At 38.2% G+C, this 72,089-nt stretch overlaps 1 protein-coding gene and 4 long non-coding RNA genes across 5 annotated transcripts; all 5 read right to left on the bottom strand.

Annotated features, from left to right (window-relative positions):
* Nucleotides 1–12,506: 12,506 nt before the first annotated feature.
* On the bottom strand, nucleotides 12,507–29,634 carry LOC124170386. Its single transcript, XR_006867449.1, has 9 exons — nucleotides 29,562–29,634; nucleotides 29,377–29,451; nucleotides 27,726–27,879; nucleotides 20,576–20,675; nucleotides 20,366–20,493; nucleotides 20,099–20,273; nucleotides 19,944–20,019; nucleotides 19,410–19,867; nucleotides 12,507–13,030 (listed from the first exon to the last, which is right to left on the bottom strand). It is a non-coding gene; the product is annotated as an uncharacterized LOC124170386 (long non-coding RNA).
* Nucleotides 29,635–29,766: 132 nt separating this feature from the next.
* On the bottom strand, nucleotides 29,767–30,473 carry LOC124170385. The gene is made up of 4 exons (XR_006867448.1): nucleotides 30,305–30,473; nucleotides 30,089–30,160; nucleotides 29,970–30,020; nucleotides 29,767–29,842 (listed from the first exon to the last, which is right to left on the bottom strand). It is a non-coding gene; the product is annotated as an uncharacterized LOC124170385 (long non-coding RNA).
* Nucleotides 30,474–32,690: 2,217 nt separating this feature from the next.
* On the bottom strand, nucleotides 32,691–35,289 carry LOC124170407. The gene is made up of 8 exons (XM_046549128.1): nucleotides 35,280–35,289; nucleotides 34,249–34,595; nucleotides 34,040–34,123; nucleotides 33,900–33,935; nucleotides 33,715–33,759; nucleotides 33,483–33,576; nucleotides 32,883–32,990; nucleotides 32,691–32,776 (listed from the first exon to the last, which is right to left on the bottom strand). Exons 1-7 carry the CDS (start codon nucleotides 35,287–35,289, stop codon nucleotides 32,926–32,928), a joined length of 681 nt encoding a protein of 226 aa, XP_046405084.1. The 3' UTR covers nucleotides 32,691–32,776; nucleotides 32,883–32,925.
* A 202-nt stretch (nucleotides 35,290–35,491) lies between these two features.
* On the bottom strand, nucleotides 35,492–47,257 carry LOC124170272. The gene is made up of 10 exons (XR_006867406.1): nucleotides 46,449–47,257; nucleotides 46,289–46,339; nucleotides 46,073–46,146; nucleotides 45,932–45,970; nucleotides 45,747–45,789; nucleotides 45,487–45,580; nucleotides 45,108–45,288; nucleotides 42,770–42,905; nucleotides 36,185–36,549; nucleotides 35,492–36,006 (listed from the first exon to the last, which is right to left on the bottom strand). It is a non-coding gene; the product is annotated as an uncharacterized LOC124170272 (long non-coding RNA).
* A 17,902-nt stretch (nucleotides 47,258–65,159) lies between these two features.
* On the bottom strand, nucleotides 65,160–67,575 carry LOC124170462. The gene is made up of 5 exons (XR_006867474.1): nucleotides 67,441–67,575; nucleotides 67,239–67,313; nucleotides 67,034–67,100; nucleotides 66,849–66,923; nucleotides 65,160–65,303 (listed from the first exon to the last, which is right to left on the bottom strand). It is a non-coding gene; the product is annotated as an uncharacterized LOC124170462 (long non-coding RNA).
* Nucleotides 67,576–72,089: the final 4,514 nt, after the last annotated feature.

Here is a 72,089-nt window from a genome sequence, read left to right as displayed (position 1 = left end):
ACATTTTATTAATACCATTTCTGCGAACACACGTTTTCTTTCAAATACACTTAGTAAATTATATAATATATGTTATTATATATATATAATTATTAAATAATGTTGTTTTCGGTTAGGCGGGCTGTAGTTTTTGCTTTTCCTTTGCAAACGTTCGTGTCTATTTAAATAAATATTCTTCTATTTTTAGAAACATGGAAAATAACGAAACCGTAATATGGAAGATGGTTATGAGAAAAAAGGGCAGGGGAACGCTCAAGCCGTGCCCGATTTGTGGTAACAGATTTTCCACGCAATTATCCCGCCATATCAAAAATGTTCACCCTGCCATATTTCAGAGATATGGCAGGGATGTTATCCAGAAGTTCTCCCGGGGTATCACCAGCCTGGTGGCGAACGGAACCTATAGGTATCCGGAGCACTATGTTTTAAGATCTTTTGGGGCCCTGTGGAAGGACTCCCCACAAGAAATGAGGGAGAGCCTCGCATGCGTCGGGGTGGAAGTAATCCCTTCGGGGATATCCCTCCCGGAGTCATGCCGGGTGGAGGTGGAGAGGGATTTTGACGGAGTAAGTGACGGGTCGTCCTCCATGGAGACATGATACTTTCCATTTTTCCATAAATATTCTTCTTCGTTTTCGGTAGTGGAAAATTGTTTACGATATCCCCATTGACATTGTTTTCTTTCTTAGAACGCTGACCTCGGAAGAAGGGAGGAAGTGGGAATTTCGCCTCCGTCAGCTCTCCTCCAGACGGAAGCTGAAAATATTCCGGATGTGAGTGAATGAGTTATTTACACTTTTTATAGTATACATGACACTTCTCATATCCCATGAAGCTTTTTACTGTACGCCCTGTAACGTTACGTTTTCCTTTTCAGAACTCTGAAGCTACGGAGGAGACAGCGTTGCTTGAGGTGAGTAGAGTACTTGGATGAAAATAGAAATATATGAGAGGTTTTTTTATATGTATACAGTTTGCACTCCACTTCACCATTTTCAAATCATACAAACATCCGTTGCAAATGTCTAAGTTCATTCTTCATCTATATCTTAGGACAGAGTCGAGGTTCCCGCACAGGAGGCAGATGGTGGAGAATCTGTGAACATAAATGACCTCATAATTTTCTTTGAGTCGGAGGAGTTGAGTCTTCCCGCGACTCCGGATATTTTTCAGCCACCTCCGTCGCCGCGAGGTAAGTAAAGGAAAAACTGTTTCAAATTCTGATATTGAAAGTTAAAGTGCTAATTTATGCGAAATTATTACCTAGGTTTTTCTTAATTTCAGGAAGGACATTTCCCAGATTAATTTTCTATGAATTTTATAAAGGAATTCACATAATTTTTAGAATTGTATTTTTTAAATATTTTTCTTATTTAATATGTGTTTTTTAAATATTTACTGCATATAATGTCTGTATTTTAAAAAATATTTATTACATTTAATATCTGTGTTTTTTAAATATTTATTGTATTTTATCTGTGTATTTTTTAAAAATATTAAGTGTAGTTTATCTCTGCATTTTTAAAATAGTTATTGTATTTATAAATTGTATTTAAAATATTTATAGAGTGTCTCTATTTTTTAAATAAAAAAATATATATGCATATATATTCGATACATTTTTATTACCAATGAGAGTATACAATTCATTCGATTTATAAGTAAGTATTTTCAAAATTTTAATTCGGACCTCCAGTGGCTCAAGTAATAAAGGTGTCCCAAATTAGAATATAAAGGCCCTATTGGTCTTAAAATGCATTGAAACAAAAAGCAAATGGAAAGAAAAATACGAATCTTAATATGCCATAGAATACAAATTCTTATATGATATACTGAAGGTCATTGTCGAATCTTTAACAAATTTTGAGAAATTTAAGCTCAAAATAGGATAGATTAACGCTATTAATCTCACACGTTTGACCTACCATCACTCATATGTAAAAATTTATATTTGGTTATTTACTTTTTATTAATTCCATTTCTACGAACACACGTTTTCTTTCAAATAGACTTAGTAAATTAAATAATGTTATTTTCAGGGAGGCAGGCTGTAGTTTTTGCTTCGCCTTTGCTAACGTTCGTGTCTATATAAATAAATATTCTTCTTTTTTTAGATATATGGAAATGAATAAAAAAATAAATTGGAAGATGGTGTCGAGAACTAAGGGCAGGGGAACACCTAAACCCTGCCCTATATGTGGCAAAAGGTATTCAAACCAATTAGCCCGCCACATCAAGTTGGTTCACCCTTCAATATACCACAAATATGGAAGGGAAGTGATAGCCAAATGCTCCCGGGGAGTAACGGGCCTGGTTGCAAAAGGCATAACCAGGTATCCGGAGCCCTTCATATTGAATTTATTCGGTGAAACATGGAGGGACTCCTCAGAGGAAATGCGGGAGAGCCTCGCATTCCTCGGGGTTGAAGTAATCCCTAACAATTTTTGGTTATTAACTTTGTATTAATACCATTTCTGCGAACACCGGTTTTCTTTCAAATAGACATAGTAAAATATATAATGTTATTTCCGGGTAGGCAGGCTGTAGTTTTTGCTTTTCCTTTGCAAACGTTCGTGTCTATTTAAATAAATATTCTTCTATTTTTAGAAACATGGAAAATAACAAAACCGTAATATGGAAGATGGTAACGAGAAAAAAGGGCAGTGGCACGCCCAAGCCGTGCCCGATATGTGGAAAGAGATTTACTTCGCAATTATCCCGCCACATCGCAAAAGTTCACCCTGCCATATTTCAGAGATATGGCAGGGACGTGGTCGACAAGTGCTCCCGGGGTATCACCAGGCTGGTGGCAAGCGGCACTTATGGGTACCCGGAGCACTGTGTGTTGAGATCTTTTGGGGCCCTGTGGAGGGACTCCCCACAAGAAATGAGGGAGAGCCTCGCATGCCTCGGGGTGGAAGTAATCCCATCGGGGATATCCCTCCCGGAGGCATGCAGGGTGGAGGAGGATAAGGTTTTTGACGGAGTAAGTGACGGGTCGTCCTCCATGGAGACATGATATATACTATTTTTTCATAAATATTCTTCGTCGTTTTCGGTAGTGGAAAATTGTTAACGATATCCCCATTGACATTATGTTTTCTTTTTTAGAACGCTGACATCGGAAGAAGGGAGGAAGTGGGAATTTCGCCTCCGTCAGCTCTCCTCCAGACGGAAGCTGAAAATATTCCGGATGTGAGTCAATGAGTTATTTACACTTTTTATAGTATACAGGACACTTCTCTTATCCCATGAAGCTTTTTAATGTACGGCCTGTAACGTTACGTTTTCCTTTTCAGTACTCTGAATCTACGGAGGAGACAGCGTTGCCTGTGGTGAGCAGATTACTTGGATGATAATAGAAATATATGAGAGGTTTTTTATATGTATACAGTGTACACTCCACTTCACCATTTTCAAATCATGCAAACATCCGTTGCAAATGCCTTAGTTCATTCTTCATCTATATCTTAGGACAGAGTCGAGGTTCCCGGACAGGAGGCAGATGTCGGAGAATCTGTGAGTTAATGTTAAATTTATATTTGATAGACTAGAAAAATACCTATTGCATATCATGGAAATCATCCAAATTCCACTTTTCATATTCCCGAACCAGTATAAGCAAAAATTTGACTTTGGGTTTCTTTATCTTGTTAGGGATACATTTATGACCTCATAATTTTCTTTGAGTCGGAGGAGTTGAGTCTTCCCGCGACTCCGGATATTTTTCAGCCACCTCCGACGCCGCGAGGTAAATAAAGGAAAAGCTCTTTCAAATTCTGATATTGAAAGTTAAAGTGCTAATTTATGCGAAATTATTACCTAGTTTTTTCTTAATTTCAGGAAAGGACATTTCCCAGATTAATTTTTTATGAATTTTATAAAGGAATTCACATAATTTTTAGAACTGTATTTTTTAAATATTTATCTTATTTAATATCAGTGTTTTGTAAATGTTTATTGCATTAAATCTGTATATTAAAAAATATTCATTATATTTAATGTCTTTGTATTTATAAATATTTATTGCATTTTATCTGTGTATTTTTTTAAAATATTAAGTGTAGTTTATCTCTGCATTTTTAAAATATTTATTGTATTTATAAATTGTATTTAAAATATTTTTAGTGTCTCTAGTTTTTAAATAAAAAATATATATGCATATATATTCGAAACATTTCTATTACCAATAAGAGTATACAATTCATTCGATTTATAAGTACGTATTTTCAAAATTTTAATTCGGATCTCCAGTGGCTCAGGAAATAAAGGTGTCCTAAATTAGAATATAAAGGCCCTATTGGTCTTAAAATGCATTGAAACAAAAAGCAAATGGAAAGAAAAATACGAATCTTAATATGCCATAGAATACAAATTCTTATATGATATACTGAAGGTCATTGTCGAATCTTTAACAAATTTTGAGAAATTTAAGCTCAAAATAGGATAGATTAACGCTATTAATCTCACACGTTTGACCTACCATCACTCATATGTAAAAATTTATATTTGGTTATTTACTTTTTATTAATTCCATTTCTACGAACACACGTTTTCTTTCAAATAGACTTAGTAAATTATATAATGTTATTTTCGGGGAGGCAGGCTGTACTTTTTGCTTCTCCTTTGCTAACGTTCGTGTCTATATAAATAAATATTCTTCTATTTTTAGATATATGGAAATGAATAAAAAAATAAATTGGAAGATGGTGTCGAAAACTAAGGGCAAGGGGAACCCCTAAACCCTGCCCTATATGTGGCAAAAGGTATTCAAACCAATTGGCCCGCCACATCAAGTTAGTTCACCCTTCAGTATACCACAAATATGGAAGGTAAATGATAGCCAAATGCTCCCGGGGAGTAACGGGCCTGGTTGCAAAAGGCATGACCAGGTATCCGGACCCCTTCATATTGAATTTATTCGGTGAAACATGGAGGGACTCCCCAGAGGAAATGCGGGAGAGCTTTGCATGCCTCGGGGTTGAAGTAATCCCTAATAATTTTTGGTTATTAACATTGTATTAATACCATTTCTGCGAACACACGTTTTCTTTCAAATAGACATAGTAAAATATATAATGTTATTTCCGGGTAGGCAGGCTGTAGTTTTTGCTTTTCCTTTGCAAACGTTCGTGTCTATTTAAATAAATATTCTTCTATTTTTAGAAATATGGAAATTAACAAAACCATCATGTGGAAGATGGTAACGAAAAAAAAGGGCAGTGGCCCGCCCAAGCCGTGCCCGATTTGTGGAAAGAGATTTACTTCGCAATTATCCCGCCACATCGCAAAGGTTCACCCTGCCATATTTCAGAGATATGGCAGGGATGTGGTCGACAAGTGTTCCCGGGGTATCACCAGGCTGGTGGCAAGCGGCACTTATAGGTACCCGGAGCACCATGTGTTGAGATGTTTTGGGGCCCTGTGGAGGGACTCCCCAGAAGAAATGAGGGAGAGCCTCGCATGCCTCGGGGTGGAAGTAATCCCTTCGGGGATATCCCTCCCGGAGGCACGCGGGGTGGAGGAGGAGAAGGTTCTTGACGGAGTAAGCGACGGGTCGTCCTCCATGGAGACAAGATATTTTCCATTTTTTCATAAATATTCTTCTTCGTTTTTGGTAGTGGAAAAATGTTTACGATATCCCCATTGACATTATGTTTTCTTTTTTAGAACGCTGACATCGGAAGAACGGAGGAAGTGGGAATTTCGCCTCCGTCAGCTCTCCTCCATACGGAAGCTGAAAATATTCCGGATGTGAGTCAATGAGTTATTTACACTTTTTATAGTATGCTGGACACTTCTCATATCCCATGAAACTTTTTACTGTACGCCCTGTAACGGTACGTTTTCCTTTTCAGAACTCTTAGTATATTTACTAATCAGATGTCCAAAGGTTTGTTGTCAACAATTATTTATAGTGAAAAATTAACTTTATATGATATATTTTAATTAGTTTCATTGGTCCGTCCTTTTTTGAGTCCGAAATGTTGGACATGAAAAACTGGCCGTGTTTGTCAAATCTCTTTTTTCCATTCATTTCTATCACCCTTCTCGCGGCAAGAACTTGATTTTTAGCATACATTATTGACTCTTTGTTAGCCGCCGACGTGGTTTGTTCAGCTTTATTTTTGCTCTTCGTATTCTCATGAGAAGACAGAGTGTGACACCTTTTTTGCCTCCCATTAGTTAGAAGTAAATTTCGAAAAATTTATATTTGGCAATTTTCCTTTTTATTAATTCCATTTCTATGAACACACGTTTTCTTTCAAATAGACTTAGTAAATTATATAATGTTATTTTCGGGGAGGCAGGCTGTAGTTTTTGCTTCTCCTTTGCAAACGTTCGTGTCTATATAAATAAATATTCTTCTATTTTTAGATACATGGAAATGAATAAAAAAATTAATTGGCAGATGGTGTCAAAAACTAAGGGCAGGGGAACACCTAAACCCTGCCCTATATGTGGCAAAAGGTATTCAAACCAATTGGCCCGCCACATCAAGTTGGTTCACCCTTCAATATACCATAAATATGGAAGGGAAGTTGTAGCAAAATGCTCCCGGAGAGTAACCGGCCTGGTTGCAAAAGGTATAAGCAGGTACCCGGAGCACTTCATCTTGAGTGCATTCGGTGCAGTATGAAGGGAGTACCCAGAGGAAGTTCGGGAGAGCCTCGCATGCCTCGGGATAGAGGTAATCCCTTCGGGGTTATCCCGCGAGGAGTTATGCGGGGTGGATGAGGAGACGGATGTTGACGGGGTAAGTGACGGGTCGTCCTCCGTGGACACATGATATTTTTCATATTCTCATACATATACTTCGTCGTTTTCGGTAGTGAAAAATTGTTTACGCTATCCCCATTGACACTATGCTTTCCTTTTAAGAGCGCTGAGACATCGGAAGATGTAGGAGAATCATCGTCATAGATTTCTCATGTGGATTCAGGGCAGCGGAAAAGTACCAAAAAAAAGGTTTATGCCATTGAATGCCTAGATTAGAATGGAGGAAACCATCAACTAATGTCAATACTTCGAGGCAAACCGTTTGGCCTAACTTAATGTACCATAAGAAAGATGTGACCTCATTACGGATGCAACCCGCAACATTTTCTGCGTGAAATCGTCCAACGCGTTGGACGTACGGACTTCACCTTACATTTATACACAGTGGAACTTGGTTATAACGGCATCGGCTGTAACGTCAACTCGGGTTTAACGTCACATTTTATGCAGACCAGCCAAAATTGACCATTTTACGTTGTGCGAAAACCCGTTTATATCGTCAACAAATATTGCGACGCGTCAAATACTTTGCGCTTCTTAGGTTACAAAAGTGGTAGTGCGATTGTATTATGTCCCAAAGAAACCACGTGTAGAGACATTAAAAGCAAAAACAGGTGACAAGCTGGACGTTGAGCTTGTGACGGGATGCAACTCTTTTAAACGTTGCGTATACAGTGGAACTTTGTTATAAGGGCATTTGCTGTAACGTCAACTCGGGTTCAACGGCACATTTCATACAGACCAACCAAAGTTGAACATTTCATGTTGTATTTACAAATATTGCGACACTCGGGTATAGCGTCAAATATTTCGCGGTTCTTAGGTTGCAAAAGTGCTACTGTGATTGTATTATGTCCCAAAGTTCATAAAAACCATGTGTAGAAACATCAAAAGCAAAAACAGGCGACAAGCTGGACGTTGAGCTGCTGACAGGATGCAACTCTTTTGTTTAATTGGTGTCTGGAGGGAGAGGGGGCTGTCCCGCATACCTAGGTCTTATCCCTTCCCACCCCTACATTCTACAAGGCCACTGACGCAGGCACACTGTATTGTATTGTTTGTTTCGTTAGTTACGGTAGAATATAAGTCACAGCACAGTAAACAGTGTTGTATATAGCAGAACATTTGCGTTTTTACTTCGTCCTTTCCCTCAGGTTTAAGGGTGATTTTTTATACCGTCATTCGGATATAACGTTAAAAATCTTCTGGTCCCTTTGATGGCGTTATAACCAAGTTCCACTGTGTTAGTCACTCGGGAAGTTCAGAATAAATGAAATATACATAAGATGTTGTGGTATTGCTCGTTACGTTCTACAAATATTAGGAATAATGAATAATAGCCGGAAAAATGTTTTTTTTTTAGTTTAGAAATGCATTTTTTGATATGCTTCCATGAAAGGAATCGAGTATCATTGATGAAATCTCAGCATATGTAAAGGAAAGAGAAAACCATTAAAGGCGATTTTGGATGTGCGCCAGTTTTAACTAACGTCGAAGTGCATTATAAACCGTAAAAATAAAAAAAAACAACAATCATTAAAAAAGCAGAAATGATATCCAAGAAATTAAAAAGTCATTATGCAAAATAGCCCGAAGGATGCAAACGTAGACTTCTTATGTGTTAAAATGAGAAGGAGGTTTACCGAAGAATGCAACGATTAATAGATTCGCAGTTTTAATGAGTAATAACGCGTTCATATTGAATTCACCGATCAAATTTTAACGGAGGTACTGCATTTATTTAAGTTTTCTAGATAATTTTGCGCACTCGAAAAATGTAAAATGCAAAGCTTTAATGCATAACAATAGGAAGAAAATTATACATAACTTTTCTCTTATTGATTAAAAAAATTTATTGTGAAAAATCAAGTAATTTTCACTCTTTATAATTAATTACTCCACGGTTATTTCCCACAAAACATGCATTTTATATTTCTGCCCAATTTGCGGCAAGAGGTCCCAAACCCAAATGGTCCGCCACATCCAACAATGGTATCACAAGATAAATACAGTGTGAGAGCTCCTAGTTGGTGACTTCGGTCGTTTAAATTCCAATTTATACATAATAATTTTGCCTCGTGATCTACTCAAGATCATTTCTATCAACGTGAGCAATTTAGATAACACGACTAGGACAATCTGTTTGAACAACTGTTATCATTAATAAATATTCCTCATAACATTCCACGTTAATAATGTTCACCAAGTGTATGTAATTAGTAATTTTTCGAATATTCCGAGTTAGGAAATAAAATTTAAAGATCATAGTAATGCATAGGCAAGGGCCATCATTTCATGCATTATTGTCGACATTATGGTCGCTTTACTAACTTCAAATGCTATTTATAGTTAAGTAGAATATTTTGAGAAATCAAATTGCGTAAAAATACACAAAACAGCATATGTATTCTGCGTTTGGCTCGAAATCATGATACGATACGCTCCCAGGCCGAGTTTAAGGAGCAAACGCTTTTTGCCTTTCATTTGTGAAGGGCTCCGAGTTACCGATACGATTTAGCTCCGACCCCAAGTACGCAACGCCGAGCTATGAAGGCACCCTAAGCCGCATTGTGCGACAAGCAGGGATACTATTGAAGCATTCTTATATTTCCTATCCGCAGGGTGACTTTCCTTTCCTATCCACTAATGTTATGCTTGAGAACCCTGTATGTATATAAATTGGAAAAATTGACAAGTAGCCTTTTTGAGATGCCTTCACAAGGCGCCTAAAAGACGCATGTAAGCTTGAAGATGATAGGCACCTTATATGCGCCTTGTGTGTGCCTTATGAAGGCAGTGCCTTGCCTTAAAAAAGGCACCTTTGAGGCAGTGCCACCTTTTGGAGGCAGTGTCTTACGTGGGAGCAGCTTTTAATTGAACCGCTTCAATGGCCACCCTCACTATTGTGCTGTTACCCTTTTAGTCGTATTGTACGGCAAGCAGGGATACTATGGAATCATTCTCATATTCCCTAACCACAGGGAATGCTTCCCTAAGCAGTTACTATCCAGCACTGTTCAACTACCCGGGTAGCACTAAATATCTTCTAGATATCTGGAAAATAACTGCAATGTCTTAAAACATTGTAACACCACCACCACGCCTAGAGTATCATCAATGCCGTGGATATTATAAAATCAACGAGATGTCTAACATACATCATTTTGAGCGGAGTCTCTTTGTAAACATTTTTTAGTTAGCCTTCCATGGTATTGTGTTGAAATTTGGAAGGATCATAGGAAAAGGATTACTTCTGAAAACATCTAAATGCTTGGATCGATTCAGATAAAGATACTGCAATGAGTCACTGACAACAAGACATTTGTCAATGCTGTAACTCTCAACTATGTGCTTGTACTACTCTGTACTATGTGCTTGCCTCAACTATGTACCCCAGTACCTAGTCAAGTGAATAAGGCTTCCCATATATAAACAGTGTCTCAAACCACAGCACGGAGCATTGTTGCGCCACTCAGCAGCAGTAAAGCCATAGCTGAAGTGTCCATCTTTAAATCACAGCACCCAATCACTTTACCTTATTAATCCCTTATGCCAACTTGTACTGTGGTAAAACTTGTTCCCTTCAGATTTCTATCCGGAGAAGTTTCATCGGCACTCCACACTCGCCAAGAACATTCACCAACAACCCCCATAGCATCTGACCACTGTACAACGTGCACTGAACCACTCTGTATCCCACGTATAGAACAAGCTACTACAAGCGATTACATGTTACCCCTATAACTTAGAAAATCCAAAATTCAATCACACAATATAGCTAAGCAAACGTTGTAACAGCTTTGAAAAAGCTCAAACGATTGTGAAGAATTAAGCATGGCATGAGCCCTCACCGAGATTGGTAATGTATTTTGCATTTGCTTTCGTGTTCCAAATTCATTTGTTCCAAGTAATTACTGCCAGGAACCAGAATATTTCAGAATTATTGCAATTGCAAACCCTTTTAGTCGCCTCTTACGACAAGCAGGGATACTGCGGAGGTAATCTTGAATCCCCCATCCGCAGGGAACGCTTTCCTAAACAGCTCAAACCTTGCATGCTACCAACAACAATGAAAAGTGATTGCCTTGATTTTTATTAACAATTTTACCCAGGTCTTTAACTGCGAAAATACAAATAAAAGGTAATTTAAAGGTCAAAATTCACCAACATCACTATCGTAAATGATGACTACCCATTAATGAACCCAACCATTCTGCAACTTATGCGTATGATGAACTGGCCCAAGTACTTAAACTACCTTACTCTGACAAGTAAAAAAATTCTATCAGTTCAAATATTGCTAAATTAGACTGGCAACAGCTTTGAAATTCAGACAGACTTGGGCGATTACAAGTGAAATTTCTGCAGCTGTAAAGGTCTGCATTGAGTAACTTCTTAATTCCTGAAGTTTTCGTGACCATTACCAATTTCAAATTTTAATGACGTAGAAACAGTCAACGTAAGAAATAGTTTTTGTTATTACAAACCCTTTTAGTCGCCTCTTACGACAAGCAGGGATACTGCGGAGGCATTCTAAAATCCCCCATCCGCAGGGTATGCTTCCCTAAACAGCTCAAACCTTGCATGCTACCAACAACAATGAAAAGTATTACCTTGATTTTTATTAACAATAATCTTACAAAGGTCTTCAACTGCGAAAATACAATTAAAAGGCATAGTCAAGATCAACATTCACCAACATCACTATCGTAAATTATTACTACCCATTAATTAACCCAACCATTCTGCAACTTATGCGTATGATGAACTGGACCAGGTACTACCTTATTCTGACAAATGAAAAACTATCAGTTCAAATATTGCTAAATAAGGCTTGCAACAGCTTTAAAAAGCAGATAGACTTGGCCGATTATAAGTGAAGCTTTGCATCAGCAAAGGTCTGCATTAAGTAACTTTGTACTTACTGAAGTTTTTGTGACTCTTACCAATTTCGAATTTTAATAACGAAGAAACAGTCAATGTAATAGTTTTTGTGAAGTTCTGCATCGCAAAGGTCTGAATTTAGGAACTTTGTACTTCCTGAAGTTTTTGTGGCTATTACCAATTTCAAATTTGAATAACGGAGAAACAGTCAACGTAACAGTTTTTGTGAAAGTTTTGCATCGCAAAGGTCTGCATTTAGGAAATTCGTGCTTCCTGAAGTTTTTGTGGCTATTACCAATTTCAAATTTTAATAACGAAGAAACAGTCAGCGTAATAAATAGTTTCCGTACTTGCAAACCCTTTTAGTCGCCTCTTACGACAAGCAGGGATACTGCGGATGTATTCTAAAATACCCCATCCGCAGGGAATTTTCTCTTAGACAATTACTACTACATAAATACTCACCCAATGAAAATTGATACAATTTTTTATCTCAAGGACATTTAAAAGCAACTACGGTATTCAATTGTGAAACGTCATAGCAAAGAAATACTTTAAAATGACTAATTCACAATACGCATGGTAGTTACAACTGATAGCAATAAAGATCACATGACTTGCATGAATTCTCTTCCAATGCATGGTGATGCACTTTGAATGCATTTTAGTCAGGATTATGTGCATATTGTTAAGGAATAACCATGTTACAAGGAAACATGGCATGACGCATTAAATAGTTACTTATATCTTCACCTTTACCTGTCTTCAGTCGTATCACCACTCCCTTGGTAGAAGTCGTCCTGTAAAAGAAAGTTGCTCACACAGACAAAAGTATTGTAGCGCAGTATTAATAAGGTTTATTTTGTGAAGCAGATATGAAGGTGAGATTTCTTTATTTATTACAATCAATAAACACTATCAGCAAAATAAGCCAATGGTTGTTTCATCTTGTGGGGTGGTATGTTTAAAAGAGTTCAAATTAAGATCTCTTTATTTTCTTTCACAGCCTTTTGATCCAATTCCTCTCCTATTCCACCAAACAATGAGGTAGGACAGCAGTGAAGATGAGAGATGCACACCATGGGATTCCTCTCTTGATGCTCAGTTGTATGCAGGCAGGGCAGGAATGCTTCATTATCATTACTGCCAGCCTCTGCTGCCCATGGATTGAGATGAATGCCTTCTTCCTCTGCACTTCTGGGTTAACATCCATACGTCACTTCACAGCCTCGAGTTGAGCCTTTGGAAATTTTACAGGCACACCTCTCTGCCATGTATTCGAACAGTTTGGATAGACAGAGGGAAGAGATTTCCTGTTACCCTAGTTGGCTTCTGCTCTGCCTTTCACGAATATCAGGAAATCCAGCTGAAACATCAAAGTAAATAATGCAAGACAATAATTAGGCAAACGAGCTGGATAAACTAAAAATGATTTCCTTAAATATGGCATGGCCAAAAGAGGATGGCAAAAAAATTATGATACACATTAAGCATATTAGGATATTTAATATTTTTCTAATGTAGGTATACCACAGTTCGAACAAGTTATGATCCCAGATGTAATATCACAGCTGACACAGATTTGACTACACAACCACTGACCACTTCTAGCCACTGCCTAGAGATGGCATTGATTTGTGCAGTAGGGGCCAGTCATCAAACAACTTTTTTGGTAATTCAAAGTTTGACACACGGAAAAATGTAGCCCGAGGAACCAAATGAACAGAAAAATTTTGTTCCTATAAGTTGACATCCTGCAGTGATGCCAGGGCCATTTGTGCTTAGCTTAGGACACCCGCAACACATAACCTCTTTATATTCTGCTTTGGTGATAAAATGTTCTGATTTAAATGTTTTTTTTGGCCAATTCTGCACCAGTCATGCCTGAAATTGTCAAGGTAGGTGACATAGATCCAATACCAACTGCTTTTTATACAACCACAGATTTGAAAATGCAAAGAAACGTAAAAACTTTGAAAATATGTTACAGGACATATTATCTTAATTATATCTTTATTGAAGGCAACTTACTGTGCTCGTATGGGCATGATTACACCAATATGACCCTTCCGCTTACAAAGTACATACAAACAATTATTCACTATCCTCCAATTGCAAGAAATTATTCTTCATTACAGTTTGTTTCTGAATTCAGCCTGATATTTAGCAGAAATATAATCTTCACAGCTACAGCAACAGAGGATATCATTTCCAATTTAAAAATAATGCACGTGAAATTCTGATATCTGTACATGCAGGTAATGAGCCACTTTAAATAAAACCACTTTTCCACAAACCTAATATCCAGCTCATTCTTATCATCCTGACGATATGCCACACCCCTAGACTCGTATGCGGAGCTGGAAAGCATATGTTTAAGGAAGTATTGGCTACTTCAACCATTTCGTGCTGGAACCTAATGTAGGGAAAATCTACCACTTTAAGAATCTCTTGAAAATTTTATGCACTCCCTTTTCAGAAGCTTTCTCGCACCGACAGAAGGCAGAGGTTCGCACCCATCCTAAGCTGGGACCCAACTCAGGGTACAAAGATCCCCTTCATTCCGAGTCGAATTATTTTGTCTTAAAATTAACGCTGAAGCTTTTCAATCAGCGATAGCAAGCATAACATACATATAAAATATCCGCCGCAATATCACAGCAAATAATGCCACTGAGTGTTTAAAATCAGTTTGATTTAGTGACACTAGAAGACTGCTTCTTTCCCTTGCCTGACAAGGCTCGTAATGAATCCACTACGAATTCAACGAGTGAGATAGACTAGTGGTTAAGGTGAAGACTTACCACGGCAGCAATCTTTTTTTGTAATTTATAATATTTTTCTATTCCACATCGACAGATTTCGCACTAAACGGACTTCCTTTGATGTTAATACTAGAACTTCACTTGAAACTCTCAATCCTCAATACCCTCATGCCACAAAGTGATGCATTGACTGTGACACTCCCTTTTAAGAACCCTTCTCGCACCGAAAAAAGGCAGAGGTTCGCACCCATCCTAAGGCTGGGACCCAACTCAAAGAGGACAAAGATCCCCTTCTGTCCGAGTCCACAGTCAAGTGAATGAAGTGGTCGCGTTTCATTTATTAGCATGTATTTGTTGCTCCCATTGATTTTGGAAAATATAAAATTAATTCCCTACATTTTTATGAGCAAGAAGAAATTTCAAACTTAGTCCAAACGTTCATGCTAATGGATTTAGTGTATTTATCAATTCCACATTGACTGATTTGGGACTAAACGGACTTCCTTTGATATTAATATTAGAACTTCACTTGAAACTCTCAATCCACAATACCCTCACGCCACAAAGTGACGCAGTGACTGGTCGAGCCAATGCGATCATTTTTGGTGTCAGCCGAGCACATCCTTCTCTCTCCCACCTATCACAATTTACTCCTGGTTTTGGGATAACTTTCGAGAATTATAATTAAAAAACTAGAGATGGGTCGCATAGCAAAGGGTCTAGCTGGTTAAGATGGCGAAAAGTGCCCCCCAATGTTTTGAAAAAAAATATACACTTGAAGTGCATCAAAAATTATGTTTCCCCAAAGTTACAGGCCTTAACAATGGATTATAACCCAAAAAAAAATGAAAAACGATTTTCATTTTTATTTAACTATATCTCCAGTTTTTATTTAAGTAAAATTGTTATCTTGATTTTAAAATGTAAATACAAAAACTTTCTACCACCGCGATTTTTTTCAAAATTTTCAGACTGAAAACTAAACTTTTACAAAGTTTGAAATATTCAAATTTAATTAAAAAATTTAGGAAACAGTAGACACGCTGAAATAAATATATGTTGTTACCCTTACGCCAAAGTATATTCCTAATTTTTTTTTTCAAATTTTTAAAATCGGTGGAACACCATGAAAAACACGAAAAACTGCTTTGCGCCATTTGCATCTATGTATTCCAGGAGGAAATTTGAATTGATTGTTGAGAGCAACGATTGTTGATCAGTTTGTAATATTATTGATTAACCCCTTAAATGGGGAGTGCGACCATAGTCGCACGTGCCATCACGTCGCAATGTTAGGCGGAGAAGGCATGAATATTCATTCTTTATGCATCATTGCATGTTTTTTGCTTTGTCAAAGGTTCTGTACCAATATAATTTAAGTATATTGCCATTTTTGTGCAATAGGTTTACTATTAATTTTTTTTCGAAAACGGCATCTCCGAAAATCGGTGGATCTGCTCCCCACCAGGTGAAAGATAAGGAAATTTCTGCCCCCAACCAAGGGGTTAAGGCTACAGATTAGCATAAACAATTCCCATTACATTTAGATTAGTCATAATTACTGGTTATAACCATACTGCTAAGCTTTAATTTCGTCTTCAAGCTTCGAGAATTACGATGACTTCATCCCTCCTGGCTTTAATATGCAACTTTGGAAATCAGCCAAAATCCTGGCCTGGGTAAATCAGCAAAATAAAATCAAGGCCTATAATCAGTATATGGGGGGAGTGGATTGAGCTGATGAAAATATTGACAAGTAACAAGCATCAATCCGTGGAAAGAAATGATACTCTTCCTTCCGTTAGCCTTCCGTTATTTTACTGCTGGCTTTACAAAATGCTTGACAATTGCATAAAATAAAAGATTTGAAGCCAATGGACCTTCTTAAATGCCGTCACCGTGTGGTCTGTCATTATATAGAGACATATGGTAATACTGCTGAGCCTGGTGGGAAAGGGAGTCCATCTATGAATCGTAAACTTGACTCAAATCATAGGATTGGAAAGCAAGGAAAGCAAATTCGCTGTGTCCAATGTCACAAAAATAACACTTTTTAATGTAAAAATATGCAATATATAATTGCATGTCAAGTGTTCACTTGGATATCTCCCTTAATAGTACGCTACCTTGGTTTGACAAGGTTCTAACTGACCATCAGCTGGTTTTGAGAAAAACCAAAATTTAAAACTGCTCTATTTCTATTATTACTAGGTATTTATTTTTGATTTTTGGCACATACACTAGTGATCTACTAGATACACTAGTAATTATTACTTTAAGAAAATATGTTATGTATTTTATTTTTATACATGTTTATATGAGTAATAAAATAAGTAAAATGCAGTTAGAACCTTGTCACACCAAATATTAGTTTTTTCTCCTTCCAGTTGGAACTTTTTCACTGTTCAAAATCTGTTATTATTTTACATAGAGGAATAAAAACCGGTGCAACACATAGAGAAACATAAACTTAGTTATCTTGAGTGAAAACACCAAATTTTGCAAAAATGTTAGTTAGAACCTTGTCAAACCAAGGTAGCGAGTTAGTTAATAACTGTCTGAAACTAATGTTTTGCCAGTTACCATTGAGTTCCTTATAGTATTGGATTTGCCTAATGCTCCATTTTTGGAACACCTCGTAATTAATAATTGGCAAGAGATACATTGTTTTTTTTTTTCTTTCGGATATTGTTTTCATACATTAATATTTATTCACGACCATGGTTTCAATGTTAGAGGTCATCATCGGGTGAACTCTACAGAGGTCCATCACATCCCTTTATAGCAGTTGTTGAACGGATTGGTCGACAGAGAAGAGGGAGGGGAAAAACTAGGTCATTTGGTATGAAAGAAGTTAGGGGGAGGAGGCTCCCTTACGGAGGGCATGGCAGGTGGAGGGGGGATGGTTCAGGTGAGAGAGAGGCCGAAGAGTTCGTCATGTCATTAGCCCAGGAATTTTGGAGTGGGAGGCTTAAAAGAGGGGAGTGGAAGTCATACAAAAATTCGTTTACAATGTCGTCATTGGGACATACGTCTAACGATGAAACCATGGTACGTAAATAAATATTTATGTGAAAGCACAAAGTTCTTCTTTCTTAATTTAATTATGAATCACTTTCAGCAAGCTACGTCTCATATAATTACCGTATAAGCTTGTGTAAGAGGCGCACCCCTATTTTGAGGATCGAAGCTATAAAGAAAAAAAATTTTGCGACTTTTTTTATCCTATCGTGCGGTGTTGCAGACGTATGCCTGGAATTTCGACAGTTATCGAAATGTCCTCTTTCAGTACTATTTGAAGAGGAAATTTTGATAACTGCGGCGGCATAAGAGGGAGTAGAAAGAGTTCCGATCCTCTCTTTGCATACGCCATCGCTCCACGTTGCTTGTCCTACTCACGAACTATTTTGTTTAAAAGCTCTCGCAGGAGTATTACAATAGAATTGCAACCGCAGAAAATGTTAAGGCAAAACACGACAGGCACATAGCATGAGCTTTCCCAAGAGATTGAACAACAATCGGGGCAATCTCAGCGCCGCAGGATAATAACCACGTCGTAGATTTAAGGCCCCTTGCACACGCACCGATTTTGGACGGCCGGTTAAATATCGGCCGTCCACATTCCAATAGTGAACAATGGGAGAGCATTAGAGCTTGCACACGTACCGACCATACGCCGGCACCGGCAAAATGCCGGTTAGCTGCCGGCTACTGTCACTGTGGATCGCCGAAGCGGGCTCAAAAACTTAGCAACGTATCGTTTGACCGTAAAAATCCGGCGTGTGAGCAAGCATCATTGCTGGTAAAATATCGGCCAATATTTTACCGTCCAAAATCAGTGTGTGTACCTAACGGAACTACACTCGGCTCTCCATCAGCTAATGCCTCTGCCGTTTTTTTCCTTTCCGAGACTCCACAGGAAAATATCAAGTTACAGGGGAACAATGGAAACTTGTTTCATCCCTACCCCGTTCCACCAACTGACCTTTTTCGGTATACCAGGTTCAATTCCCAGAGTTTCTGGAGGTCAAATGCTACGTGAGTCACCTTCTGAGCTTGAACATATCTCGATATCTTTCAGCAAGTGTATGACACGCACGAGGTTCAAAAATAGAAAGAGATCTAACGCGATGCATATCTGACAGAATTTAAGTTTTTAAGCTCTAATTGTTTGACACAAAGATTTATAGCTAAAATAAGGCTACTTATATTCAACATAGTCCAAACAGCACAATTTCGGAAGAAACAAGCGTAGCATAAGCGCATTCAAACAAGAAGAGACGGACTGGAAACTCAGGCAACGCAAACTGCGTATATCACATTGCTGCGTCTTCGCCCCTTCGCTTTACGTTCTAACGTTCTTCCCTTGCACCTTCGCTCGTAGCTTTAAATACGGAGGGGAGGGAGCCCTCTTCCCCCGACCTCTCCTTCAGCGCTCTTCACTTATAAGCATTTCCGATTTCTTCTATCCACCATTAAGTCCAACAATGAGCACACTCGTTCGAATTTTTTCAACCGCAGGTTTTGACACCAATATTACTATATGCAGTATAAATGCCGCGGGATGCCCACTTGTGGCAATAAATTTAACGCGCCCTCCGGAGCGAATCACCCTGCGCGATCTTTTCAATGTTCACCTCTGGGGTACCGACGTGACGGCGCGATGCTTGCAAGAAATTCAAACAGGAGCATTTTAAAAATACGTCACTAAGGGAGAAACTCCCCTGCCTGCCGCTTGATTTTGACCCAGGGTTTCAGATGACTGACTCACGCTGAAAACCAAGGCCACTCAGTTCCCCTTGAACTTGCAACCGGTGAAGGGGAGGGGGGGAAGATAAGAAGTTTGTGTAAGAGGCGCACCCCCATTTTCGGCTGCAATATCTGGGAAAAAGGTGTGCCTCTTACACGCGCTTATACGGTATGTAAAAATTTAGGTTAAAATTTTTCAAACCTTCGGCATACATGGGATAGAACACTCACCTCTCGAAAAAGCTGCCATCCACCCCACTGTGCTGGAGAAGGAAAGGTGTGGCAAAAGTCCCCCCCTGGAAGGGAAGTCAGTAATGAGAGAAACAGTTAACGTCTGGCAGCATGCTTGAGTGCAAATACTCTGTAATATCTTCCATCTGTAGTACCGGTGTAGCCACCGTCCCAGTGCCAGTACATGCCTCCTGTATATTACATTACTCCACATAGCTGGCGCTGGAGGTATATTAAGAAAGAGAACAGCGAAGGTAAAGACAATATTTTTCAACTGGCACATAGGCCTACTTGTAACCGACAAACACAAAGACACACACAGCCATTCACGCATCACATTCACACGTGCAAGCACTCCCTACCATACACTCCTCTCCAAGCATTCCATCACCACCTCCATCCCCCTCTGATTAAGGTGGACACCGTCGGGACGGCGACGATTACCTTGACCCATATACCTGTACGGAAGAAGGAAAGGAAATGAAAACAACCTTCATTGGGCATTGGAAAAGCATATGAGAATGAAATACTAACCTCTCAAAAAATGTGTCGTCTACCCCACCGTGATCGAGAAGAAAAGGAGTTGTGATATCCACGACCCGGATCCCCCCTGTAAAGGAAGTCAGTTATGAGAGAAACGGTTAACGTCAGCCAGCATACGTGAGTGCGAATACTGTGTAATATCTTACATCTGTAATACCGGTGTAGCCACCGTCCCAGCGCCAGTACGTGCCTCCTGTATATTACGTTACTCCACATAGCTGGAGCTGGAGGTATTGTGAGAAAGGTTACTCCAGGGGCCAACACCCGCAGCTTCATTATTAATCGATGTATATCGGCCCTCAACGTTCGATATACGCAATCCTGGATGAAAGGGGAGAAATAATACGTTATTCTCCACGAGAGAGGAGTCCACTGACACTCTTTCACCGAAAAGTTGAAATAGGAACACTTACATTCCGGAGGTCGTTCGACCCGATAAGGACAATCACAGGCCTCGCAAAATATCCATGGTCATCCACAAGTCTCCTCAATTGGATGACTTTCTGCCCCGATACACATAAGCCGATGCGGGCAGGGCGAACTGTTGTAAGAAATCACAGGGGATGAATGTGAGGAGATGTTAATGGAGAAGGTATTTCATCATAGTACAAGTATGTACTTACCTCCCTCCAACCACCACCCTATATGCGCACCCAAGTGCACTACGTGTGAGTCGCCCAAAAGCTGATCACCGAACAGAACGGGCCCTTCCTTGGTCCGTTGCTGAAATTATAATAATAATAATAATTATTATTATTATTTATTCGACGTTTAACACAATACAATGCAATAGTCTTCGTCAAAGTCAATGAAATACTAGAGCTAAATAATACAATTACGAGTACTGCATTCAAGAAATTCATTCATAGAGTAGAAAGCTTGTCTACATATCCATAGGTGGAGACAACGCTTAAACTCTGGTAATGAACAGTCTCTGGCCTCTCAGGGTAGGTGGTCAAAAAGGCACAGCTTTACATGGTCAAAAGACTTGCTTGTTGTTGACAGCCTACATTGAGGCTGAATGAGATTATTTTTTAGCCTAGTGTGTCATGATGGTGAACGTCACAACCAGTTTTATGGCTGTGCAGGTTCATTTTTACATTTATAAGACATTTATATACAGTAGACTCTCGTGTTGTCCAGTTGACCCGAGAGTTGTCCAGTAACAGACAATGGTCTGGGTAGGGGATAAAGGGGCTAGGTAAGAAAGGGAAACGCTTACAAAGTGTTCCATGAAGAAAAGAACCGGAAGGGACGACGACCGTGAAGGACCTAGAGGAATAATTACTTGTTCTTGTGATTTGAAGAATGGGCTTATTTTGGTGGATCAGGCTTATTTCAGTGCTCGTTTATGCATTTGACAACGTTGTATGACTAGGCGAGGGTGTGGGGTGCGTTTGGGGGACAGCGATTGGCTCTAAACCGTGCTGGCACAGGATTATCCGCCCCTCCTATTGTGCCGTAATCGGACAACTCTCACCAGCCGGACTGCATGTAAATTATCGGGAAGTACGGTTATCCTGCGGGATGCAACACTGCATTACACGTATGCGCTAACTCACGATTGTGGCGAACTAATCTAGCGGGGCCTGCGATGCATCCGGAGACGAAAAAATAGCTCCCCGCGGTAATGAAGAACGGGCGAAACGCTGAACAGTTCCAAAATTCACACCAGATTCAATGATACCTTATTTAGATTGTGATCACAGTGAGAGTTTCCCAGCGCCACACCGCATAGTATAGGCCAAATCGAAAGGTGCCGAATTTGAAATTTGAAAGTTTTGAATTCTCGTATCTCTGAAAAATCGTACATCGAATGTGTACAAGGAAGAGGATTGACTGTACATCCAATTTACTAACTATGAGTGGGCCACCACGACTTCACAGGAATGAAGGCTGTTATATGATATAGCGCGTAAACTGAATAAAGAACCATAATTGACGCTCTTTGGCACAGTACACGAGAATAACTTAAACGTGGCACGATTATTAAAAATTAAGTGCAGTGAATATCCACCTAAATGCCGTGACTTGTGCGTGTAACTTCATAATAAAGTTCATATTGTAACCGCCGGGACCGGGACTTAGGTTCGTAATTTCGTAAAAACGAAAATTTCGTAATAACGTTTCTTATACTATAGCTTGGATAGGCCTTTTCGACGGGACCAACGATTTGCTTCGTAATAACGAGAACTTCGTAACAACGTTGTTCGTATTAACGAGAGTCTACTGTATATATTGACCATACAATGTCATTATGCCTTGGAGAGCAGCAGGGTTTGCGAAAGTTCACATAATGCTATCCACTGCATTGTTTGTGTTGTCGAGACGCGAATGACATTTGCATGCAACCTAGCCCCCCCACTATCCTCCACCGCTTCCCCCACTTCTGAAAATAGAAAATAAAAAAGAGGAAAGCTTAAGCTAAATAAAAAAGAGAAAGAGGTAATCCAAAAAGCGTTTTACGTATCTCATGGAGAAGCAAAAAAAGGGACACATACGGAGAAAAGAAATTGCAAAGTTTGCGTTGCGTTCTCGCGGCAATGGTAAGGAATGGGTTAGCTGCTGCAGTGGTACAGTTACAATCGGTGGGAAACATCGGTACAAAACATGGGAAAACAGTATTGGAATTGACATTTTTGCAAAAACGTCACTCATGCTGACAAATTATACCACCGTAGGCTGTTAGATAAAATAATGAAATCACCCTACGAGCCACATCTACACTCTTTGGCCAGGTGTGAACAATCATGAATATGCAGCATGCAGTTGGATTCCCACTTGCTCACCACATGATTGAAAAAACGTCATGCATGCTAACGAGTTATACTGCCACACACTGTTTGAAATGGTGATATTTTGATGCTATCCCTTCATTTTAGAATGATTCCACCAGCTACTATTTAAACAATTTTAAGAAAACCAACAATATATATGTCATTGTGATTGATGGTTACTTGTGTATCCATCCAATACTTCCATTGTTGTTGCCAATTGTAGTGAACATTTTTCTTCTTATATTTATAGAAATGGAAAAAATTGCGCAGCCGTAAGGAGATAATGTGAAGTGGTTCAGTTTGGGACGTTAGCAAATAATGAGATGGGAAATCCTATTGGGTTGGGGTTCCAACACGGGAAGTGAGTGGCTACTGTTAAATAAACCAAATGAAGAGGGGCCCTGGGATTTGGGAATGGAGTAAAGGAGGAAATGCCACTGGTTAGAGAAGGCTTAGTACTTGGTTATTGAGATGTCAATGACGCACAGTGGTCCCAAATCGAAGGAAGCTGGAAAAAAAATTACAATGTCGTAATTTCAAAAATGAAATTTGGTAGCAGATTTGAATCACTTGAAACCCGTTTCGGCATTATTTTTATGCATCCTTTTGTTACAAAAATATTTGAGCTATTATTCAAACAATTTTAAGAAAAAAACAATAGTATAGCGGTCATTGCGAGGCATTTAGAACAATCAGGGGCTTCTCTAAAACAAAATGGTGGAGACATAAAAAATTCCCTAATTTTAATATTAAAAGTGCTGCAGGTTAGCTGCTTATTATATTCATACAAGTACAATCAATGACTTAGGAACTACTTCGGGGCATAACCCAGAAAATGGCCACTTTAGCAAAGTTAACAAAATCCTTATCTTTATCGCAGAAACATGTTTCAAAGACGAAAAAGATTGCTCTAAAAGCAGGAGTGCAATGAAAACAATCATTTCTTGATGATGGGATGGACTGATTGATTTTCAAATTGCTGTCAGAGTGGTCAATTTTGGGGAAGGAAGCCCCCGGCTTGGAGGGTTGAAGATAAGGCCCAGCAAGGGTGAGCTCGTCGAGGAAAGGGTCCCGGATTAGCAACCTTTCGGATTGCTTGGGCGAATGCACATGGTAGGGAGGAAGAAAAAGTACGTTCACCGCAGTCTGCCGTGCCAACATACTAGATACGTTCATAGCAGTGAAAGGGTTTGAAGATAATGAAACATACAAGTAATTGATTTTTTTGCGCACCACTAATTTCCGCTGATAGCTTTGGATTTGAGAAGAAACGTCTCGCTAGTATTTCCACCATTTGTGGTACCGCTACCTGCTTTTGGAATGTCTATTATAAGACCCATTCTTGTCCTGAAAGCCTTGCCTTTTTTACCAATTCCTTGCGAAAAAGGTTTGAAATTAAGAAACTCGATTTAAAGAAGTGCCAATTTTCCAGTCCCACTGACTTCATACACATTTCGTTAAAAAGTGACACTTTCATATGCATAAATCAACAACACTTTTAGGATGAAATATCAACAAAATTTTAAGTACCGTAGACCATAACATGAAGGTGTAGATTAAGACACTAATCTCAAACAGACCTCCCTCTAAGTGTAGATTTGTAGCGAAGTTTGACAAAATATCCGATTTATTGCCTATGAAAAAAAGCCCTCGTAAAGTAATAAAATATGACACTCTCAGTTCTTTGTTGTGAGCCAAAATTACAGTGACTTATTTTTTTGTTCATAACTTAGAATAACTGAAAACGTACATGCTGCATTTATTGAAAATCAACGCCAAGAAGAAGGGTTGAAGATAATGAAACACAAACACACAAGTATTTGATTTTTTTATGCACCACTAATTTCCGCCGATAGCTTTGGATTTGAGAAGAAACGTCTTGCTCGTATTTCCACCATTTGTGGTACCGCTACCCGCTCTTGGAATGTCTATTATAAGACCCAATCTTGTCCTGAAATTCTGCTGCAATTCTTTGCGAAAAAGGTTTGAAATTATGAAATTCGACTTAAAGTGCCAATTTTCCAGTCCCACTAACTTCATACACATTTCGTTAAAAAGTGACACTTTCATATGCAAAAATCAACAACACTTTTAGGATGAAATATTAACAAAATTTTAAGTACCGTAGACCATAACATGAAGGTGTAGAGTAAGAAATTTTTGGGCATGGTTTTATGATATAATCACTGAAAACCGCCGATCTGCTGGTTTTATTGTGGAAAAATACCACTTTTTCAACACCTAATTATGAAGGAAGACACCACATGGTGGTCTGATAACACACGCCAACAAAAAAGTTTTTTTTTGGAGCCGGGAGTTTTTGAGCTGGTATTTACAATATGCGTGGTGTTGAATCCAAATATGTTGTCTGTTTTTATGTAACAGCTTTACCTTTTTAGATACCGCAAATTTTATGATTAGAGTCTTTTAAATATTTGATATTTTTCAGAAATTTTTTTCAAATTCAAATGAATTTATAAAAATAACTAATTCATAGCCACTATGCAGTATTTACTTTGAAAATCACCTTTTTACCTTTGAGAAGGGGTTGGGGAGGATTATCGTGTTAGAAGAAGGGGAGACAGGCGTAGGTACAAGTGGAGACAGTGGGAAAAGATCCAACTAAGGGATATGGAAATCCGCGGTGGAAAAGGACCAAAGTCATAACTGTGGAATAACGACACGTGGGAAGAATCACAGAAAAGTGGAGCAGAGTAAATAAGGGGGATGTGGTAAAAAGATAGCGTGTCCTTGAAAATGGAGAGGCGGGAGTAAGTAGGTAAGGGGATTCCCGAAAGCAAATGGTCAAATTCTCAAAGGTTTTTAAGCCACCTCTAAAAATGAGCTCAAATCGAAGAAGCTGTGTAAATCACTGTGATGTGTTTTGTTACATTTGTGGGGAATATACTTTAAAAGAAAATAGGAAAAACATTACAGACTTCATGAAACGCACATGCTTGGGATATTTCGGTGTTCAGCTTGGTGACCAAGCTAAAAAGTGAGCACCGTACGTTTTTTGTAAAACATGTACAGAACATCAGCGGTAGTGGACTACAGGAAAAAGGAAAATTTTAAAGTTTGGTGTGACAATGGTTTGGAGAGAACCTACAAACCATATTGACAACTGTTATTTTTGCATGGTAAATGTTTCGGGAATTAGTCAAAGAAATCGCCATAATTGGAAATATCCATATGTACCTTCAGCTAGATGCCCAGTACCCTATTCAGAAGAAATCCCGATCCTAATATTTCAGGCATTACCAGATTCGTGTGAGGATGAATATGAGCTATGTGAACACATTCTTGATGTTATTAACAATAGTGGTAGTGACTGCGAGGCAGTATCAACAAATCCTCAACTATTTAATCATGATGAACTAAGCAACCTTGTTAGAGAATTGAACTTATCGAAGAAAGCATCTGAACTACCAGCTTCAAGGATTCATGAAAATAATTTGATGGAACAAGGTGCAAAAATTAATTTTTATCGCACAAGGGAAAAGGATTTGCTACTCTTCTTTACTCAAGAAGACAATCTTACTTTAGACGTTAGAGGTCTTCTGAAAGGAATTGAACTACCGCATCATGAAGCTAGTGATTGGCGTTTGTTCATTGATACCTCCAAGCGCACCTTAAAATGTGTTCTTCACAATGTCAACAAGTTTGGCTTAATACCAATCGCTCATTCAACTGAAATGGAAGAAGAATATGATACAATAGCTTTTTTCTTATAGAAGATAAAAATACCAGGGATATCGCTAGGTAGTTTGTGTAGATTTAAAAATGGTGAACTTTCTTCTTGGGCAGCAGTTTAGCAACACAAAAATCCTTATTTCTTTTGCCTCTGTGTTAGCAAGGACAGACAAACCACTGGATTAAGGAGGAGTGGTCAAAGAGAGAAAATTTAATTGCTGGGTAAAAACATTATTGCTGAGTCTCGGGAGAACGGGAGAAAATCACCTTACCGCCCCTTCATGTTAAACTAGGCCTAATGAAGCAATTTATAAAGGCTCTTGACAAGGATGGACCATGCTTCGGCTACATAAGAATAAAAATGCCACAGATAGGTATAGAAAAACTTAAAGCTGGAATTTTTGACGGGCCACAAGTCAAACAACTAACAAAGGATCCTGCTTTTGTCAAGTCAAAGAATGAGATTGAAAAAAACAATTGGCTTTCATTTGTTGAGGTAATAAAAATTTTTCTGGTTTTCTGGTAAAAAAAACAAACTGAATCACAAACTGAAACGGTAGAATTATCTCAAGCTGGTAAACAATATGCTCTCTAACTTTAAATCACTAGGATGTAACATGAGCATAAACGTTCACTACCTATACAGGCGCTTTGACTGTTTGCCTGAAAATTTAGGCGACCAATAGAAAAACATGGTGAAAGATTTCACTAGGAAATCAAAACAATGGAAGATCGCTACCAAGGAAGATGGGGTAACCATATGATGACAGATTACTTCTGGTGCTTAAAACAAGTGTTTCAACAAAGTGCACGCAAGAAAATCACGCAAAAGAAGCATCCGAAGTGTTGAGTGACATTTTTACATCTTTTCTTTTAAATTGTGTAATTTCATTAAAAATGTTACTATTTATATTCAATTGTATTTTAAAACTATTGTAATTGTAGGTGATTTAACATTCCTATACATAAATCAAGTCTTTATGTTTAGTGGGTTTTATCATTTATGTAATTATCCCAAATCGTCATATTGAACATTTTTTTGCATAAGTAACAACATATCTGTATCTTGAAAACTAGAGCTGACAGGAAAAAACTAACATCATATTTGGATTCAGCACCCTAATTACACTTGAAATCAGCTTTAAAAGCTCCGGCACCAAAACCACTGTTGACCTGTGTAATTTTTACAGAGCAATTAATAACCTTTTAATGTAAGGATTCAAAACTCCCAAGTTCATCCCATGGCTGGTAGTGGCTAAACAATATATTTTATCGCTCCATGTGAAATGACAGACAAACTTACCCATATTTCAGGTCCGGCTGCAGACACATGAAGCTACACCTCTGACGGTCTCCATCCTATCAGGCTGACCAGGATCCTTCAAAGCTGTCTATTTCAACATCTCCTATCTGACACAACACCTCTGCTTTTCCTTGTGACCACACAGCTCGGAGCACTAGATAAGAAATGAATAATATTAGAACCAACTGAACTTATAAGAGTAGAAGGCCCTACTTCCTTGAACTAAGGGCTTGAGTATGCACCAAGCCATGGAAGAAAACTCAACATGTTATACAAATTATGCCAACAAACTTACTTTGCATTTCTTTAAAAACAAAAGTAAACAAGCAACACAAATTTAAATTCCAGTTGCAACAGTCAAGTAGCTGCAATTCTAGAAAAAAACATGGCAGTCGTGGGACTGCCGTTGGACGTGAAAACTTTTTATTTGAAAACTTTATGACATTGACTGACATTAAAAAAGTACAAGAAGCCTATGCAACAAACTGGATTACAAATATAAACTCGGAAAAGCCATGTTACTAACAGCAATTCAAGAAAATATTTTTTATAACTACTGCTATGAACAAAATTGACAAAGTTTTGTCAACACTAAACGTAGCAATGCTTTCTGCTTCAGAATATATTTTCATACATGACAAATGAGCAAACTTAAAACTCTTTAATCCCCTCCCCTACATTAACAGTGAGGCGGTGACGATTTTGAGGTGATGGTCACACAAGTTCAGTTTATTCTACCAATCTGAAAAAAGTGCGCCAGTTCAAAATAAGAAGTTTTCACTTCAAAACTGTTCTGCAAGTGTTTCCTTTTCTATATTTCTTCAATATATAGTCGTAAACACTCATCGAATTTTATGGCACAACATTCAAATAAGCTACTCAAATTGAACGTATAAAAAAATCGAGTCACAAGTCCACGCCTTTTACCCACCTACAAAAGAATTACATTGCAAATATTTACACATGTAAAATTGTTGTGTTGTAAACATCCAGTATCCACTTTTACTGGATTTTTTTTCGAGCATTTACTTACCACCTAAACTGAGAAAAGTATGATAAATTGGATCATATACCAATACTTAAAGAGCTCCATGAGAGTGGTTTTATTTTTCGCTTCAATTCATGCTAATTGAATGATAAATAGTGGTGAATGATAAAATGAATGGTAAATAACGGTTCAAGAAAGTTAAAAAAGTGTCACCATTGGCAACAAGTTTGATGGACTCACAGAGGTCTTCAACTGAGCCTCCAAATCCAGGATAATCACCTCTGGTGTCTCCCCCAATTTCACTATATCCGAATACTACTACAATTCACTATATTCACTAAAATATGAAACAAGCATAACGAGAGACATTATCAACATATGTATGCACGAAGATAAAACAAAGAAGCGGTGTAAAACCTGGGAACATAATAAAAAATTTCTTTCCTAATCTGCTATTCACCGAAGTTATGAATTCACCCGTGGCAGTTGCGATTTTGGGCCCTGTCTAGCGCAGATGTCTCAGCATCCTAAAATTGTAAATAATAAATTGCCGGGGATAAATTGTTTCCGAGTAAGGTAAATTTAGAATTTGGTTGAATAGCATGGACTAAAATAAGTATCCCTCTAGTCTTATTATCAAGTAGGAATAAATGGTTGACTCACATAAATAGGGCATAGCCTGTCCACCTCCCCGTTCAAAACAACTGGTGCTTCCTCCAAATGAACGGAATCCGTTTCCTTAGACATGAAATAAACAAAAAGGAGAAACTTTACACTAATGATTTTACAAATGAAGAAGTGGGATAAGTAACAAAATGAAAATTTTGTTATCTAAATCTGCTATTCACCTAGGTTCTGTATTCACCTGCGACAGTTTTGACTGTGGAGACCCGTCTTCCACAGATGTATCAGCATCCTAAAATTGGGAAAACTTAATTAACGGGAATGAACCATGTTTCCGCATAAGGAAAAGGTAGAATTTGGGTAATTAGCACGGACTAAAGTAAGTATCCCTCTAGTCTTATTATCAAGTGAGAACAAATGGTTGACTCACATAAATAGGGCATCAACCTCCTCGTTCAAAACAACTGGTGTTTCCTCCATTCCAACTGAATCCGTATCCTTACCCCTGAAAGAAATAAAGAAAAAAGGCATTTTTAACTTATGTTTGTTCAAATGAAAAATGAAGAAGTTCAATAAAATCCAAGCACTTGTTCACAACTCTCCTCTTCTCTTTCTGCTGTATATTAACTCACCCGAGGCAATGGCGATGGTGGGGATCCGTTCTTCCTCGATATCTCGGCGCCCTAAAATAACTAAAATTAGCACTATAACTTTCAATGTCACAACTTGAAACAGTTCTTCCTTTACCTACCCCGCGGCATCTGAGGTAGTTGAGACTCCAATCCCTGGTTGTAAGTAAGAGGATTATGTCATCCATGTTTCCCTAACAGAGTATAAAGAAACCCAAAGTCAGACATTTGCTTATATTGATTCGGGAAAGTTATAGGTTGATTTCAGATGATTTACATGGTGTGCAATAGGTACTTTTCTAGTCTAAGTATCAAATATAAATATAGCATTAACTCACAGATTCTTCGACATCTGCCTCCTGCAGGTGAACCTCGACTCTGTCCTAAGGTATGAATGAAGAATGAAGTAAGAAGTTGGCAACGGCTGTTTGCATTACAGTCGGATCCGGATTTAACATCTTCGCATTTAACGTTTTTCCGCATTTAGCGTTTATTTTTTGCGGTCCCGATTCATTCCCTATTAGGACAATGTAAAAATTATCTGTATTTAGTGTTTCTGCATTTTGCGTTTTTCCGCATATATGGTCGTAAAAATTTTTCCCGCACAAGATTTATTTGCCCGATTTAACGTTTTTTCAAGACGGCTCATGCAAATGATTATCAAAATCTTGGAATTTCTGCTCATCGACAAGAAGTCTCTCATGAAAGTTTACCAAGAGTCATTAGAATTTACCGGGGAACGCTCCTTCAACTGCTTTCTTCCGCGAATGCAGCGCTGGGACCTTCAACTCGCAAGCTGGGTGATTTGTCCTCTCGTAATGTTTCGCTCCCCTTCTGATCCAAACACACCAAACACTTTTTGTATCAGATCCGATCTAAAGGAGCTAAGTCATCCCTTGATAACCTCTAACTACCTTGTCCTTCACTTCGTGAACTTCGATGATACGTGACGACTGATGACACGAGTTATCATCCGAGGGCCGCTACAATGATGGTTTCCTCGTAATGTTTTCAATTGACGGCTTATGCCCCTTTCTACTCTACTCTCTACGGGCAGTCCATTGTTAGCCCAATATTTTTCCAGTCAGCTACTTTCTCTTTTCATAAGAGGCTCGATATCATTTGTGAAGTTCACTAGAAGATTATTTTTATAATCCATTCCAAGGTCAGTTTCCACGGAGGAACAGCGAAAGAAACGAGGAAGTGTTTCCTCTGTCATGATCGTGAGTGAAAACATTCTTTCCTAATGGAACAACATTATTTTACATCGTAATTTAGATATCCCGGAGCCTAGATACCAACATGTGGCTGGTTGATATCGCTGTCGATTCAAAGATCTGGTGCTATTTTATGTCTAAAGAGAATGACAATCGGAGTTTTGACAATGAGCCTCCTGAGCGCACATTTTGGATTTCGAGGTCATCCAAAAAAGGAGAATCTTTTTTCTAGTATGCGTACAAGTCGATGGTGATTCAACTCGATGATAACACCAGATTCAATGTCATATATCCGCGGCCTCATGCAGGTCGAATGGAGCCCGGAGAAGTTGCTTACGCGGCGCGCTGATCACCTTGACTCCGACTCACCATGTTTCTCGGCTGTCCTCGGCATGCCCATGACTCTAAATAAATCGCTCATGCTGGAAAAAAAATCACCATATATCACGGTAAAATAGATGAGCGCGGAAAAATACGAAAATCCAGCAGGAATCCCTTGGTGCTTGACTGCGACACCATAACTCGGACGAAATTGCCAAAACTGCAGAGGCACTGTCAATTTTTCAGATGAAATCCAGTTCTGTTGAAGATTAAACCTTTCAACTTAACACAGTTTAGCTAATGGTTATTCAAGGTCCAACCAAATTTTATTAAAAGCTGCTGAGAAACATGGTGAGTCGGAGTCAAGGTGATCAGCGCGCCGCGTAAGCAACTTCTCCAGGCTCCATTCGACCTGCATGAGGCCGCGGATATATAATAACGAATCTGGTGTTCTCATCGACTTGTACGCATACTAGAAAAAAGATTCTCCTTTATTTGGATGACCTCGAAATCCAAAATGTGCGCACAGGAGGCTCATAAATCGCTCGTTTCGCCGAGGCAACAGAAAACGTTAAATTGTCAAAATTCCAGAAAACCTTCCTTTTCCTATATATTCAATAGTTTATAATTCGGGATTAGCGATCTTCTGCTGTCCCTTTATTTCACTCATCTTTACTGATGCAATGACAATTTTTCAAGTACCTACTTACACCTTTTTTTTATGATATTAGAAATGCAATAGTCACTACATGTCACTTTTACAGAAAAAAATTTAAAATTACTTCGAGGCCACTGAAATATGCGTAAAATGGAATCACTAATTTCCATAATAATATTCCGTGTGGGAATGCTTTTAAGTTGATGAATATTATAATTTTCTTAAAATATTTCATTGAAACAATTGTCATCCTCTCATTACTTATTTTTACTACCAATTTTTTAACTGATTCCTGAAAAGTATAATCCAACCGTAATTGGGCAAAGACATTTAATCAATGAATTTGTTGCTGCATTTAGCACCTTCAAGTTACTTAAAATAATATTTTTTATTCATAAAAAGCCATTTCAATCATTACAGGCCCTAAAACCTGAAAAAAATGGCAGGTCCTCATTTAGTGTTTTTCCGCATTTAGTGTTTTAAATTTTGTCCCCGCTGAAAAACTTTAAATCAGGATTCTACTGTATTTGAAAATCATCTATATCTATTTTTTATCGAAGTTCTATTATCAATACATGCCACGCCAACTCCTTCGTACTGGTACCTTCACAGTTCTGAAAAGGAAAACTGAAAATTACAGGGCATAAAGTAAAAAAACTTCATGGGATATGAGAAGTGTCCTATTCACAAATAAAAAGTGTAAATAATTCATTGACTCACATGCGGGAGATTTTCAGTCTCCACCTCGAGGAGAGCTGAGGTGTTACATGATGGAGGCTGAGTAAGCGTTGCATACGACTCTCCTACCTCTTCTGATGTCCCAGCGTTCTAAAAAGGAAAACATAGTGTCAAGGGGATAGCGTAAACAATTTTCCACTGCCGAAAACGACAAAGTACATTTATGAAAATATGGAAAATATCATGTGTCCACGGAGGACGACCCGTCACTTACCCCGTCAACATCCGTCTCCTCCTCCACCCCGCAAAAATGCAGAGATAAACTACACTTAATATTTTTAGAAAATACACACATAAAATACAATAAATATTTTTAAAAAACACAGATATTAAATGTAATTTATATTTTTTAAAATACAGATATTATATGCAATAAATATTTAAAAAACACAGATATTAAATAAGATAAATATTTAAAAAAATACAAATCTAAAAATTATGTGAATTCCTTTATACAATTCATAGAAAATTAATCTGGGAAATGTCCTTTCCTAAATATAGAAAAACCTAGGTAACAATTTCGCATAAATTAGCACTTTAACTTTCAATATCAGAATTTGAAATAGTTTTTCCTTTACTTACCTCGCGGCGTCGGAGGTGGCTGAAAAATATCCGGAGTCGCGGGAAGACTCAACTCCTCCGACTCAAAGAAAATTATGAGGTCATTAATGTATCCCTAAGAGGATAAAGAAACCCAAAGTCAAATTTTTGCTTATACTGGTTCGGGAATATGAAAAGTGGAATTTGGATGATTTCCATGATATGCAATAGGTATTTTTCTAGTCTATCAAATATAAATTTAACATTAACTCACAGATTTTCCACCATCTGCCTCCTGTCCGGGAACCTCGACTCTGTCCTAAGATAGACATGAAGAATGAACTTAGACATTTGCAACGGATGTTTGTATGATATGAAAATGGTGAAGTGGAGTCCAAACTGTATACATATAAAGAAACCTCTAATATATATCTATTTTCATCCAAGTACTCTACTCACCACAGGCAATGCTGTCTCCTCCGTAGCTTCAGAGTTCTGAAAAGGAAAACATAACGTTACAGGACGTACAGTAAAAAGCTTCATGGGATATGAGAAGTGTCATGTATACTATAAAAAGTGTAAATAACTCATTGACTCACATCTGGAATGTTTTGAGCTTCCACCTCGAGGAGAGCTGATGGAGGCGAAACTTCCACTTCCTCCGTTCTTCCGATGTCAGCGTTCTAAAAAAGAAAACACAATGTCAATGGGGATATCGTAAACAATTTTCCACTACCGAAAACGACGAAGAATATTTATAAAAAAATGGAAAATATCATGTCTCCATGGAGGACGACCCGTCACTTACCCCGTCAAAATCCCTCTCCACCTCCACCCCGCATGCCTCCGGGAGGGATATCCCCGAAAGGATCACTTCAACCCCGAGGCATGCGAGGCTCTCCCGAACTTCCTCTGGGGGGTCCCTCCATGCTTGACCGAATGCACTCAAGATGAAGTGCTCCGGGTACCTGGTTATACCTTTCGAAACCAGGCTGGTTACTCCCCGGGAGCATTTTTCTACAACTTCCCTTCCATATTTTTTGTACACAGAAGGGTGAACTTTCGCGATGTGGCGGACCAATTGCGTGCAAAACCTTTTGCCATATATAGGGCAGGGCTTAGGTGTTTCCCCCTGCCCTTTTTTATGGACACCATCTTCCAATTTATTTTTTATTCATTTCCATGTATCTAAAAATAGAAGAAAATAATTATTTAAATAGACACGAACGTTTGCAAAGGAGAAGCAAAAATTACAGCCTGCCTTTCCGGAATTAAGAATTTATAACAAAATAAGCTTATTGGAAAGAAAATATGTGTTCGTAGAGAAAGATCTCAAACATAGTAAATAACCCGTAGACTCGTCAATTACCTCCTCTTCATTTGTCGTCATCCACCCCGCATTCGTCCTTGAGGGATAACCCCGAAGGGATTACCTCTAACCCGAGGCATGCAAGGCTCTCATGTATTTCTTCAGAGGAGTTCCTCCACTGTGCCCCGAAAAGGTTTAATATGAAGGGCTCCAGGTATCGGAATAAACCTTTCGCAACCAGCTAAGTTATTGCCCGGGAGCACTTATCAATGGTTTTTCAAACACGGAAGGGTGAAAATAAAGCTGAACAAACCACGTCGGCGGCTAACAAAGAGTCAATAATGTATGCTAAAAATCAAGTACTTGCCGCGAGAAGGGTGATAGAAATTAATGGAAAACAGAGATTGGACAAACACGGCCAGTTTTTCAAGTCTAACATTTCGGACTCAAAAAAGGACGGACCAATGAAACTAATTAAAATATGTCATATAAAGTTAATTTTTCACTGTAAATAATTGTTGACAACAAACCTTTGGACATCTGATTAGTAAATATACTAAGAGTTCTGAAAAGGAAAACGTAACGTTACAGGGCGTTTAGTAAAAAGTTTCATGGGATAAGAGAAGTGTCCTGTATACTATAAAAAGTGTAAATAACTCATTGACTCACATCCGTAATATTTTCAGCTTCCGTCTCGAGGAGAGCTGACGGAGGCGAAATTCCCACTTCCTCCCTTCTTCTGATGTCAGCGTTCTAAAAAAGAAAACATAATGTCAATGGGGATATCGTAAACAATTTTCCACTACCGAAAACGAAGAAGAATATTTATGAAAAAATGGAAAATATCATGTCTCCATGGAGGACGACCCGTCACTTACTCCGTCAACATCCGTCTCCTCCTCCACCCCGCGTGCCTCCGGGAGGGATATCCCCGATGGGATTACTTCCACCGCGACGCATGCGAGGCTCTCCCTCATTTCTTGTGGGGAGTCCCTCCACAGGGCCCCAAAAGATCTCAACACATAGTGCTCCGGGTACCTATAAGTGCCGCTTGCCACCAGCCTGGTGATACCCCGGGAGCACTTGTCGACCACATCCCTGCCATATCTCTGAAATATGGCAGGATGAACCTTTGCGATGTGGCGGGATAATTGAGAAGTAAATCTCTTTCCACATATCGGGCACGGCTTGGGCGTGCCACTGCCCTTTTTTTTCGTTACCATCTTCCACATGATGGTTTTGTTAATTTCCATATTTCTAAAATAGAAGAATATTTATTTAAATAGACACGAACGTTTGCAAAGGAGAAGCAAAAACTACAGCCTGCCTCCGCGGAATTAACAATTTATAACAAAATAAGCTTATTGGAAAGAAAATATGTGTTCATAGAGAAAGATCTCAAACATAGTAAATAACCCTTAGACTCGTCACTTACCTCCTCTTCATTTGTCGTCATCCACCCCGCATTCGTCCTCGAGGGATAACCCCGAAGGGATTACCTCTAACCCGAGGCATGCAAGGCTCACATGTATTTCTTCAGGGGAGTTCCTCCACTGTGCCCCGAAAAGGTTTAATATTAAGTGCTCCAGGTATCGGAATAAACCTTTCGCAACCAGCTAAGTTATTGCCCGGGAGCACTTCTCAATGGTTTTTCACACACGAAGGGTGAACATGTTGGATTTGGCGGACCATCTGTGTTTGGTACATTTTCCACAAATAGGGCAGGGCTTCGGTGAGCCTCTACCCTTGGTGGTCTTAGATACCATCCTTCTCTTACGATCGATATTCATGTCCGCATCTCTAAAAATAGAAGAATATTTATTTAAACAGGCACGAATTTTTGCAAAGGAGAAGCAAAAACCTACGCCTGCCTCCCCAAAAATAACAACTCATAATTAACTAAGCTTACCGGAAAGGAGAGGTATGTTCGTACAAATTGAAGTTAAACACAGGAAATATCCAAATGTGAACTTTTCAAAATTTACTTTAAACTCATGGAAGGAAAGAAAAGGTGTCACAGTGATACTCATGGACTAGGTTAATGCCTAAAAATTTTAAAGGCCCTTCCTTCTTATGAGAATATAGAAACAAATGCAATGCTGAACAAGCCCTGTCGGCAGCTACATATAGTCCATAAAGTATGCCAATAAATAAGTTTTAGCCATGAGGGAGAGAGATAAAAATAAATGGATACAAGAGATTGGACTAACACGGCCAATATTTCTTACAAGTCTAACATTTTGGACTCAAAAAATCGACCGGCAGATTCCGATTCTTAAATTTGAACACAAATAAAAATACCGTACGAGTAACAATATTTTCATAAAGAAACATCACTTGATTGATCAAAACAACAATGTTCACAATAAGGCATAAACTCTTGAAAACGGATTGTTTACGTTCGGAAAGGAAATATTTATAGTGTTACCATCCATAGCATTTGTAATACGCTGGCATCAATTTCATACTCTGAATTGTTAGTAGAAAAATATTACATTATAGTAATGTCTATATGAAGTTACTATTCCTCATTACACACTATTGCTTCACCTAACTTGCACCACCAAGCTTTAAATCTGCAGTTACTAAAACCGTACCAGAGGTTTGACCAACTTGGCCAATATTTGTTACGAGTCATACGTTTTGGATGGACAATTTCATTTCTTCTCTTATGCACAAGTAGTTGATTCATAAAAATTTTAATATTTAATTCTAAGCAGACATCACTAGCCTGTTTAAAACACTAATCTTTCTCCTTCAGTCAAGACTATCCCTCTTGATGACACTTTGTATACAATTGAAGGACAACATTCATACAGCTACCAACCATTACCTACATGTAATACATTTGAATTCGTTCATTTAAAATTTATTAAAAGAGAGGGCTTTATAGTCCTAAATTTGCTTGTTATAATAAAGACGACATTATTATCATTATTATTTAGGTACCTGGCCACCGAGAAAAAAATTGGGGCTGGGGGATGTCTGGTCCCGCTGTTTGTTTAGATTTTGTTATTTTCAAACGTGGCCGTATCTGGAGGGATCCTGGCCCCTCCAAAGGTTTCGTAGTACCTCTAAAATATCTGGGGGCGGGAAAAAAATACATACAGTCCCCTCGGATTTTGATGGGGGCATGGTACACAGAGACCCAGTAGCCACTCTGATGTAGCAGACATAAATAGGGTAGTTTCCTTCACCAAAGAAAACAAAAGGCATTGATTGCGATTCGTTAATCATCATTAGTGTATTCATAATACACAAATTATTTGGTTTTTGAAATACCGGTTTAGACGAATGGTAAGGGTCAAATTTTATCCTCATTTGAAATAGGCCAGATTGGCTCCCATGCGATTCCACTCCACATGACGTCACAGGGACCTAGTTTCTACAGGAGAGGATAGGAGTTATACATCGCCCGAGGTTACTAATACATGCATGAGGCACAGAGCTCAGGTAAACATGCCTTAATAATCACCTATTAAAACTGGCTAAGGTCGGAAAGTTTTCTTAGTTTGATAAGGTATTAATAAACCTTTTTAAAGCCAACTACCAGCCAGCAAGGTACTCAGCTACCCGCTAGCATCCTGCGTCCTATCAGCGCTGAGAGCCTTGATCAAGGTCACCTCACAAGGTGGGAGGGGGAACCAGAAATGCGTCATACAAACTTTTCCCATCATTCCTACTTACGCGTCGCGTTTTCGCGTGATTAAAAGTTTTCACTTTTCATTTAATCGCAAAAAATAGATAATGCCATTTAAAAATCTAAAAGTGTGAAATACGTACTCCAGGAGTAATAAGCTTTCGATTTAGGCAATAAAAAAATAATAGGAAACCACCCTATTGAAGGAACTTCATCACAGCTAAGGGGGCTCCCCCCCAGATTTTCTAGGGGGACTACAGTGCTCCAGGGGGGAGAGGGGGGGCACTATGCCCTAACTATGAATATATTTATTAATCCAAGATTCAATTCAATTTAATATTGATATAAAAAAAGGAATTGATTTTCTCTTCAAATGAAAAAATGATTGGATGCACATGTACATTAATGTAGTAATATTATTTACTCAAAGAAATCAATAAAAAATATGCACTGTACTTTGAGTAGCTACGTTAGATGTAAACATTCCAAAAATTTTGTAATACCAATTACTAGAAAATATTAAGTTTATAACATTAAAACTCTTTGCAATGAAAAAAATATGAATAAACCTACACATTAGACACATACAAAAAGCATATTCATAAACCTTGCCTTGCAGTTTCAAAAATAAATACAGTGCTGTGTGTAATTAATACAGAAATAAATATTCAATACAGAAATCAGCAAGTCAAATAGATTTTCATACAAAAAATGCATATAGCAAATAGGATTACAGTAAGAGTACCTAACATTTCTATGCTGCTATACATGCATAGGTATCAGTTCTAAAATACTGATTAAGAAAAACATTTAAGTGTTTTACATAAAAAAATGTGTTCGTATAATTAAAAACATAATATTCATTAAAAGCTTTGAAAAAAATTTTATCATTTAGGTCAACCTTGAAACATAGAATAGAACCTATGTATCACACTAAAAAATCATTAAGGTGCAAATTGATAAAAATGCATGATACACTTACAAGCAATGGCATCTGATGGAAATAAGTCAACTTTTGGGAATCTGATATTACATATCCCGAGCCCCAAGAGACTCTTTTTTCTCGTGGTATAGAGCATTTTTGGAGGGCATTCGTTAAGAAGGGTCTCGCTGAACCTTTTTCGACCCCTCCATGGTGGGACTCCGAGAGTAGTTGTGCTCCCTCCTTTCCGGGTTTACGATGACCATACCTGTGGCATTGGTTCGCGGTCAACTTATGTATTGCTTATATGTATTTAGCAAATGGATAATTGTTGCTTGCACGTAAATTACAGACATAGAATATATATATATCCTCATTTTTATCTGGGCATTGTCAAATTTTAAACGAAGTTCTAAGGCCATTATCAAAGCATTTAACGCAGCAACAATTTCCATGTTGATGTTTATACATAACTCGAGATATAAGTTAATATTTGTCGTAGAATTTAGTTTAAAAATTCTAAACGATGCTCAAAAGACAAAAAATTCAATTCTTAGTTTATATTTCTTGAGAATTGAACAAATATTGGATTCGGAGGGTTAATCCTAAACCCTGAAGCGTTGGGTCCCGAGACAAAGGCGACCTAAACCCACGACCGTCCTGAAAGGGGGAGAGCTAAAAAACGTATACATACGGGTTTCGTTTTCTTGACCGCGGAAAGTCTCACTCGTATATATACGCCCGTGGTCTCCCGGGTCAGGAAACGTCCACACGTATATATACGTGTACGGTACAGAAAAGGTTAAAAAGTTCAGGAGAGAAACCACCCTCTCAGACACAACTGAAGCACCTTCTATAGTCAAGTACTTCATTGCGACCTCATACATTCCAGGGAAGGCATTTCTCATATCCTTCCAGAATTGTATTGGATTCGATAATCTACTCAGTAAGGGTGGATCAGGTATAATTTTAATTCTGTGGGTAAACTCCCATCTTGGGGATCAGGAATCGCATGCTAACTTTCTTCTGCCATGGTATCATGTACTGACCATAGGTCATCTGTATTTTGCTGGTTGGTTACTATGGGGGGACTAAGGGGCCCCTGACTCCTCAGTACGTCCTTTATTTCATCCCTGATATTAGTCACTGCTTTTGCAGCATTAAACTGCCATTTGAAATAAATATTTTTTTAAATGGGGGTGGAGGATAGTGGCTGCAGCTAAAAAAGGCTGTTCCTCAATGGGGTCCAATCTTCCCTCAACTTGTTCTCTCAATTTCTGTAGGAGCTCACCTACCACAGAATTATTCACATTAATTTTTGAGAGTGCAATGCATATACAATTCCACATCAGAATCACCAGGCTACCACTGATATACAGTGGAACTTGTTTAGTACGTTTCTGAAGGAACCACAAAAAATGAACGTACTAACCAGGAATATATGCTAACGAGGAAAGTAAATAATAGCATTCAGGGTAATTGCGGTCTGTGGAAAAGTCGTCATAATTAGAAATATTATCGGTAGTGCTTGTACCATCGCCTTCCTGAACTCTTTTCACTTTTAAAATGTGCACTATATTGAAAAACAATACCATATGAATAAAAATCACAATGTTTCATAGATTTCCTGAAGACATTTACATGAAAACGGCGTCTATCTCCCGTGATTAATCCTAAATATATATTCATAGAAAGAGGACAAGAAAAGCTAAGTCATTTATTTTTTGTCACAGCATACTCGGAGAATATAGCAACAACCCTGAGTATGTCAACTGGTTGTTTTTAAACATTATAAAAATTGGACAAAATTATATTAGCCTTTAAGTACAGCGACAGCCGTGCACATTCGCTTCTGGAATGAAACCATATCGATTAAGATATCGATCGATATATCGATTAATAACACGCAAGATTATTAGATTACGACGTAATTACAAGAAGTTTTTTTATTATACAGTTGAAATTTACTTTAAAAAATTGTCCATTGTCGTCTGCTTTCTCACCGTATTTTTAAGCTAAGCTTCGCGTGGATACCCAGAGCATCGTCTGCTCCCACAGCAGTAGTCAAGTAAATATGCACGTACTCCAGAGCCTAAACCACCTAGACGTCGAGTTTATGGAGTACTGCTTTAGATAAAGTGGGATTAGGATAAGACTATTAGATTACGATTTCTTCATCATGATATGTCGTACAGTAGCAACAATTGCCCACCTGCAAAATTTGTGTGCAGAGGGCACTGCAGAGGCAATAGAAGGTGAGGAGCTTGGGGTGGGTAAAATCGGGGCTTCTCATTGGCTGCAGTTTAGTTAGTGAGACATTCCTGATAAATGGCCATATTTTATACTCAACACGTCACTAGAATTGAGAAATGCCTTTGGATGAATCACAATCAAAGAAAGAGATCAATGGCTAATAATAATTGGCTCAGATAGAAGATACTAGAGAACGAATTGCGGGTTGCGTCACGGCAAGCAATTGAGCGTACTAACCAGGAAAGCGCAATTTTTTCAAACGTACTAACCAAATACTTTTAACTGTATAATGTTCGAATGGTACCGGGACCGAGAGAAATCGCCATACTAAGGAGGAAAACATACGAAGGAGGAGCGTACTGACCAAGTTCCACTGTACTTATATTCTGATATCTGTTTAGTGGAGGCCTCAAAAGGTGCTAAAATCATTACAACATCTCCCATAATCTCCAACTCTTCTGACGTTGGCATAGGAGGAGCATCCCTGTGGGATGGGGAGAGGAGTATTTTACCCACCCTTGGTAACAGTAATGGGAATCTTTCGATACAGTAAAATGTGTGGTTCCACCTGGTAGGAACATCCTGCTTTAAAAGTAAATGCTCCTTCTCACCTTCTTCTGCTCCTGTCTTAAGTGGTCTTGGGCCACATTACTCCGCTTAAAGTAAGCCACAATTCTTTTAATTTTCTCAATCACTTCCACCACTTCTTCCTTAGCTCTCAGAGCTTTAGTCACGACCAGGTTTGTTTTGTGTGCCAGGCAGGACACATGTACCTCACGATTGGGAATTAGTAGCCTTGTAGCCCCAACAATATTATAACCATTGTCAGTGGTTAAACTAACAATTTTTTTCATCAATTCTCCATCCGCACATCATATCCTTCAGATCACAGCACATATAGTATGCGGTGTGGTGTGGAGTAAATTGCTTTATCCCGAAAATCGTAGATACCATAGTGAAGCTCTATTCATATGTAATGAAAAGGAAATTGCGCCACAGTTTCAATAGAAATGTATAATTTCATGGTACAGAAATTTTGATTAGAAGAGTAAGAGATGATTACATCTTGTTAATATGGATCCAACGACTATAGTTCTGGTTACTATTATAATAGCCTCAATTTGTAAAAATTCATTTATCTCAACGACTCAACATTTATTTATCACTACAATTCACCGCAAAATTGTTGGTAGATTATGGCTTACCAATGCAGTGTCCAGTCAATACGATGAAGTTCATAACAGTTGCTGCATCCATAGTGAAAGAAACCCTCCTCACACATTAGACTGCCTGGCGGACAATGCTGATGGCTTCATATTTTTGTGACAGCATCCTCTTAATCTATAATATGGAAAAATAGAGTGTATTAGTGTGGCATATATACTATTTAATTTTACCATTTTCTGTACAAAAGCATTTTTTTCTGATCAAAAATATTATCTTCAGACCCTTTAGTAACAACTGACCCTCCCAATTATTTTCTTGTGATTCCAAGATTCCAGTGACTCAAGAAGGTGCTATTGTGCTTTTTTTGAGTCATCGCAGCTATTTTTTTACATATAAACTTAACAGTGCAGCAGGGACCTTATTGACTCGCCCGACGTCGTATCTGAAGCTAAGAGCCACAGATTGCATTGGGCAGAGTACATAATATGAAGAGAGCAAGAGGCCCTATTAAAACAAGTCTGGGAAGAAAACCCTGATGCAAGACGACCTCCAGGAAGACTGGGAAAAACATGTAAAGATACGTGCTGATTGATACGGGGAGAATGAGAGTCAGTGGGGCGGATGCAGATGTTAGAAAGAGTTGGAGGCAGACAGTTAGCAAGGCTTAACACTATCTAGAGTAAAATGGCCATGAGAGCAAGTATGTATGACCAATCATTTAGAACCTGCAGTATAGCCATTCAAATACATGAAATGAAGGGATATAATTTTGGTAGATGTAAATCCACTGTGAAATACCATTTTTCATGGAGTGAAATTCTAAGATCAAATATGGGGAAGAGGTACAGCCGTCCAAATTTCTCCTCTGCAACTGACGCTGATTATGAGGAGGGTACATGAAAAATGCAAGCTAGGGGTATAGACATCATTGGCAAAAATCACTGATATTACTGTACAAAAATCTCTAATTTCATGTTCCAGCTATTGAAAACACACTCGGTGATTCTCAATGCAAATAAAAAAGATTTATGTTACTTCCTAGTTCACCCTATTCCAGATTATCTTATCATCAATGACAGATCTAACAGGGTGGCCCGAACCCCTCAATTCATAACACCCGCACTAGCAGCAATAGCCAGTTAGGTGGTCATTCAGTTACTCAAGTTATAGTTGGAACATTTGTCGCATATCTCTTGATACTTTTATCCAGGCATTCCAAAAGGGAGTTTCGTGGTGCAAAGCAGGCTATTAAAAGAGGTGCCCCCGCTCCCCCTCCCTAAATTTGCCTATGGCAGTCACATACTAATTAACAATGACGGATGTCTTCCATGCCATGACTTAGCAACCATTTTCCCACAGAAGGAGACAAGGACTTCTTACGCGTTTCCACAAATGTATAACATTTGAAAATTTATTGTTTTTCATTTGCTAAATACAGCATGTTAATTTGAAAAATGTATCCGTACTTTTTTTTTATCTCTGCATGGTAAATTCGGCAGCAAATGATATGAGAGGTGCAGCGAAGGAAAGGTCCTGGAGGTCCGGAAGATATAAACATTGCTTGCTTGCCATCACGATGACTTTGGCCCCATTATATCTCGCAACGAAAGTGAGCTATTAATTACGTACAGAGGTACAGATTCAATACTCCGAATTCATATTTATCCCATATGAAAAATTTAGTTGATGCTTTTCTTTACCAGTGACTTACGTACATCTCTGTGGATGTGTTTAAATATTTCTCTTTCATATTTGTAATGAGACTTTTTTGTTAAATAAATCCTATACATTCATTTGAGCATTCGAACATTAATGTAACTACTTGAAACACAGTAATCACTTACGGATTAACGGTACTCCATTATACGCTAACTAAGTATGGATTAACGTAAGTCGAGGGATGCCTGCATTTGAAAATAGCCTTTCTTTGTATAATATAGAGAAACAAAATCTAAGACAACAAAAAAATCAGAAAGTTATTTCCACACATTCTTTTATTTTTATGCAACTCATGACCAAATAGGCCTATGTAATCTACTTTCAGATATATCAGATTTTTTGGTCTACATAGGGTCAGAGTTGAAAATTTGGAAAAGCAGTTGCCAATTGCATGAATTTAATAATCTGATCTTGAATGAAAAAATTTATACCATACAAATATTTAAAAAGTATATAGAATAAATGCAATAAATATTTAAAAAAATACTTTGATACATTTAAAATTAATTACAGCGTTCACTTAAGTAATTTTTACGAGGAAATATTAAGAAAACTCCCTCTATCCCTCCCTGAAACTACGAAAAATCAATGTGAGAAACTTACATTAGCACTTGAACATTTAATGTTCCAATTTGAAACAGTAATTCCTTTACTTACCATTTTTCAACATACTTCATGGCGTGGGAGGCCATTGATAAATATCCGTAATCTTGGGGAGACTCCATGTCCAATCCTCCCATGTGGTTCCACCTGTATAAGGCCTGTATATTGTAATTTGGGACACCTTATTTCTTGAGCCACTTGAGATCCAAATTAAAATTTTGGAAATGCGTAGTTGCTACTAGAATGAATTGTATAATCTCATTGGGAATGAAAAAATTTGTTGCATATATATATTTAAAAAATACAGAGATGATATACTATAAAGATTTTAAAGAATAGGATTCTAAATTTAATTATTATGTCTTTCCTTTGTAAGAGCTATAAAAGAAAAGTCTTCAATGTCACAATTTGAAACACTCTTTCCATTACGTACCTCACGGCATCGGAGGTGGCTGAAAAATATCTGGCATTGCGGGAAGACTTAAATCCTCAGATGCAAGAAAAATGGGCAAGTCATTTATGTATCCCTAACAGAGGATAAAGAAACCCAAAGTCACATATTTGTTAATATTTGTTTGAGAAAGTTAAAGGTTGAATTCGGATGACTTCCATGGTATGCAATAGGCATTTTTCTAGTCTAAGTATTAAGTATGAATATTGTATACATGCATAAGTATAAATATATTAACTCACAGACTTTTCCAGGGGCCTCCAAGTCTGGAACCTCGACTCTGTCCTAAGATATGAATGAAGCATGAAGTAAGACATTTGCAACGGCTGTTTGTATGATTTGAAAATGGAGCAGTTGAGTGCTAACAGGGCACGTAATTAAAAAACCTCATAACTACTTCTATGTATCATCGAAGTGCTCAACTCACCACAAGCTGCGTCGTCTCTTTTGTACTGGTATCAGAGTTCTGAAAAGTAAGACATAAAATTACAGGGCGTAAAGAAAAAATCTCATGGGATACAAAAAGTGTCCTATATACTAATAAAGTGTATAAACTTCATTGACTCACATCCAGGAGATTTGGCATTTCCACCTCGGCGAGAAGTAATACCCAGGCTGGTGTCAGCACATCCACCTGTGTCCCTAGATATGAAAGAAGAAAAAAACGAGACAATTGCAACCATTGTTTGTGCAAATGAAAAACGGTTTAAGTGGAGTAAAATCTAGGCTCTCAACGGCAGAACCTGTTTTCTGTAGCTACGTTTTCCCGAAGCCCTTGACCCACCTGCCGAAGTGAAGATGATGATTCTCCCACCTCGTCCGTTGTCTCAGCGTTCTTAAAAGGAAACAATAAAGTCAATGGGGATAGCGTAAACAACTTCCCACTGCCGAAATTGAGGAAGTAAACTATGTATAAAAATATTATGTCTCAACTTGCTACTCACTTAGTATGAAATGCTCCGGGTACCTATATATACCTTTAGCATATGAGGAAGTGATGGCAACATTTCTCCACGGTTTCCCTTCCGTGTTTTTCAAAAACGGAAGGGTGAACACGTTCAATGTGGCGGACCATCTGTGTTTGGTATCGTCTTCCACGAATAGGGCAGGGCTTCGGTGAGTATCTTTTGAATGTCTCTTCCTTAGGGTGAAGGACCCTTAGCCACCCTACCACTGGTACCCTCATCCTGTAAAGTAGATATTGTAAAAATTAACATCCTTACTTACGCAGAGCATAATTCTCTTATAATTTCATTTTTCAAGTCCTCATTTAGCTCTTCGAAAAATATTTTGCTTCCACCCTGCGTATTTGTTAGAAACTTGTTTGTTGACTTGCTTGAAGGTGACATTCTGTACTTCACCAATAGCCATATTTGTGAGCACTCCATTTCTTTAGGTAGTTCTGGTAAGGGTTACGCACCCCAAAAATCTGCCATGCACTTGCCGTACTTCGTGACTCCTAAGTAGATTATTAGTAAAAGTAGATCATTTCTCAATTTTTCCACAAAACGTTGTCCAGTATTCTCATACTTACTATAGTAATCATCCCTCTTACCTAGAGCGTCCTGGTTTAAAAAATTAATTCCCACTATCACACTAGGTATTTTTAAATTGCGTCCTCCTTTGTCACACTCATATCTTCCAGAGCTTCCTCCTGTTACATTTTTCCTTTGAAATTCTCTTCACGTTAATTCCTCAGTAATCAATTTCAGAGAGTAAGATCTTGCTCCCTTCTCTCCTTAAAAGCTTTGTCCCAACTTTCATTTATCGCCCTTATCCGTGAGAAAGTTAAGGCTTGAACAAGGTTCTGCCCATGGCTCTTTATTGACTACAGTCATTCCTACTGCGGCCGAGTACTGCCGCAAATATAGGACATGTCCCAAAAAATCGACCAATGCGTTCCTATAACCGCAGGGCCCAGTGAAGCTGTGCAATCTTGGAGGGTAGATAAGCAGGTGTCTTACATTTCTTGAATAATTTTGGGGGTTATCATTCCCCCTTTGTTATGTCCAGTAGTCATTCAGCTGTTTTATAAAAGGTTGTTCATCCGTGCACTGTCACCTGTCGTCCATAGTCCTTTCGATTTCATGGACATGTGATTGCTTTTCTTTCACGCCCAATTGAGGCTAGTATTGACGTCGGAAGGATCTGAAAAATAAATATTTTTGTGATCTTTATTGGCCTCAGTCAACACCTAAATTGCCATGAGCACATACAGTTTCGCTTAAAACAGACATTTCGCCAGGTAATTTTTTTTTGAAAGTCACTGGCATTCTACACAATTTAAAGAACAACTTCACAAAGGTTTTACCAAAAGATATGGTGTGGTGCAAAATGACCTCCAATGTCGTTGCACCCTTTAAACAATGTAACTATTGCTACTCCTTTCTTATTTCCTCAATGCTGATTGCAAATAGAGATCCACCAAAAGTTTTCGGTAAATAACATTCAGGCATTCATGTTACCACAGCAAGAAAATTTCTCGTTGTTAGAAAAACATGATATTATTTACCTCATCTACATAATACTTTCTGCTTTCTTTTTTGTTTCAGCAGTGTGGAAATTCATGTACACAACCGCAAACTATGGTTCTCGGGGAGTGTGGGGCACCCCTTTAGGCAATACCTCACCACCTATACTAAAGCCACACCAATATCCTTTCTTGACGTGTGGAGTGTTGGTTACAGGCACAAATAAAAATGCCTGTTATAATAATCTAGTGAAATTCAGGGCTACTTAAAACGGACGGAAAATGGAAACCATTGTCTTTTCTACTATGTCATGTATAGAACACTCATCGTGAATACAAAATATCTTGTGTGCTTTGCAGGCATGTATTGAAGAAATGATTTTTTCCTACATTAACCCTAGGAAGAATGAAAAAAAAATTGCGTTGCAGCCGGAGCAGGTCCAATGGACCAGGAAAGTTTTTATAACACCTTTACTATCAACACTAGCCTGTTTAAAACACTTATCTCTCTCCTTTAGTCAAGGCTATTTTTGTTGATAACTCTGTTTAACAATCGAAGGAAAAAATTCATAGAGTTACCAACCATTCTACATGTAATACGCTGGAATCAATGTAACAATTTGAATCATTAATAGAATATTCTTTTTTACAAAGTGGTGATTCCAATTCATATGATTTATTTAATACCTATGAAGACAGAATATCATGTTATTTAATTCGAGAAAAAGTTACTAAAATTCTTAATTTAAAAAGTTTCATAGTCCAAAGCCATGACATCGCAATGTATTTGAAAGAATATCGCAGGATGAAGTATACAAACGAATCATATAGCCTGACATCATGAACATATAGTTCCATCTTTCATTTTGACATTTGAATGTGTTATGTTGAACCAATCTTCCGGCAAGATCTCAGATTACATACATATTAAATCCTAAAATGGAATAGTAACCCTATGACCCTCCGAACATAAGTTGAAAACACACATAAGTAATGACGCATTTAATAGGTAAACAAACCTATCTAGCTGTTCCATTACACTAATTTTCTTATTCGGTCCACTTGCTACAAGGCATGTAAATAATGTAATAACAATCCAAATAACATGCATGTGGACACGCCAGTGTTACTTTGAGCACTGTGGAGTCTTGTATTATCAAGGTTGCACAGCATATTGTCAATAGTTTTTTTCAAGTATAAATTTTGTGGCAAATAACAATTTTTTTATACTTTCAAATGAATTACTCCTTTTGTTCTGTGCATCAGCAATTTTTAAACGAAATGTTAGCATAAAAAACAATTGACTTATTGGACTTACAGTCTAAGTATGTAATGTTCACTAACTTTCGTCATTATTAACGGTAGAAATTCATTTAAAATCCTACAAGCTTAAAAAATATAGTCAACGAAAGATGTGGAATGAATGGAAGAATGTTAATGGCTAATAATAATAAATTAAATCATGAATTCAGAGGTTTGCGATCCTTAAGAAGATACTAGAGAACGAATTGAGGGTTTTGTCACGGCAAGCAATTGAGCATACTAACCAGGAAAGCGCAATTTTTTCAAACGTACTAACCAAATGCTTTTACCTGTATCCTTAATCTTTTTTTTGTTCGGGTGGTACCGGGACCGAGAGAAATCGCCGTACTAAGGAGGAAAACGTACGAAGGAGGAACGTACTAACCAAGTTCCACTGTATTTGGTCAAAAGAAAACACTGGTAATGCTATAAGTTGACCATGGATTCGAGCTAAGATGGAGTTAGAGAGTCGAGACAAGAGGGTGGGATATGGGATGGGCAATTTGCAGCCTCAGCCCCCTTGCATTGGGTATCAAAGCTGAGGGACAAAAATACCAGGGGATCTACAAAAAAAAAGCTCCCCACTGAGAGGTTTAAAATATTCTCATGCTACTCAGAGCACTGAAAACGTGTTCAAATTGCAGGTGCCGGCAGGAAAGGGTTAAGATTTCGACACACATTTTAATATTTTACATGATCAAAAATCAATGGTATTAGCTTTCAAGATATTTGACTGCATCCAGACTCTCCTCAAGCATGTTTCCCCAAATGTTGTCGCTTTCTCGTCACATACTTGTGTTACACTGGCAAATGCTTCCAAGGAAATCGAAAGCGTTTTGGATGAGCGTCCTTTTGCAGTGCTTTGGCGAATGTGCTGAGCGTGTGGCACGGAGGAAGAAAAGGTACGCTCACAGCAGCCTGCTGTGTGTACGTACCAGGTACGTTCACCGTAGTGAAAGTGTTAAGCTAAGAGGGATACTTGTTGTGAATGGTAATCAGCCATATTTTACCCATAGCTTTCTTGAACTTTCATGTGCAAAACATATGATTTTGGGTTTTTTTTAAATACTTTCTTAGGTTTTGTTTGATGGCCTCATGGCATTACAGGCGGTCCCCGACTGTACAAAAGTCGAACCATTGAATTCCATACTAATTAGGGGTTACGTTCCAAAAAAGCGTAATATATGTACTAAAACATTTTTTTTCACGGATTTTATTTCAATTGACTTAATTTTAATAATATGTCGATAAAACTCCTCAAATCATCTAATTTCTTTCGAAAATACGCAGAAAATGCAAATAAAAGTTTAAAAAACAAGAACTCCGTTGGCTTTTGACTGAAACTTCCTCTTGGCGTTTAAATGGACATTCCACTTATTACGTCCACTATAAATGAAAAGACATATCAAGAAGCATAACAAAATGTAGTTGTTGAACCCGCACTCTGGATACCTTTTTATTTTTACACCAAAATTCGACATTTGGCAGGTGACATTCGTGATTGCATATATTTTGCATTTTATTCAAAAAAGACAAAAGACAAATGGAAATCGGGTGATATTTTGTGCAATATCGTTGCTGAAGGTGTACATGAGTTAAACAGCACTCGACCAAAAAAAACAAAATATGACACAATTAGAAACAAGATCTTACTTGTTTTATTGAAAGCTATTTGATGATGTCTAGTCAACTTCTTTTGAAAAATATCTTCAATGAAGGTTTTCTTCTTCTCTTGATAAAGGAGCCTATAGCAGATCTCTCCCAAATAAATCACCTATATTAGAGTCAACTACCAACAATTCCCTTCATTTAATACGTTCGTATTGTTCGCATATACTGCCATTTGAAACAATTGAATGCTGGGATGTGCAATAGGCATCGTGGGAATTAAAAAAAAAATTACAGGCCAACGTCCAGAAGTCCGAATTTAGCATACGAAAGTCAAGTAAAAGGTGCCAATTTTGAACGTACGAAAGTGCGAATTGTACAAAAGTCGAGGACTGCCTGTACTTGTAATTTGGGCTACTGTTGCCAATGTAAATCTGGAATTCTTTGGAAGAATTTGCCAGTGAAACACAAGTATGCGAAGAAGAAAGCAACCAAACCCCTCCCCAAAAGTGACCGCTCTGACTGTGCATTTTGAAAATCAATCAATGCAATTTCTGAGGAAAAAGGTGTGTTTTTAAGCCGTGTATACGTTTATTTAAACTTATTTTGATGACTTCTTAGGTTCTCTAGCGGTATATAGGTAAAATGGTTTTGGTCTCATGCCTCCAATAAAAAATATTGACATACTACTCATAGCACTGAAAACGTGTTCAAATTGAGGGTGCCGGCAGGAAAGGGTTAAGATTTCGACACACATCTTAATATTCTACCTGATTAAAAATCAAGCTTTCAAGATATTTGACGGCATTCAAATTCCCCTCAAGCACGTTTCCCCAAATGTCACTTTCTCATCGCATACTTGTGTGTCACTGGCAAATGCTTCCAAAGAATTCCAAATTTACACTGGCAACAGTAGCCCCAATTACAAGTCATGCCATGAGGCCATCAAACAAAACCTAAGAGTATAAAAAAAAACCAAAATCACATGTCTGCAGATGAAATTTCAAGACAGCTATGGGTAAAATATGGGTGATTACCTTTGACAACAAATTTCCCTCTTAGCTAAACACTTTCAGTACCGTGAATGTACCTGGTACGTACACAAGGCAGGCTGACGTGAGTGTACCTTTTCGTCCTCCCTGCCATGTGCTCAGCACTTTCGCCAAAGCACTGCAAAAGGATGCTTATCCAAAACCCTTTCCTTGATTACCCTCTGAGCGGGGGGCCTCCCTCCCCAAAAGTGAGATAATAGCATCGCGAACCTCACACTATGGAAAACCGAAATTATATCTAGACATCGCTCGCCCGAAATTTCCTCGCCAAAACTCAGTTTTCCTCAGATTTTGCCAAACGAAAGACGTGAAAGTGAGTTTCCGCCAGCGTGAAGCTCGAGGCCTGAAAAAGTCGAGTATCCTTGAACTTTTGTTAAGGGGACTTGTAGGGCTGAAGAAGAGTGCCCATAGTGTTTTAGTTCGATATCCCCTGCCAAACAATTCCATTGTTAATTTTCGTGCAATATAGGACATTTGATTAAGCTATCCTTGTTAGTGCCTTCATCTAACACCTCAGGGGATATGAAAATTTTCACGCAACTTGAGATGCATGAAAAATTTCTTGTAAGTGGAAAAGGGTCCATATCGCTTAACCCTTTCGAGACAGCGGAGTTTTCGTCTTAGCATGACTGCTGTACTGAGCTGCGAGAGACTCTTCTTTCTCGTAGTACGGCACATTTTTGGAGGGCATTCGTTAAGAAGGGGCTCGCTGAACCTTTTTCGACCCCTCCACGGTGGGACTTTGCATTATCTCGGACTCCGAGGGTAGTTGTGCTCCCTCCTTTCTGGGTTTATGACCATACCTGCGGCAGTGGTTCGCGGTCAACTTGTGTATAGCTTATATGTATTTAGCAAATGGATAATTGTTGCTAGCACGTAAAATACAGACATTGATTTGAATTCCTCAATTTTATCTGAGCATTGTCAAATTTTAAACAAAGTTCTAAGGCCATGATTAATGCATTTAAAGCTGCACAAACTTCCATGGTGATGTTTAGGCATAACTCGAGATAGAAGTTAACATTTGTCCCAAAGCAGACGTCATAAACCCACGACCGTCCTAAATGGGGGAGAGCTAAAAAACGTATATATATGGGTTTCGTTCTCCTGGCCAGGAAAATCTCACAGGTATATATATGCCCATTGTCTTCCGCGTCAGGAAACGTCCACACCTATATATACCTACGTGTACAGTAGGTAAAAGGTTAAAAGCCAATAATTATTGCCTATTGGACTGCTGGAGCAATAAGTTAGAGTTAGATGAGGACGTTAATTCAAAAGTAACCAGAAAAACTTTGCGTAGAAAGTTTTTTCTCAAATTAGCCTTGCCGGTGGAAGGAAAGAAAAAGAAATGACAGGTTTTTAAGAAGAAAGTTCCCTGATTGCCTAAACCAGAAGTTGAAATTTCCTCTGTCTTTATTTAAATGTCGACCTATTATATCCAGTAGGTGTTTAATATGGAATTTGTGATGAATTAAGAGTGATATTCATTCTACTTCAATATGTTCATCAAAATTGCTACTTTTGAAGGTTCATCAGGTTTTTTGAAATTGGTCAGCCACAAAAATAAATCCAGAGAAAGGGCCAAGAGAAGGAAAACGGAAGATCATAGAGCTAGCATATCACCAGCAGAGCATCCATGAGTTGTCGAAGCAAAGGTGATGAGTTCGTGGCGAAACTAATAAAAGAGGTGACAACTACCACTCTCTCAAGAGCGCGGCAAGTATAATCGAAATGGAGGTGAGGCAAAGTCAAATCTCCCAGGAAGAAGCCCTTTCCATGATCGCTTCTGGTAATTTCACAAAACCTCAGTACTTGCTCCTCCGACGGACATCTAAAGAAGCTGCCCTTCCCATTGGCCACTTGTCCAAGGAGGCAATGGAGGCGAGGAATACGAACATAAGAAGATTCAGGGAGCACCATGCAATGAAATTTTCCTGGATAGTAACGAATGAAGACCTGTTTAAAAGATTACTCCTAACTTCTGATGCAATGATATCAAGTATTTCTTAGGTTCAAAGAAGGAGTTCAATTACCAGTCAAGGTAAAGAGTTTATTAATCCTGGAAGAATTGAGTGAGCAGAGTGATGAGGATTTGTTGGATAGTGATTATGAATGTATTTAAATTTTTTCGTAACAAAGACTGAGAAAGATAAGGAGAAATGTTAACTTTTTTTACAATTATAAAAACCCAAATGAATGGAAAATCTCATTTAATTTTTGTACCAAATCATGTGCCCCTTAAGTACCCCACCGCGTTAAGAGCTCATTGCAAGCATATATTTGGTTTTGAGTTATAGGAGGTATGAAATTTGTTAATAACATTTCAATGATTGAAACTTGAGAAATAAACAACCTAGTGTAAGATAGCTTCCAAATCCATAGGCACATTTCAAGGAACTATAAAATTATCCGCTTAATTAGAATTAGATGTTATAATTTTTCAAACAATTAATGCAGTACAATAATATGAATAATATACTTGTAATATAATTTTCCAAATAATATTTCCTTCTTTTTTTGTATCAAATACGATCAAACGTGCGAGAAAGTAGAAAATGTTCTCTTGGTTCATTGAAAATCAGTTGTTCAAAGATTGACCAAAAATAAACAATGCAGACATTTTATATGCAAATGTGTGTTTTAAATAACTAATTCAGTTTTATGATATGTATAATTTGTATTTACGATCGCCTGGTTAATGTAAATTCCAATGAAAAAAATTAATCCTTTAAACAATGTGTGAAATAACTATAAAAGTATTGCAAACACGAAATATAGTTATAAATTCAGAATAAGAGGGTCAAAAACCATTGGAATAGACCTTATAGAAATTAATAGTAATTAATTTTGGCCAGCTTCTTTCAATTTGGGACCACTGTGCAGCCGTAGTTGAGAGGTAGTGCATACTCAATGTATATGTCATGCTGCGCGAAATCTACATGTGAACATCTCTAGAACCCAGGCCTATGTGGAAGAAAGCCGTGATACATTTTCTACCTTACCTACATAGTTTCAGCATATAACATCCGCATCCAGATCCTGAACATCACTTTGGCTACGTCTCGTTGTTAGTTACAAAAGCAGAGTTTGCAGGCTGTGTTAGTTCCCACCAAGCATGCAACATCAAATATCTACCGTATGTTCCCTGAAAAATGACAATGCAGATGTGTTGACAAACAGTTACAATAATGGCAAATTTATGAAGTTCCCACTTCAAGAGCATATTCACCAACCCTCCTGAGAACTCAATCAAGACAGTTGACAATCTCTACATATGAAAATGCCACCTCTTGAGTTTAGTGCTCAAGGAATAGAAAATGAACAGAACTCTTTACACCAAATATATCACCTGGTCCAGACGAAATCTTTTCTCGCATACTTAGAGAATGAGCCACAGAAATTTACCCACTACACATAGTTTATATCCAGTAAATCCAATGAGCAACACGAAGTGCCTAATGATTGGAAATTTGCTAATGCATCCCCAATAGATAAGAGTGGAAACAAGGAATAGCCATCTAATTACAGACCGATATCATTAACATCCATCTCATGACAAGTCCTCGAAGACTTAGTAGTCAGCTCAGTAATGAAACACCTAGACTTACAAAACTTGTTAATGAGAACTCAACATGGATTAAGGAAAAGTAAATGATGCGAAACCCATTTAGCGCTTTCCCCCCACAATATTTCAGTCTCCAGAGGGGACACCATTCCAGGACACGATTTTTCCCAATTTCAAAAAAATACTTTAAAAAAAATTAAATTGCCTCACAGAAAATTATTAATAAAACTAAAATCTTATGGCATAGATAAAGATGCCATTTCCAGGATAATAGTAGTTTTGAGCGACCCCATGCTTAGAGTACGTAGTATTACACGGTGCAGTTTCCAGTGAGGTAAAAGTCACTTCTGGTATCCCACAGGGTAGTGTTATAGACCCACTCGTATTCCCGTCTATATCAACGAATATGGTGAAATAGTACACAGTTTACTAGGATAATTTGCAGATGATTCTGTAGTTAACAGGGAAATCCATTGAGCCCAGTAAACATCGGGATGAACCAACAAACGACCTAGCTGCTGGGTAATTTCATCTCAATTCAGGCAGAGAGAGCAAAATCATAGGCCTGGTGTTATAATATCTGGTTAAACCTCACATTAACTAACGTGGAGATGAGGGTGACCTACCGTGTAACAGCAGTTTTGCAAAGCAAACCTACAGCCGGTTGGCTGATTGCAACTTTGACGAGAGGAAAGCATAGCTACTGTAATTCTCATACCAACAATTGATCTCGAAAAGTTAAAAAAACTTAAGTCAACGAAATGCGGAGTACGGTGAAATATTTGTTTACCTTTCTATTGAATAATGGTTAGGCTTGAAAACAAAGAAGACACTATGGCCAATCATCAGCGTGTGGTTAAAATAAAAATGCATCTGTCTATTTGGAAATATTGGCAAGTACAAGTGTAATTGTTGGAGTGCTGCGATACGAGTAAACCATAAATTACATGGAGATAATGAATGACTATTTGTGAATGGATCGAATCAAAGTGGAGTCCCTTTGAAATAAATAGTGGGAAATTAGTCCTTGGTGCTTATAACACAGGAACGATTATTCTCATTTGTATTGTGAAACCAACTGAAATGGATTTCTATTGAGTAGACAACCGGAGTGATTTTAAGAGTATTTTAAGGCTACAATGTAACCATAATGACCATAAATTTTAAGCGTACATTTGGAGTAGGATATTTCTTCAGGTGAATGGTATGGCCCGTACCCTAGTTTATCATCTTTCCTTACGCAATTAGAGACTTCTTGCAGACTGTGAATAATCAAAGCCTTTATCCTTTTCAAAGCACTCATCATGGCCATAATTTTAATTCAAAAATTTATAACCAACCACCGTCTAATAGAAAAATTCATTTGTGTTCATTAAAAACAATATTGTGCAGAATGGCTTCTATCACACAGATCTGATTATAAATCAATTAATTTAAAAGTAATTCATGGTAATTCATTTCATCACTTTATGCCTATATAGCATTTTCAGTTTTATAAAAATGTACACAATAAGGTGGTATTTAGGAGGTAATTAGGTGTAAGAGACACGAAAAGAATCAAGCCATATGATTATCAACAAGCTGCAAATATTCCATAACTTAAAATATAATCATCATATTTGTGAGATGTGAAGTGAAACACTTTACACTTTCCACATAAAATATTTTTATTACATTAGAGTGGACTCTAGTGTAATAAAAATATTTTATGTGGAATGTGCAGTGTTTCACTTCATATCTGATAATGGATCTCCACAAAGTATCTGCCTCTATTTGTGACTATAAATACTGCTAAGAAGGAACATGTTTCATAAAATTCATAGTCTCGGCCAAATAAAATTATGAGGTACAACTTTAAATTTCTTCATTAGTAAGACGAATACCTATTGCATAACAGCAATCAGCCCTTCCCATTGAAGTATAAGGAGAAACATACTATGAAACATGCTGTCAATAGTGTAGCTAATATTGTAATAGAGAAGACTGCTTTTTTTAAATGGTAATGCCATTGAGAATGAATTCATTGCCATCAAAATTGATGGTCACAAATCACTGATTACGAAACACAACGTTATTGTCTCAAATTAAAATTTAAGTAGAATGAATGAAATTTGAATTACCTAAAAGAACATTACGTAGCCCTACCACATTTACTTCAGGGGCTCGTGGTCTAGTGAACTTGACATCCAATTATTAAATAAATGAACAGTTTGCAGCAAACCTTTCATTTATTCATGCTGTCCAAAAACAGTGAGGCCAATATCAGAGTACACACAATAACAGGAGAATCAAATTAATAATATTACGCAACGTAACCAATAATGAACAAACAATATTCAGCAGCATTTACAAATAAATAACAAAGAATAATAAATTTCATTGGGTGGTGCAAGGAATAGGGGGAAAATTACGATACTGATGGTTCAAGATGGATGAGGGATGAAAAAAGGATGAAAATTTGGAAAATGGCATCCAAGTTAATGGAAGAAGGAAGTTTAAATAGAAAAGAATGTTAAGAGACAGAAAGGCAGGGGGTGAAACAATGAAATAGGTCACTCAACCTTGTCGTGCACGAAGGAACACGAAGCAGAAAAAAAGGAAGAAAGTCAGATGATGTGTATTTGCCATTAATGAAATTAAAGAAGAGTCTCTGGTCATTGAGGATATGGCGATCAGGTAAAGTTGTAATGCCAGGAGAGGATCTAATCTTATTGAGAGAGAAGTTATGAAAAGGCAAGGCATACTTGATAAAAGGGTGCATGTTATAACAATATGCATACATAACAAAATATAGCTACTCTTTCTGGCACACAGCTTGGGATGGGGATGTATTCTTTACCAAAAGACAATTTTGGCAAAGCTTGTGTTAGAATAAGTTTTAAGTGCTATAACAAGAGCAACTAGACTTCACATCTAATCAACAGCAAAGTAAAAATAAACGGAAAAGAGACAGGTTGCGAATATATTAAAGTTGTTGGGTTCAATTTATAAAAAAATAATCTATTGAAAAGCCTATCTAATCAGAATGAAAGCTTGAAATGAAATTTTTCAACTCTCAGTGGTGTTTACGGATACTATACATATATATGTGATACAAATTTTCCTTTATTCTCAGCCCACCAAATATGAAGCTTTCATTGAGCATGTTTGAAATATTGAGCAAAGTTCTAAATTATACAGAGTGAATTATACAGAGTGAAAGACAGTAGTGAATCCACAATAGGGACAAGGGGTTAAAATTCCAGCTGTAGTGGGGGTCGAAAAAGTCATTCTATCTAGTGTGAATTGGATAACCAAGGGGGGGAGGGGAGGGATATATCCCCCTTAGCCCCCACATAGATCCACCACTGTACAAACATACCCTTATATCCATAGCATTTAAGGAATTAATTTGTAGTTAATGTAAAGCATAATGATTCCAAAATTAAGACTACTGAACTACACCTGACTTTTTGGGATATGAGTTTTCAAAGGAATTATGTTGTTACCAGGTGTCACAGCTAGTCATTTTTTTACTACCTACCTCTGTGGTAATTCTTTCGAATATGGCACCAAATAATCTCTGAAAGCACCATAATGACATCACTCGCTAATAATATATGTATATGCTTTCATGACCATAACTGGGATAATATGACCTCCTCATAGAATTTTATCATACCATGTGCTATTTTAGAAGTGATTAAAGAAGCAATTTCTCTTACATCCACGCCACTTTCATAAATCTTTTAAGAAAATTAGCCTTTCTGACATGATCATAGACTGTTTCTCATTACATAAATTGCTGCTTTGCATGTTAAAAAGGCCGTTTTACACGGTACATGGAATTGCGCAATCTAACGTACATGCGAAGGCGCAATCAAAATTGCGTCATGTAAAGCTGTGTATTGCTGGAACACATGCGAGAATGCGTGATGCTAAAATAGCCCCTGTTCTAATTTTGTTCATGCATTCATGCAATTCCGTGCCCCGTGTAAAACGGCCTAAATACATCTCTAGGAGTACAGATCGGAATGAGACAGACAGGCAATAAATAAAAAGAGAAGATTTAGGGGGATAATCACTGCACCAAAGTGCAAATAAAAGTCTGGTTAAGACATATGGAGGAAGGTTAAGTGTGAAACTGGTATTGACCCAGATAAAGGATAAGAATAGGGGTACACAGGAACATATAGATAAGATTGAAAGAAAGTAGGAAAGGCTAGACATGTTAAGTGAGGTGAGGGAATTAATGCAGGAGATGAATTAGATATATAAATGATGTGGATGAAGTGTGCAGCAAACTTGAGATGCAGACAAAAGTGATATAGGATTTTTAGTCACAAGCAAGGGCAAGGAGACAATGGTTCTATAATAAATGGAAGAAATATGCATGTTACAAAGAACTATTTCCACCTTATTGAGTAGATTACTTCATGACATTAAATAATGGAATGAGATATCTAGTGCTACGTGGTCACAAGTGCACAATGCCTAATGGATTTTTGAACTTTGGTACTCATTATTGATTGTCCAATGGATGGAGCATGAAAAAATTAATTTAAGCTACAAATGGGATTGAAATCCCAAGAAATTAACAAGTGTACCAGATATGTAATGTAAAATGGCTGTTCCGCATATGAATATGACTTTACTTATCCTTTTGAAACTTATTAAATGTATTAGTTAGTTAAACGTCAACAAGTAGTAGTAAAGTTTAATATTTTAGGTAGAAACCATACCAAGAATCCCATTTAAAAATTAATTGCAAATTGAAAACTATTAAATCCCCTCTCCTTCGTTAACAGCACGGCGGTGACGATATTGAGGTGACGGTCACACAAGTTCATTTTATTCTACCAATCTGAAAAAAGTGTGCCAGTTCAAAATAAGAAGTTTTCACTTCAAAACTGTTCTGCAAGTGTTTCCTTTTCTATATTTCTTCAATATATTGTTGTAAACACTCATCAAATTTTATGGCACAACATTCAAATAAGCTACTCAAATTGAACGCATAAAAAAATCGAGTCACAAGTCCATGCCTTTTACCCACCTACAAAAGTTCTCAGTGCGACATAAGAAGTTTTCACTTCAAAAGAATTACATTACAAATATTTACACATGTAAAATTGTTGTGTTGTAAACATCCAGTATACATTTTTACTGGATTTTTTTTCGAGCATTTACTAGTAAAGGTAGAATTTGGTTGAATAGCATGGACTAAAATAAGTATCCCTCTAGTCTTATTATCAAGTGAGAATAAATGGTTGACTCACATAAATAGGGCATATCTCCCCGTTCAAAACAACTAGTGTTTCCTCCAAATGCACTGAATCCGTTTCCTTACACATGAAAGAAACAAAAAGAAGACATTTTACACTAATGTTTTTACAAAGAAATGGGATAAGTAACAAAATGAAAATTTTGTTGTCTAAAACTGCTATTCACCTAGGTTCTGTATTCACCTGTGACAGTTTTGACTGTGGAGACCCGTCCTCCACAGATGTATCAGCATCCTAAAATTGGGAAAACTTAATTAACGGGAATGAACTATGTTTCCGCATAGGAAAAGGTAGAATTTGGGTGATTAGCATGGACTAAAGTACCGTATAAGCTTGTGTATGAGGCGCACACGTGTAAGAGGCGCACCCCTATTTTGAGGATCGAAGCTATAAAGAAAAAATTTTGCGGCATTTTTTTTATCCTATCATGCGGTGTTGCAGATGTATGCCTGGAATTTCGACAGTAATCGAAATTTCCTCTTTTAGTACCATTTGAAAGAGGAAATTTTGATAACTGCGGCGGTAATAGCGGCATAAGAGGGAGTAGAAAGAGTTCCGATCCTCTTTTCGCATACGCCATTGCTCTACGTTGCTTGTCCTACTCACGAACAATTTTGTTTAAAAGCTCTTGCAGAAGTATTGCAATAGAATTGCAGCCGTGGAAAATTTTAAGGCAAAACACGACAGGCAGATAGCATGAACCTTCACAAGAGATTGGACAACAATCGGGACAATCTCAGCGCCGTAGGATAATAACCACGTCGTAGACTTAAGGACACACACCCATTTTGGACGGCAGGTAAAATATCGGCCATCCACATTCCAATCGTGAACAATGGGAGAGCATTGGAGCTTGCACACGTACCGACCACGCGCCGGCAACGGCAAAATGCCGGTTAGCTGCCGGCCATGGTCACTGTGGATCGCCGGCGTCGGCTAAAAAACATAGCAACTTATCGTTTGACCGGTAAAAATCTGGCGTGTGTGCAAGCATCGCTTCGCCGGTAAAATATCGGACAACATTTTACCGGCTGTCCAAAATCGGTGTGCCGTAGGATAATAACCACGTCGTAGATTTAATGGAACTACACTCGGCCCTCCATCAACCAATGCCTCTGCCGTTTTTTTCCTTTCCGAGACTCCGCAGGAAAATAGGAAAATTTCAAGTTACAAGGGAACAATTGAAACGTGTTTCATCCCTACCCCATCTCACCAACTGGCCTTTTTCGGTCTACCAGGTTCAATTTTCCGAGTTTCTGGAGGTCAAATGCTAGGTGAGTCACCTTCTGAGCTCGGAGATATCTCGATATCTTTCAGCAATCGTAAGACACGCACGAGGTTCTAAAAAGAATTTGACCTAACGCAATGTATATCTGACAGCATTTAAGTTTTTTGAGCTCTAATTGATTGACACAAAGATTTATAGCTAAAACAAGGGTACTAATATTCAACATAGTCCAAACAGCACAATTTCGGAAGAAAGAAGTGTAGCATAAGCGCATTCAAACAAGACGAGATGGACTGGAAACTTCAGGCAACGCAAACTGCGTATATCACATTGCTGCGCCTTCGCCCCTTCGCATTAAAGGCAACGACGTCACATGCAAGATCGGACGTGTGCTTCCCTTGCTCCTTCGCTCATAGCCTCGTAGCTTGAAATACGGAGGGGAGGGAGCGCGCTCCTTCCCCTCGACCTCGCCTTCAGCGCTCTTCACTTATAAGCATTTCCGATTTCTTCTATCCACCATTTATTCCAAAAATGAACACACTCGTTCAATTTTTTTAAACCGCAGGTTTAGACAGCAATAAAATTTTCAGTTGCAAAAATCCTCATATTAGCGTCTGAAGATGATTTTTGAAAAATCAGGTGCTCAACGTAATGGAAATTGCTCGGTAAGACATGTTGACTATTAACTTGGTATGTCCTTCAAAACGACGCGTTTCTATACTTTTGATAAGCGATTACACTATGCAGTATAAATGCTGTGGGATTCCCACTCATGGCAGCAAATTTAGCGCACGCTCCTGAGCGAAAAACCCTGCGCGATCTTTCCAGTGTTCACCTCTGGGGTACCGACGTGACGGCGCGATGCTTGCAAGAAATTCAAACAGGAGCATTTTAAAAATACGTCACTAAGGGATAAACTCCCCTGCCTGCCGTTTGATTTTGACCCAGGGTTTCAGATGACTGACGCACGCTGAAAACCAAAGCCACTCAGTTCCCCTTGGACTTGCGACCGGTGAAGGGGAGGGGGGGAGATAAGAAGTTTGTGTAAGAGGCGCACCCCCATTTTCGGCTGCAATGTCTGGGTAAAAAGGTGCGCCTCTTACACGCGCTTATAAGGTAATTAAAAGGACCATGGGGCATAGCCAAATGGAGTTCAGAATTAGGCACCACGTGTTTTAACATCTTGACTTGCTACATCCAAAGAGTAGTCTAAAAGACATCTAGCGGAGACGAATATATTCATTCTAATGTCTTCAATACACCCATGTCTCGTATAGCACAACTTCAATTAGAGCAATTTCGATATAGCGCAAATTCGTTCCTCGGGGAAACATTGCAACGCAGTGCAGCCTAATCAAAAGTCTTAAACGCTCTCGTGATAGAACGTGAACTTGCGCTAAGTACACATGAAATTTCTATCATTTTATGCATATTAATATTATTGCTTGCCTCAAATCTTCTTTTTTGTTTATATATTAATCGAAATCCATTGCTGTGCAATGGCCAAAAGTATTAATTGTCATTGGGTCCAGATGGCCGGCCCACCGAAGTAATTTATCTCGTCTCCTTAACAGAATGATAATAAATAATTTAGATCGTTAATTAAGCATGGGGCTAGTGGAAATGATTTTTTTTTCAGCAATACGGTTTGAGACGTACTTTTGCCGTCATAGGTTATCGGGCTTATAGGTATATAGGTTATCCAGTCAGGTTTCGAAATAAATACTTGTTTATTTCTCATGAAAAATAAACTAAGAATAGAATTACTTGTCTTTTGTAGCGTTTACAATTGTTAAACGAAATTCTATGACAAATATTAACTTATATCTCGAGTTTTGTATAAACATCCACATGGAAATTGTTGCTGCATTAAATGCATTAATAATGGCCTTAGAACTTAGTTTAAAAGTTGACAATGCTCAGATAAAAATGAGGAATTCAATTCAAAGTCTGCAATTAACGTGCAAGCAACAATTATCCATGAGCCAAATACATATGAACAATACATCAGTTGAATGCGAACCAATGCCGCAGGTATGGTCGTAAACCCGGAAAGGAGGGAGCACAACTACTCTCGGAGTCTGGTATAATGCGGAGTCCCAGCAGGGAGGGGTCGAAAGAAGGTTTATCGACACCCTTCTTAAGGAATACCCTCCAAAAATGCTCCATACCACGAGAAAGAAGAGTCTCTTGGGGCTCAGTACGGCAGTCATGCTAAGACGAAAACTCCGCCATCTCGAAAGGGTTAAAGCAGGAGTGCAACGAAAACAATCATTTCTTGATGATGGGATGGATTGATTGATTTTCAAATTGCTGTCAGAGCGGGTCAATTTGGGGCTTGGAGGATTTATTACCGTGGGCTTGAAGGGTTAAAGATAAGGCCCAGCAAGGGTGAGCTCGTCGAGGTAAGGGTCCCAGATTAGCAACCTTTTGGATTGCTTGGGCGAATGTGCGTGGTAGGGAGGAAGAGAAAGTACGTTCACAGCAGTCTGCCATGCCAACATACTAGATACGTTCATAGCAGTGAAAGGGTTTGAAGATAATGAAACACAAACACACAAGTAATTGATTTTTTTACGCACCACTAATTTCCACCGATAGCTTTGGATTTGAGAAGAAACGTCTCGCTCGTATTTCCACCATTTGTGGTACCGCTACCCGCTCTTGGAATGTCTATTAAAAGACCCATTCCTGTCCTGAAAGTCTGCTGTAATTATTTGCGAAAAAGGTTTGAAATTACGAAACTCAATTTAAAGTGCCAATTTTCCAGTCCCACTGACTTCATACACATTACGTTAAAAAGTGACACTGTCATATGCATATATAACAACAACACTTTTAGGATGAAACATCAACAAAAATTTAAGTACTGTTGACCATAACGAAGGCTTCATGAAGGTGTACAGTCAGACACAATTTTTGGGCATGTTTTTATGATATAATCACTGAAAACCATCGATCCCCTGGTTTTATTTAGGAAAAATACCACTTTTTCAACACCTAATTAGGAAGAAAGACATCTTATGGTGGCCTGATAATTTTTACAGAGCAATTAATAACCTTTTAATGTTAGTATTCAAAACTACCAAGTTCATCCCATGGCTGGTAGTGGCTAAACAATATATTTTATTGGTCCATGTGAAATGACAGACAAACTTACCAATATTTCAGGTCTGGCTGCAGACACAGGAAGCTACATCTCTGACGGTCTCCATCCTATCAGGCTGACCAGGATCCTTCAAAGCTATTCGACCATCTTCAATGTGAAACAACACCTCTGCTTTTCCTTGTGACCACACAGCTCGGAGCACTAGATAAGAAATGAATAAAATTAGAACCAACTGAACTTATAAGAGTAGATGGCCCTACTTCCTTGAACTGTGTGCACCAAGTCATGGAAGAAAACTCAACATGTTATTCAAATTATGCCAACAAACTAACTTTGCATTTCTTTAAAAACAAAAGTAAACGAGCAACACAAATGTAAATTCCAGTTGCAACAGTCAAGTACCTGCAATTCTAGAAAAAAACATGGCAGTTGTGGGACTGCCGTTGGACGTGAAAACTTTTTATTTGAAAACTTTATGACATTGACTGATGTTAAAAAATGTACAAGAAGCCTATGCAACAAACTGGATTACGAATATAAACTCGGAAAAGCCAAGTTACTAACAGAAATTCAAGAAAGTATTTTTTATAACCACTGCTATGAACAAAATTGACAAAGTATTGTCAACACTAAACATTGCAATTCTTTCTGCTTCAGAACATATTTTCATACATGACGAATGAGCAAATTCAAAACTCTTTAATCCCCTCTCCTTTGTTAACAGCGAGGCGGTGACGATTTTGAGGTGAAGGTCACACAAGTTCAGTTTATTCTACCAATCTGAAAAAAGTGCGCCAGTTCAAAATAAGAAGTTTTCACTTCAAAACTGTTCTGCAAGTGTTTCCTTTTCTATATTTCTTCAATATATGGTCGTAAACACTCATCAAATTTTATGGCACAACCTATTGTCAACACCCTCTACTAATAAGCTACTCAAATTGAACGCATAAAAAAAAAATCGAGTCACAAGTCCACGCCTTATACCCACCTACAAAAGTTCTCAGTGTGACATAAGAAGTTTTAACTTCAAAAGAATTACATTACAAATATTTACACATGTAAAATTGTTGTGTTGTAAACATCCAGTATACATTTTTACTGGATTTTTTTTTCGAGCATTTACTTACCACCTAAACTGAGAAAAGTATGATAAATTGGATCATATACCAATACTTAAAGAGCTCCATGAAAGTGGTTTTATTTTTCGCTTAAATTCGTGCTAATTGAATGATAAAGAGTGGTGATTGATAAAATGAATGGTAAATAATGGTTTGAGAAAGTTAAAAAAGTGTCACCATTGGCAACAAGTTTGATGGACTCACAGAGGTCTTCAACTGAGCCTCCAAATCCAGGATAATCACCTCTGGTGTCTCCCCCAATTTCACTATATCCGAATACTACTACAATTCACTATATTCACTAAAATATGAAACAAGCATAATGAGAGACATTATCAACATATGTATGCACGAAGATAAAACAAAGAAGCGGTGTAAAACCTGGGAACATAATAAAAAATTTCTTTCCTAATCTGCTATTCACCGAAGTTATGAATTCACCCGTGGCAGTTGTGATTTCTCGGCCCTGTCTAGCGCAGATGTCTCAGCATCCTAAAATTGTAAATAATAAATTGCCGGGGATAAATTGTTTCCCAGTAAGGTAAAGGTAGAATTTGGCTGAATAGCATGGACTAAAATAAGTATCCCTCTAGTCTTATTATCAAGTAGGAATAAATGGTTGACTCACATAAATAGGGCATTGCACCTCCATCTCCCCGTTCAAAACAACTAGTGTTTCCTCCAAATGCACTGAATCTGTTTCCTAACACATGAAAGAAACAAAAAGGAGACATTTTACACTAATGTTTTTACAAATGAAGAAGTGGGATAAGTAACAAAATGAAAATTTTGTTATCTAAATCTGCTATTCACCTAGGTTCTCTTTCACCTGCGACAGTTTTGACTGTGGAGACCCGTCCTCCACAGATGTATCAGCATCCTAAAATTGGGAAAACTTAATTAACGGGAATGAACCATGTTTCCACATAAGGAAAAGGTAGAATTTGGGTGATTAGCATGGACTAAAGTAAGTATCCCTCTAGTCTTATTATCAAGTGAGAACAAATGGTTGACTCACATAAATAGGGCATCCACCTCCTCATTCAAAACAACTGGTGTTTCCTCCATTCCAACTGAATCCGTATCCTTACCCCTGAAAGAAACAAAGAAAAAAGGCATTTTTAACTTATGTTTGTTCAAATGAAAAATGAAGAAGTTCAATAAAATCCAAGCACTTGTTCACAACTCTCCTCTTCCCTTTCTGCTGTATATTAACTCACCCGAGGCAATGGCGATGGTGGGGATCCCTTCTTCCTCGATATCTCGGCGCCCTAAAATTAGCTAAAATTAGCACTTTAACTTTCAATGTCACAACTTGAAACAGTTCTTCCTTTACCTACCCCACGGCGTCTGAGGTAGTTGAGACTCCAATCCCTGGTTGTAAGTAAGAGGATTATGTCATCCATGTTTCACTAACAGAGTATAAAGAATCCCAAAGTCAGATATTTGCGTATATTGATTCGGGAAAGTTATAGGTTGATTTCGGATGATTTACATGGTGTGCAATAGGTACTTTTCTAGTCTAAGTATCAAATATAAATATAGCATTAACTCACAGATTCTTGGACATCTGCCTCCTGCTGGTGAACCTTGACTCTGTCCTAAGGTATGAATGAAGAATGAAGTAAGAAGTTTGCAACGGCTGTTTGTATTATTTGAAAATGGTGGAGTGCAAACCGGGCGATATTCAAATACCCTCTCATCTATATCTATTTTTTATCGAAGTTCTATTATCAATACATGCCGCACCAACTCCTTTGTACTGGTACCTTCAGAGTTCTGAAAAGGAAAAAGGAAAATTACAGGGCATAAAGTAAAAAAACTTCATGGGATATGAGAAGTGTCCTATTCACAAATAAAAAGTGTAAATAATTCATTGACTCACATGCGGGAGATTTTCAGTCTCCACCTCGAGGAGAGCTGAGGTGTTACATTATGGAGGCTGAGGAAGCGATGCATACGACTCTCCTACCTCTTCTGATGTCTCAGCATTCTAAAAAGGAAAACAGTGTCAATGGGGATAGCGTAAACAATTTTCCACTACCGAAAACGACAAAGTATATTTATGAAAATATGGAAATTATCATGTCTATGGAGGACGACCCGTTACATACCCCGTCAACATCCGTCTCCTCCTCCACCCCGCATGCCTCCGGGAGGGATATCCCCGAAGGGATTACTTCCACCCCGAGGCATGCGAGGCTCTCCCTCATTTCTTGTGGGGAGTCCCTCCACAGGGCCCCAAAAGATCTCAACACATAGTGCTCCGGGTACCTATAAGTGCCGCTTGCCACCAGCCTGGTGATACCCCGGGAGCACTTGTCGACCACGTCCCTGCCATATCTCTGAAATATGGCAGGGTGAACCTTTGCGATGTGGCGGGATAATTGCGAAGTAAATCTCTTTCCACAAATCGGGCACGGCTTGGGCGGGCCACTGCCCTTTTTTTTCGTTACCATCTTCCACATGATGGTTTTGTTAATTTCCATATTTCTAAAAATAGAAGAATATTTATTTAAATAGACACGAACGTTTGCAAAGGAAAAGCAAAAACTACAGCCTGCCTACCCGGAAATAACATTATATATTTTACTATGTCTATTTGAAAGAAAATGTGTGTTCGCAGAAATGGTATTAATACAAAGTTAATAACCAAAAATTGTTAGGGATTACTTCAACCCCGAGGCATGCGAGGCTCTCCCGCATTTCCTCTGAGGAGTCCCTCCATGTTTCACCGAATAAATTCAATGTGAAGGGGTCCGGATACCTGGTTATGCCTTTTGCAACCAGGCCCGTTACTCCCCGGGAGCATTTGGCTATCACTTCCCTTCCATATTTTTTGTACACAGAAGGGTGAACTTTCGCGATGTGGCGGACCAATTGCGTGCAAAACCTTTTGCCACATATAGGGCAGGGCTTAGGTGTTTCCCCCTGCCCTTTTTTATGGACACCATCTTCCAATTTATTTTTTATTCATTTCCATGTATCTAAAAATAGAAGAAAATAATTATTTAAATAGACACGAACGTTTGCAAAGGAGAAGCAAAAACTACAGCATGCCTCCGCGGAATTAACAATTTATAACAAAATAAGCTTATTGGAAAGAAAATATGTGTTCGTAGAGAAAGATCTCAAACATAGTAAATAACCTGTAGACTTGTCACTTACCTCCTCTTCATTTGTCGTCATCCACCCCGCATTCGTCCTCGAGGGATAACCCCAAAGGGATTACCTCTAACCCGAGGCATGCAAGGCTCTCATGTATTTCTTCAGGGGAGTTCCTCCACTGTGCCCCGAAAAGGTTTAATATGAAGTGCTCCAGGTATCGGAATAAACCTTTCGCAACCAGCTAAGTTATTGCCCGGGAGCACTTCTCAATGGTTTTTCACACACGGAAGGGTGAACATGTTGGATTTGGCGGACCATCTGTGTTGGTACATTTTCCACAAATAGGGCAGGGCTTCGGTGAGCCTCTACCCTTGGTGGTCTTAGATACCATCCTTCTTTTACGATCGATATTCATGTCCGCATCTCTAAAAATATAAGAATATTTATTTAAACAGGCACGAATGTTTGCAAAGGAGAAGCAAAAACCTACGCCTGCCTCCCCAAAAATAACAACTCATAATTAACTAAGCTTACCGGAAAGGAGAGGTATGTTCGTACAAATTGAAGTTAAACACAGGAAATATCCAAATGTGAACTTTTCAAAATTTACTTTTAACTCATGGAAGGAAAGAAAAGGTGTCACAGTGATACTCATGGACTAGGTTAATGCCTAAAAATTTTAAAGGCCCTTCCTTCTCATGAGAATATAGAAACAAATGCAATGCTGAACAAGCCCTGTCGGCGGCTACATATAGTCCATAAAGTATGCCAATAAATAAGTTTTAGACATGAGGGAGAGTGATAAAAATAAATGGATACCAGAGATTGGACTAACACGGCCAATATTTCTTACAAGTCTAACATTTTGGACTCAAAAAATCGACCGGCAGATTCCGATTCTTAAATTTGAACACAAATAAAAATACCGTACGAGTAACAATATTTTCATAAGGAAACATAACTTGATTGATCAAAACAACAATGTTCACAATAAGGCATAAACTCTTGAAAACGGATTGTTTACGTTCGGAAAGGAAATATTTATAGTGTTACCATCCATAGCATTTGTAATACGCTGGCATCAATTTCAAACTCTGAATTGTTAGAAGAAAAATATTACATTATAGTAATGTCTATATGAAGTTACTATTCCTCATTACACATTATTGCTTCACCTAACTTGCACCACCAAGCTTTAAATCTGCAGTTACTAAACCCGTGCCAGAGGTTTGACCAACTTGGCCAATATTTGTTACGAGTCATACGTTTTGGACGGACAATTTCATTTCTTCTCTTATGCACAAGTAGTTGATTCATAATAATTATAATATTTAATTCTAAGCAGACATCACTAGCCTTAGATCTTAGGTATCCGGCAAGATTTTGCGCATTCTTCATAAACACAACATACGGACAGTGCATCTGCCTCACAAAAAACTAAGACAAGTCTTAGTCCGTGCCAAAGACCCTGCAGGACTGAAATTGCCTGGTGTTTACAGCATACCATGCGAGTGTGGTGAGGAGTATATCGGTGAAAGGGGAAGAACGATCGAGACCCGAATCAAAGAGCATAAGCGTCATCTCCGGCTGTGCCAACCATCGAAATCGGCGGTTGCGGAGCACGCCATCAATCTTGACCACGCGATTCGCTGGGAAAACACCAAAATGCTCTGCCACTCCAGCGGCTACTGGGATCGCCTCACCAAGGAGGCAATTGAAATACGACTCTCCAAGAAAAACTTCAACAGAGACGAGGGTTTCAACTTAAGTAAGGCATGGAACCCGATTTTGAAAGTGGCGGGAAAAGCGTACTCTTTCTCCGCCAATCAGAACGACCCAACATAACGACCGAGGATATATAAACCTGGCATTTTCCTACTGGCATCATCGGCCCTGATGACGATAGAAAAGGATTCTATCGAAACGTCGGCAGCGATGGAGATGGAGCTCACCCGGATGGAAACCCGAGAAGAATTCACCGCCATCATACGCCGGGAAAAAGTGAAATCTTACATCACTAGCCTTTTTAAAACACTAATCTTCCTCCTTCAGTCAAGACTATCCCTCTTGATGACACTTTGTATACAATCGAAGGAAAACATTCATACAGTTACCAACCATTCTACATGTAATACATTTGAATTCGTTCATTTAAAGTTTATTATAAGAGAGGGCTTTATAGTCCTAAATTTGCTTGTTATAATAAAGATGACATTATTATCATTATTATTTAGGTACCTGGCCACCCAGAAACAAATTGGGGCTGGGGGATGTCTGGTCCCGCTGTTTGTTTAGATTTTGTTATTTTCAAACGTGGCCGTACCTGGAGGGATCCTGGCCCCTCCAAAGGTTTTGTAGTACCTCTAAAATATCTGGGGGCGGGAAAAAAATACATACAGTCCCCTCGGATTTTGATGGGGGCATGGTACACAGAGACCCAGTAGCCACTCTGATGTAGCAGACATAAATAGGGTAGTTTCCTTCACCAAAGAAAACAAAAGGCATTGATTATGATTCGTTACCCACCATTAGTGTATTCATAATACACAAATTATTTGGTTTTTGAAATAACGGTTTAGACGAATGGTAAGGGTCAAATTTTATCCAAGTATAGACGAATGTCATTGGTCAATTTTAACCACATTGGAAATAGGCCAGATTGGCTCCCATGCGATTCCACTCCACGTGACGTCACAGGGACCTAGTTTATACAGGAGAGGATAGGAGTTATACATCGCCCGAGGTTACTAATGCATACATG

Source organism: Ischnura elegans, chromosome 13, assembly GCF_921293095.1.
Source record: "Ischnura elegans chromosome 13, ioIscEleg1.1, whole genome shotgun sequence".
Classification (NCBI taxonomy): Eukaryota; Metazoa; Arthropoda; class Insecta; order Odonata; family Coenagrionidae; genus Ischnura; species Ischnura elegans.
This window is presented reverse-complemented; position numbering and strand designations above follow the sequence as displayed.

Excerpts from the sequence above, each read along its gene's own strand:
- LOC124170407 (XM_046549128.1), bottom strand. Across the intron at positions 34,124-34,248 it reads TGGAGAGGGATTTTGACGGG|AACGCTGACATCGGAAGAAC; the intron begins GTAAGTGACGGG and ends TTTCTTTTTTAG. Across the intron at positions 33,577-33,714 it reads AGGCAGATGGTGGAAAATCT|GGATACATTAATGACCTCAT; the intron begins GTGAGTTAATGT and ends TTATCCTCTTAG.